This window comes from Panthera pardus, unplaced genomic scaffold (genome assembly GCF_024362965.1).
Source record: "Panthera pardus isolate Hobbes unplaced genomic scaffold, ASM2436296v1 HiC_scaffold_12, whole genome shotgun sequence".
Classification (NCBI taxonomy): domain Eukaryota; kingdom Metazoa; phylum Chordata; class Mammalia; order Carnivora; family Felidae; genus Panthera; species Panthera pardus.
The window spans coordinates 59982163-60043110 of record NW_026526677.1 but is presented as its reverse complement, the minus strand read 5'-3'; the positions used below and the strand labels follow the sequence as shown (position 1 = coordinate 60043110).

At 52.2% G+C, this 60948-nt stretch overlaps 1 protein-coding gene and 1 long non-coding RNA gene across 7 annotated transcripts; one reads left to right on the top strand and one right to left on the bottom strand.

Moving 5' to 3' along the window:
- Positions 1-295: 295 nt before the first annotated feature.
- LOC109267236 (uncharacterized) lies at positions 296-27048 on the top strand. Of its 2 annotated transcripts, XR_008421223.1 has the most exons (4): positions 296-543; positions 1005-1120; positions 25896-26062; positions 26658-27048. It is a non-coding gene; the product is annotated as an uncharacterized LOC109267236 (long non-coding RNA). The 2 variants fall into 2 exon arrangements; XR_002079994.2 differs by lacking the exons at positions 25896-26062; positions 26658-27048 and adding an exon at positions 1447-1605.
- A 368-nt stretch (positions 27049-27416) lies between these two features.
- On the bottom strand, positions 27417-41684 carry TSKU (tsukushi, small leucine rich proteoglycan). Of its 5 annotated transcripts, none has more exons than XM_019449898.2 (2): positions 41585-41684; positions 27417-29916 (listed from the first exon to the last, which is right to left on the bottom strand). In XM_019449898.2, the coding sequence occupies exon 2, from the start codon at positions 29906-29908 to the stop codon at positions 28835-28837; it is 1074 nt and encodes a 357-aa protein (XP_019305443.1). In that variant the 5' UTR covers positions 29909-29916; positions 41585-41684; the 3' UTR covers positions 27417-28834. The 5 variants fall into 5 exon arrangements, with proteins under 5 accessions (XP_019305443.1, XP_019305442.1, XP_019305440.2 ...); XM_019449897.2 differs by lacking the exon at positions 41585-41684 and adding an exon at positions 40575-40801; XM_019449895.2 differs by lacking the exon at positions 41585-41684 and adding an exon at positions 40390-40547.
- Positions 41685-60948: the final 19264 nt, after the last annotated feature.

Sequence of the window (60948 nt, the reverse complement as noted above, 5' to 3'; positions counted from 1 at the left end):
GTGAGCCTCAAACAGCAGCCTAAGGAGCAGGGGTGGGTTGGGTCAGCCCTAGAAAATCACAAAGTCTTCTGTGCAAGGCAAGGGACATGGTCTGAGCTGTGCTTCAGAAAGGTGAATCTGGTACCGTGTTCAGCACAGCTGAAGGGACAAGCCCTTCCCAGGGTGGGGAAATAGGTAGGTGGTCGTTGGCATAGCCATTGTGAGAGATGATGCTCTGGACAAGATTTCTAGCAAAAAAAAAAAAAAAAGAAAGAAAAGAAAAAGAAAAAAAGAAAAAAAAAGAAACCAAGGGGAGAGGTGTGGGAAATATTGCAAAAGCAGCCTATATAAGTAAGAGTCCACAAGTGCTTATTGTCTGTTTGCTGTTTATTGTCCATTTACTGTTTATTGTCTGTTCACAGGGTCAGGCTCTGTGCTAGGCACTAAGGGCGTGGGCAGATTCAGGCGCAGTTTACAAGGATCCCTTGCTTGGCGGGCTTGGTGAACTCACAGACCAAGGCGGAGAAGAAAGGAAACGTTCGTCGCCTTTTGAGGACGTGCCAGGTACTGAGCTAGAAATTTGATATACATAATCGCACTTGATCTCAAAGCTGTAGTCAAATGGGGCAAGTAAGCTTATCTGCATTTTTCAGATTTGGAAACAGATTCTAAAGGCTGAAGTGACTTGCCCAAGTTCACACCGGCTAATTTGGGGAAGCCTCCAAAGGCAGTGCTTTGTCTCCTATACCAGGAGTCTCCATTGAAGCCATCTAGATACTATTATTATCCCCATTACACAAACAAGGAGACTGAGACACAAAGGGGCTAGTAACTTATCCAGGGTCAAACCACTGGTAAGTGGAAGAGACAGGTTTTCGACCTTAGCAGGCTGTTTCAAAGCCCATGCTCTTAACCAATGTGCTATGCATAAATGATAACCAGACAGACGCCTACAGAGGCATAAAGTAAATCACCAGGTCTGCTTGCTTGCAGCATTTTATATCTATACATGTTTATTCCTTCAGCACTTATCGAAGTGTTTTTTGCTTGCCAAATCCTGTGTTCAGCACACCAAGGATCCAGGGATACCTACGACAAGAGCCTGCCCTCAACTCTGGTGGGAAGACATAGAAATGAACAGGTATGGTGAGGTACAGCGAAACCATCGGAGGGTTTGATCAGAGGTCTGACATGATCTAAATTAAGTTTTAACGTGAACATCATTGCTCTGCTTGCTGTGTAGACAATAAACCTTAGGAGGGTAAGGGTGGGAGTCCGAAGACCAGTGAAGGTTGGTGCAGTTGATCAGAACAGAGACACAACGGTGGCCTGGGCAGTTGCATCACAGCCAGGGGGTCCCTGGTTTGGCCAAGAGCTCTGTTTTAACACTCTGGGGAGCAGGGAGACTAGGGTTTTCCACTAACTCTTGGCTCCCCCACTAATTGGCCTTGTTGGGTCTCTGAACAGGTCTTTTCATGACCAATGTGAGATGCTTGGGTCAGAGTGCCTCTAAGGTTCCTGTCTTCTCTAAGGTTCAATGTCATTACCCTGCTTACCTTCTGCCAGTGACTTTGTACAGCTATGTAAACTCTGTACCATCGCCTCACGGAGCCACCTCCCACATCATTTTCTTTTTTTTTTTTTTAACGTTTTTATTTATTTTTGAGACAGAGAGAGACAGCACATGAATGGGGGAGGGACAGAGAGAGAAGGAGACACAGAATCGGAAGCAGGCTCCAGGCTCTGAGCCATCAGCCCAGAGCCTGACGCGGGGCTCGAACTCACAGACTGTGAGATCGTGACCTGAGCTGAAGTCGGATGCTTAACCGACCGAGCCACCCAGGCGCCCCATTTTCTGCCACTTTCCGAATCATTGATCTACTCCAGCCACACTGGCTTCCTCTTTGTTCCTCAGAGAGTCAAGCTTGTCCCTACCTCAGTGCCTTTTCACCTGCTGTTCCCTCAACTTAGGAAGTACTTGCCCTCAATCGTCACATGGTTGGGTCCTTCTCACCCTGGTCTCAGCAGAAACTTTGTTTGCTCAGAGAGGCCATTTCTAACTGCCTTGACGTAGGTGGATCTGCAGTCTGCCATATCGTTTCTCCTAGTTTACATTTGTCTTAGAGCTTATAATGAACTGAAATCCTCTTACTTAGTTGTTTATATCTTTATTGTCTATTTCCCAATACAACATCAGTTCCATGAGAGCAGAGACCTTGTCTGTCTTTGTTCATTATGATTATCCAGTGCTTCGAACAGTGTGTGGTCAGTACCTAGGCACTCGATAAGTATTTGTTGAATCATCGAGTGAATAAATAATGAATGGCTGAATGAGCCATCTTTTAGATGTTTGTAACATATAATCTAGAGCAGGATGTTATCCATTTTCTGAATCAGAGTTTTGTAATTTAAAAAAAATTTAATTTTTGTTTTTGAGAGAGAGAGAGAGAGAGAAAGCACGTGAATCATAGAGTGCATGAGTGAGAAGAAAGGGGCAGAGACAGAGGGAGAGGGAATCCAAGCAGGCTCTCTGCTGTCAGTGCAGAGCCCAATGTGGGGCTCGATCTCATGAACCATGAGATCATGACCTGAGCCAAAACCAAGAGTCGGACCCTGAACTGACTGAGCCACCCAGGTGCCCCCGAGAGAGAAAGAATCTTAAGCAGGCACCACGGTCAGTGCAGAGCCCGACAAGGGGCTCGATCCCACAACCGTGAGATCATGACCTGAGCCAAAGTCAAGAGTCAGATGCTTAACTGACTGAGCCACTCAGGGGGGTCCCAGAAATTTTAAAACATTTAAATAATTAAAAGCACAGATGTAAGGACAGCAATGAGTACACATTCTCCTGAAGTATTATGTTTTTAAATCATGGAATCATAGACTGCTCAGGTTGGATGGGAACCATCTTAATCTTCAGAGTCAGGCAGATCTGGGTTCAAATGCCGGCTCTGTCACTTGCTAACTCCGCAAACACATAAGTCACTTAACCTCTTGAGCCTCAGTTTCCACAGCTATAAAATGGGGATTATAAAGCTTACCTTGGAGGAGGCATTAAGTCAGATATTAGATACAAAGTGCCTGGGACACAGTTGGTGCTCCGTAAATGTTAATCCTTCTTCCCTCTGCGGAGGGACTGCGTAGGTCCTGATAACCAATATATGTTGAACAAATGGTGGGGCCTACTCCAAGGACCTCATTCTGCTGTTGAGGAAACTGAAACCCAAAGAGTCACAGTGACTCTCTAGGTCGTGCGGCATGAGGACGTCAGAGTGTGGCTTACAGCATGGCTTCATTTACGGCCCAACACTTTTATATCCTCCCTATACTCTCCTGCTTTGGTTTTCTTCCCCGTCACGCACAGCATTCTGGAGCCCGAACTGGGTTTTCTGTGCATCCACACAGCTACTCAAACCTCAGGGGGACTGGGGGGCTGTGGGTAGGCCTGGACCAGAGCTCGTAAACAAAGCTCAATACTTCACAAGCTTTGTAAAAAGTGTTTACACACGGGCTTACTACTGGCTTCTAGTGGTAAACTGTCCCTGAAATGAGTTCTCACTGGCTAGAAGTACAGGCAGGGTCACACTATTTATATTCACCAGCCCCCAGCAGTGTTCATGTATCATTCTGTTCGGTTCACAGCACTCCCTGAGGCCACCCCACTGCCTGGCCTTGTGCTGGGCCCTGGACCTCCGACTCTGAAGACCAGTGAAACCCGTTCAGGGGCGGAAGCAGAGATGGATGTAGGCAGTTATCACACAAGTTCTCTGAGCTGACACAGAGAAATGCAGGAATCTGAGGGATCCCAGAGGGGGGCCCTAGCCCAGCCTGGGAGAAGGCTGCAGGGAGGGCTTCCTGGAGGAGGTAACATCTGAATTTTATTTTATTTTTCCCTATATGAGGAATATTCTCTTGTTCTGGAAACATGGCTTTAGCAACCCTGGAAAACACGAGGTTGAGGGGGAACTGAACTGCCCCAAAGCACTCTTAATTTTTGCTTCTTGGAGGTTTGGATTGGCCCACGGGATCCTAATGTGGGCATTTTTGCCATAATGTCATATGCAAGGCCCTGAAAAGAAAACAAACGAAAATCCTTTTGCAAAATCCCCTGGCGTAAAAATGATAGGGTTTCACAACAACAGTGGAATAAGTTAAAACCTATGGGTCTTTGTAAGCAGAACTCTAACAAAAACAGCACCAATCCTAATAAATGGTGGCTCAGTGGCTGCTGGCCTTTTTACCCAGCATCAAGGTCACTTTGTGCTAGCAGCCTTAAGCCTGAGGTACCTCGTCCCAGATGTAGGATTTTTGCGGCATTTGCCTCTGACGGAACCGGATTCATCAAAGTGACAACTGTGGAGTTGCCCCCCTCTGGGATCCCTCAGATTCCTGAGCTATGATTTAGACTTCTTCAAAAGCTAAAGCAGTTTCTCATAAATACAAGAGGAAGTGTCTCCACAGTTTCTTCATCTGCACGATCTGCTTCCTCAGAGAGCCTAACATAGTGGAAAGGACAGCGGTTCCTGAAGCCACTAAATCAGCAACAACGCATACCAGAGAAAAGCACTTCTGCAGGATTCTCAGCATTTCTGTGAGATCTTCTGAAAAGGCTAGAGCTTCCTCTTTAGTTGTGAGAAAGCTTGTTCCTAATTGCCTCAAAACACAAGCATGCTGGAATATATTATACAGGAATCAATATGGCTCCCACATAATATGGACACTACAGCCCTCCTTACCAATCGTGTGCAACTACTCCTGTGAGAGAAACCCGCGTTTCAGCAGAACAGACCGTTCTGAATCTTCCCTGGGGAGGAACATTTAGAGTGGTTTCTTCTGCAGGAAGTTTTCCCAGAACCTCTGGTCTCTTCTTGCTTCCTGCTAATGGTCAGAGCCCATTCTCCCTTCACAGCGCAGGCGACCTGTGACAGGACGCTCTTTTCTTCAGCCATCACAGCAGTTTTGTGGATGAAGACATGCAAGTGACAGGCACCATCCCCACTGATCCCTCTCAGGGGGAGGAGGAGGGATTTAATCACTGCTGAGGGCTCCCGGGCCGCAAGGCTTGTGCCAGACATCTGCCATATGGCACTTAATTTCATCTTTACAGCAGCCCGCTGAGACCAAGGAAGGTTTCATTCCGAAACAGTTTGATGTTGCCTTCACTTCTCAGGGGAGGGACCAGGAGCCCAGAGATGTTTAAGGTGACCTAGCTGAGCAGTGGTAGGGTAGAAAGAGAACCCACCCTGTGTGAAGATAACACCTGTGGTCTTTCCCTACGGTTCCTCAAGGAGGCAAGCTGGCAACTGGCAGCATAATGGATGAGCTTACCCCTCTGCAGAGCAGCCCTGGAAAGCCTGGATGCCTCCCAGGCCCAGAGCAGGAAGCTTCTACCTGAGCAGGACCACGTGAATAATGACTCTCATTTAGGGGAGCATTTATTATAAGCTGGGCACTATGCCCAATGCCCCACAATATTATCTGTCTAAACTTCTCCCAAACTCTGTGAAATAAGGATTTTAAAGCCCAAGTTGCAAGTGAGGATCCTGGGACCAAGAGAAGTTCAGCAACTTGCCCAAAGGGCTTGTTATGCAAAGGGTGGGAATCTGAATCTACATCCCACAGATTCCATGTGAATCTAGAATCACTGAAGCCCAACAGGGTTGAGGCAACTTCCTGTTTGTCTCAGAGTGTCCATGGAGGCACTAAGGACCAAGGGAAGAACAATCTACATGGGATTTACTAAGAGACTAAAACCCTTACTGTGAAGATACACAGAAAGCTGGAGAAGGGGGAGGTGAGGGTTTCACTGGAGAGTGGACGGTATTGTCCATCTCTGTCCCTGCCTGTGCCCCATCCTGACTTCCACATGGGAAGGCTAAAGGGGATCCTCTTCCTTACTGAAGCCAACTGAGGGGGCTTCCAGGAAACCATCCAGAGAATGTGGCTTCGACATTTTGCGAGCGTAGAGATCAATACCCGATCCGCACCTAAAAACGTGTATTGGCTAGAGGCTTGGTTAGAGCGCCCACTGGTGGCAAAATCAGGAGATGGTTTTACTTGAAGAACAGCCCAGATTCTGGCTGAGCAAGGGGGTTTTTGCAACGGGCCAGATGTGCCTCCAAGGAGAAGAGTTGGATTAAGAGGGCAGGTGGCCTCTCAGAGGGGACAAGCTGGAGCTGAGCTAAGAGGAGAGGAGAGCTTTCAGCCAGAGAAGGCAAAGCCATATCAAGGGACTTCCCCAAGGATGGGGAAGGGCTGTGAGGGACCCACAGATCCTCCCACAAGACAAATGCCACTGATTTTGCACAGGTATCTTGAAGAAGGACCCAATGCCAGGTTAAATCTGCAACGGTCACATTAATCCTTGTCTGTTCCTGATCTCCACTTGCACCTCCCAGTGTGCTGGTGGGGAGTGAGGGTGGGGGCACAATAGCAGCTAGAGAATGGGGGTGGAGGTGCCAGGCCCACCAAGGGGACCCACTCAGAGACCACTAGCTTTGGACCACATCCCTTTGGACCCTGGACTCCGTCACTCCCTTCTGAGGCCAAGGGGACAATCATTCAAAATAGTTCATTTTTTTATAATGATGAAATACTCCACGTCTGGAATGAATCCTATTTTTTTTTCGTATTAGTAGGGGTCAGCCTAATATCTCTTTAGATATTGCCGTTCTTTCGCTCTGCAATAGAAGTGAGAGGTGCCTGTTGCTTTAAATGAGCATGTGGTTACACCGTGGCTGCTCAGTTCCTTCCCTTATCTTCTGTGAGCACAGATGTTCCTAAAGGAAAGCCCTCCTTCGGATAAGAATCTTACACAAGCCACAGACAGGAGGAGGTAGTGGCATGGTGGAGCCCAGCACTGAGCAGAAACTTTGTGCCCTGAGAAGAAACTTTCTCATACTCCTGGGGAGGTGGATGAGGAACTCTGTGTGTATGAAGACATGAGGGGAAATGCCCGTCCCCTCAGACAGGGCTCACAGGTCACTGTGTCTCTTCAAGGTCCCCAGGGGGACTGTGCCAAGCTAACCAAGACCAGGGGAGACCCCAAAACAAACATCGCTTCCTTTGGGATCAGTGGGAGGCAGGTTGCACTTACAAAAAGATAGGTATTATCTTTTTCCTTTTAATATATGTATTCTTTTTTTTTTTTTAACGTTTATTTATTTTTGAGACAGAGGGAGACAGAGCATGAACAGGGGAGGGGCAGAGAGAGAAGGAGACACAGAATCTGAAACAGGCTCCAGGCTCTGAGCTGTCAGCACAGAGCCCGACGCGGGACTCAAACTCACGGACCGTGAGATCATGACCTGAGCCGAAGTCGGACGCTTAACCGACCAAGCCACCCAGGCGCCCCATGTATTCTTTTATTAACAGACTTATTGGCATCTACTAGGAGTCTGCCACTGTGCTCCATTCTGGGTATAACTTGCAGATTTAATAAGAGCCTTTCGGGAAAACAAGAAGTATCACCTCACTAAATGTACATGTCAATTTCCAGATATTCCCCTCCTCCTCCCCCCCACCCTACCGCCATTTCAGAAATCAACACAAGGAGGACAAGCATGTCGTGGAGGTGAGGAGCCATGGCAGCTCTCTTGGATGGGGCTGTTCTGGTGCCATCCTATGTCTTACCGGGTCTCTCTCCAGAGCTGGACTCTGCACCTGGTTCCCCCCTTGGCCAGGATCCAGCTCCAAAGATGCCTGGAACCTGGGACTCAAATGCTCAGGAGGCCCTACCAGGCCATCTGGGCAAGCCCTGGATGACAGAACAGGGTGGGGCCGCTGTCTCCAGATGGCTCCTGTAGCCAGACTAAAAACAGTCAGTGAGCGTTTTTCCACTGACACATCAGACTGAGATAGAAGGACACTCACAGGATTTGCTGGGACTAAAGGATTCAAGGGGGATGACAATGAAATACAGTGGGCTCCTTTTAATTTTTTTCTTTTTTATTGTGAAAGTCATTTATGTCTCTTGTTGAAAAGCTGAAAAATGCAGAGAAGGCGAAAGAAGAATAGCCATTAATTCCACTGCCCAAAGAGAAGCACTTTTATCTTTTTCAAGTAAGCCCCACCCCCCATGGGGGGCTTGAACTCACAACCCGAAGACCAAGAGTCTCATGCTCTACTGACTGAGGCAGCCAGGCGTCCCAGAACTTTTATCTTTTAATGTGTAGTGTGAAGAGTTGATCCACCTTTACCCTGCCTGCTGCCCTCCCAACACACGCACAACACATGCACACACATCACACACATGCACACATCACACACCACGCAAATACACACCACATATGCATGCACACCACGTATGCTTACACACCATATACACGCCCCTCATATGCATACACGCACTCACACCCACACCCATCATAAGGAGAACTAAAGAATTTCATAAAATCCTTTGACCAGGATGGTCAATTGGTTTTAATTGATTTTTGAAAGGTAGGGGAGGGGCAGAGGGAGAGAGAGCAGGGTCCACACTCAGCCCAGAGCCGATGCAGGGCTTGATCTCAAGACTGTGACATCATTACCGTGAGATCATGACCTGAGCCGGAATCAAGAGTCAGATGCTTAACTGACTGAGCCACCAGGTGCCCCTGGTCGTTCCTTTATTTGAAAGAGGCAACCAAGGGGCGGAATTTCCCCGAACCTACCAGGCCTAAAAACCACCTGGGACTCTATTAGAAGCACAGATTTCTGCCTTCACCCTCCCCCTCCCCCTTCCCACCCAGCCCTGCCCAAGGATTTTGATTCAGTAGGTTTAGGGGAGGATTTAGGGTAAGGCTCAGACATCTTAGTAAGCCCTCAGGTGACACTGACACAGGAGTTGGGAAACCTTACCTACAGGGACACTGTGTTAAAGGGTGATGGCACACATTTTGGTTCTTCTGATGGGTTTCCAGATAGAGCAGGAAATTAACTCCTCTCAGCAGCACAGGGGCTGGGGCTGGGGGCTTGCAGACTCTTGGCATGCTATTTAAATGAGCACATCTCCTGTCACTATCCCCTTTTAGGATCGTCCCAACCATCTGTGCAGAAAGGTTTACCCCCTGCCCAGTTCAGTGTGTAATCTGAGGGGCACTGAAGGGACAGAGGAGTGAGGGCAAGGAGCTCTGTCCCTTCCCATATCTTCCAGTGGGCAGCGACCCCAAATAGCCAGGGGTGCTTCTCCGTGGACAACCCAAGAGAGGCAAGACTGAAGCTCCTCTGACCCCTGCCTAATAAGAGTTTCACTTTTTTTTTAATGTTTATTTTTGAGAGAGACAGACAGAAAGAGCGTGAGTGGGGGAGGGGCAGAGAGAGAGGGAGACAGAATCTGAAGCGGGCTCCAGGCTCTGAGCTGTCAGCACAGAGCCCAACGCGGGGCTGAACCCATGAAGGGTGAGATCATGACCTGAGCCGAAGTCGGACGCTTAAGCGACTGAGCCACCCAGGCGCCCCCTAGAGTTTCACGTTTGAAAGCAGAAAGAAAGACACCACAGGTACCAACCTACCTGCAGCACAATGGGTGCTTTTGTGTAAATTAGGAAAGAGTACCCCTCCTCACAACACTTGGCTTTAGTCTGTAACAATTGTCACAATATCTTGAGAAAGCAAGCACTTGACTACCACCCACTAAAAAACTTTGGTAACAAGCACACAACTCTTAGTGGTGAAGGGCACGTCCTGAGAAGGGGCACCGTGACCTACACTGCAGGCTGCATGCGACAGCCTTCCTTACAGGGGTCCGTGAATCTTCCAGATGAGGAAGCTGAGCAGAGAGAAGATGAAGAACTTGACCAGGGCCACATAGCCAGTTAGAGATGGAATCAAACCCAGCCAGATTGACTCCACAGCCCAAGCTCCGCACGATTAGGCCACCGTTTTTGTTGAAAACGTTTGTTACTCCCACATCTCCCTGACACGCCCTTGACTATTATACTTAAAATGCCAAATTAGAAACTCCAAACCTCACCTCCTCTTATGATGCTTTCTCTGATCTCACCAAGTGCAATGGGCTTCTCTGTTGCATGCTCCCCTCTCCCAGACTTTATCCAGCCCTCTATTGAAGCCTTATCTTTCTGAAACAATTTGGTTAAGTTTACAGTCCTCTCTGCCCTGTGAGAGCAAATTCTTCAAGGGCTGCTGGGGAGACTACGAAGCACCGGCTCTGTGCCCCCAGAACCTGGCACTGAGCCCAGCACAGAGGAGCAGCTTGGTAATGAAGGATGAAAAGGAGGGAAATGAATTTGCACAGGGGACGATTGGACCTACACTGCCACCGCCCCCTATCCCCCAGGACCCCTCCAGCTCTGACCTTCATGAGTCCATGACTCAGCATTTGATTCTAAACCTGTGGCAGTGTTAGGGGGCAGAAACCATAGTGGTGCAGAACAGAGGGAGGCGAGATGAAGAATAATTGCCAGGAAAGGGTAACCTTGTCTGCTCAGAAGATGTCAGAGTGATTGGATGGGAATTGGTCTAGAAATCGTGGAGCTCCTTGGAAGGCTTCTGTGAACCTATGAAATACCACCGAATGCCCGAGGGCGCCGCAGGCAGGGCGGCTGGAGAAGCTGTCAAGGTCATTGCCAACTTTGAAATCCCCCAGATGCTCCTACATTAATAGGTTTTCAGGGAAGGAAGGAAAAAAAAAAAAAAAAAAAGCAGTGAGCTGTCATTCCAGAGTCAGAGAACATTAATAACGCTCTCATTAGGAAAAGGTCAGGGGCTTTCTGCCAATTTCAGGCAAGTGTCCAAGGACATCCCGTGTGTGCAGAACTTCTGGAGGGACGTGTGAGAAACTAATGAGCTCAAGGGGGTAACGGCACAGCTAGTGAGGCCCCTGGTTCCATCCCCTTCCCTTCACTTAGTGGAATGTAACTGAGCCGCCACTATGGACCACGCCCTGCCAGGAGAGAAGAGCAGAGCTCAGTTGGATCTCAAGGGGCCAGTCGTGTGTCCCGCCCATTGGATCTCACTAAGACTGAGCACTACTAATCTGGGGCAGCTGATCTACAGACTAGCATTTGGTGTTGAATTAATTTCTTTAAAATTCTGTTTAATTCACTTGTCATTTGAAAAAAGAATTCCTGGGGTGCCTGAGTGGCTCAGACCGTTAAGCGTCCGACTCTTAATTTCAGCTCAGGACATGAACTCACAGTTCGTGAGTTCAAGCCCCGCATCGGGCTCTGCGCTGACAGCGCAGGGCCTGCTTGGGATTCTCTTTCCCTCACTCTCTGTGCCTGTCTGTCTGTCTCTCTCTCTCAAAAATAAATAAATAAACATAAAAAAAATTCCCACATATCAAAAAGATTTGCAAAGTTGATCTTGCCCCTTCATTAATTCATTCAGTATATTTTTAATGAACATTTCTTTGGTTTTATTTACCACATGCACCTGGACCAGCTCAACAGCACATTACCTTTGCCCTTTTTCTCTTCCGGACTCTTGGCCTCGGCAGGTCGGCCTCTCTCCACTTGGGGTAAGTTCCCAGGGCCCTTCTAGGTCAGAGATCCTGGTGCAATTTATTGGTGGCCTCTGTCCTACATGGATCGGGATGCAAGAATCAAAAGGAATCGTGCCACTTAGAACCCAGACAAGCAAGCACCCAGCTGCTGCTTGGGTCCAAAGGGTTGCTTTCCCACATGACAGAACACGCAAGGTGGGGGACACACACATGGGGGCAGAAGTATCTTCAGATGCTTTGTCATTGTTTCAAGGAGTCCAGACTCCATATCTGTGAGTCCAGGCTCCATATATTCCTCACAACAGAGCACACTGGTAAGTAATACTTATTGTTCCTTATGAAAGAATAGAAAAAAAATGCACAAAGAAGACAGTAAAAATCCCCAGTGATTCATCTTTAAGAGTTAACCATGTTTAGCGGTGCCTGGGTGGCTCAGTCTTTTGAGTGTCCAACTCTTTTTTTTTTTTAATGTTTTTTTTTTTAATGTTTTTATTTATTTTTGAGACAGAGAGAGGCAGAGCATGAGCAGGGGAGGGGCAGAGAGAGAGGGAGACACAGAATCTGAAACATGCTCCAGGCTCTGAGCTGTCAACACAGAGCCCGACGCGGGGCTCGAACTCACGGACTGTGAGATCATGACCTGAGCCGAAGCCGGACGCTTAACTGACTGAGCCACCCAGGTGCCCCTTGAGTGTCCAACTCTTGATTTCAGCTCAGGTCATGATCCCAGGGTCGTGGGATCGAGCCTGTGACAGGCTCTGGAGTAAGGAGCCTGTTTGGGATTCTCTCTATCTCTCCCTCTGCCCCTCTCCCCCATTTGAACTCTCTTTCTCTCTCTCTCTTTTTTAGAGAATTTTTCACTTAAAAAATTCATACAAAGATACATACATCTTAGTTTTTATAAAACTAAGATGATGCGGGGCTCAGTCGGTTAAGCGGCCGACTTCAACTCAGGTCACCATCTCGCGGTCCGTGAGTTCGAGCCCCGCATCAGGCTCTGGGCTGATGGCTCAGAGCCTAGAGCCTGCTTCCGATTCTGTGTCTCCCTCTCTCTCTGCCCCTCCCCCGTTCATGCTCTCTCTCTGTCTCAAAAATAAAAAAATAAAAATAAATAAAACGTTAAAAAAAAAAACCAACTAAGATGATGCAATACTTTTTAATGAGCCACTTTCAAAACATAAATTACTGTGACTCTTTCCCCATACCTCGTATTTTATGATATTGCCTAGTACAGACGTAACAGTTTATTTAACTTAACTCTACTGATTAAGTCATTCGCAATTTTTTTCCTATTGTGCATAAGGTGAAATTTTATTTTTAATTGGTTAAGTTTATTTATTTTGAGAGAGAGAGAGAGAGAGAGAAAGCACATGCACACCGGCAGGGGAGGGGCAGAGAGAGGAGAGACAGAATCCCAAGCAGGCTCCACACCAACAGAGCAGAGCCGGGTGCGGGGGCTCAAACCTGGCAACCGTGATACCTTGCCCTGAGCTGAGTGAGCTCACGAATCGGACACTTAACCGTCTGAGCCACCCAGGCGCCCCTCATAAGATCAAATTTTATTATTATTTTTTAAAATTTTTTTAATGTTTATTTTATTATTTTTGAGACAGAGAGAGACAGAGCATGAACGGGGGAGGGGCAGAGAGAGAGAGGGAGACAGAATCGGAAGCAGGCTCCAGGCTCTGAGCCATCAGCCCAGAGCCCGACGCGGGGCTCGAACTCACGGACCGCGAGATCGTGACCTGAGCCAAAGTCTGACGCTTAACCGACTGAGCCACCCAGGCGCCCCCATAAGATCAAATTTTAAAAGAGACGATGGGCGTTTCCTGCTAGCTCATTTTGTAGCCCTCTCCCCTGGTTTTCTCCTCTGCATTTCCCCACCCACACAGCAGCCACTCCAGAATATGGAGCGGACTCCCACCTCTCACTGTCGCCCACCCCCACATCTAATCCTGTGGTGGCCTCCTCTGCGGGCCCTCAGCCCCAGCTCAGACCTCAGCCACTCCCTGGGGACTATCACCGAGGCTCGGCCTCCTGGGGTTGCCCCCTAACTCCTCTCTGTCTCCATTCTGACTCATGTCAGAACCAGGGTGGTGTTACCTTTACCCAGTAAGGTCCCTGAGGGCAGAGAGAGAAGCCAAAGCTGCTAGTTTTGGCAGAGGAGGACAACTGTGATTAAGGGGATCGCTGTACCTTTGTCTTAAGGGGGTAGGTCTCCAAGGGGACAGGGGAGAAATGGGTGACTGGCATCCATGTGGGAAAGGACCTCTATACCACTTGCGTGCTAGTTAGAAGTCCTGGGGGTCAGGTCACTGGCTGGGCCGCTGTGCTGCTGGAGGCCCAGCCCCCCTCTGCCAGCCGAAGCCCTTCCGGGTCCTCCCCCACCCACACCCTCTCTTAGGGATCTTCACCCTGGCGGGAGGTGCGGGGCGGAGGGCCTCCCTGGGGAACTTCAGAATGGGATGCTGAAAGCTGAATTCTGGGAAGATGAGGGCCCTCAGGGCAGGAGAGGCTGTGCATGTTTGAGGTTGCTCCAATGGCACACAAATGCCACCGAGGGTTTTGTAATCTTTCGGCTCAAGGTCCTTCTTTAGTCCTGAGATGTGACACGGCCTCTTGGGCACAGAGGGAAAACGACCTTGTGCTTTCCTTCTAATCAAGGTCAGCTCGGAATCTCAGACCTTAGGAAGACCTCAAAGGCCTTTTGTTCCAGCTTCTCTGTTCTCTGCTTCACGTTGTCTGTCCATAGCAAGGCAAAAGAGGGCGGCTTCTCACGCCCTTCCTTCCCGGGGAGTCTCTCCTGTCTTTGCAGGCATCTTTAGAAAGCCGTTCTGGGGCCAGGAGGGGAGGCCTTTCTCACATCCATGCCTCTGCTCTATGCCCTTCTCCATCTTGTCCACCAGGGCTTCTTCAAAGTCCAGCCAGAGGCCACTTCCCCCTCCTTGTATCTCACAGACTGAGCTGACTCCATTTCTCTGGATTCTCTCACAGTGCCCTGAGCTTCTCATTACCGTTTGCAATTGTCGGTTTACTTGCCTGTGTTCTGCCCCCCTACCCCGCCAGCCTCTGGCCACCATGGACTCCTGAGGGTGGTACCTGGGCCGATTCATGTCTCTATCACTAGTGCCTGGCCCAAGGCTTGGCCGAGAGAGGAGGTTTGAATGAATGAATGAATGAATGAATGAGAAGGGAAGAAAGGAGGGTCTAAGATCGTTTTAAACAGCAATAGCTCCTGTATCGCTCTGTTATCCCAGGTCCCTGATTTGCCTACGCCCTTCCCTATCCTTGATCCTCCTGGATCCTCCCAGCAGCCCTGATTTGGGTCAGGGTGGGGACCTGCATGTTGGTGGGCAAATGAGGAAGCTGAGCTCTCAAGAGAAGTGCTTGCTTAAGGTTACCTCAGAGCCCCCCGTGAGAGACCAGGAACTGTTTTCCTTCCTTCCCCACATTTTCCTCAGCCCCTCCTGCCTGACTCATTTCCCCCAGGACTGCAGGAGCAGAGCTGGGACTCCTGGTAGGACCCGAAGGCTTGGGGACGCTTGGAAGTAATTCTGGGCAGTGAAGTGTGTGGGTGGAGTGCCGACTCCCCTGAGTGAGTGCGGTGGGGGGAGAGGGTAGGGTGCTTATGGCTCCCGGAGGACCCCGAAGCAGGTTTGGCACTGAGATATGTCTCCTTTCCACTCCCTACTCCTGAAAAGGAGATCCCAGAAGGTCCCCCCCAAGTGTCCAGGCGGCTCCAGCCATATTAGCAGAGTCAACAGAATGTGTTGTACCATGGCAGACACTCAGTAATCACCCACTGATATTGTTGTGTGACCTTAGGTAAGCCATTCAATTTCTCTGGTCTCAGAGTTTGGGTCTAGAAAATTAGAAGCTTAAAGTCCTATCCTTAGGAACGAGAGACAGATTGTTGCCTCCCCAATTCTAGAGGACTGACACACGAAAGAGGGAGCACATTTGTTTGCATAGCCCAATGAGCGGGATGATGGATGAAGGAAGGTGGAGGAGTGGGTATAGGTTTGGAGTCAGTGATAATGCTGGGTAATTTACGGAGCATAGAGCAGATCTAGAATGGAAGGGGCTGCCTTAGGAGATAGTGAGGTCCCTGTCCTTGGAGGTGTGTACGTAGAGACCGGTAGCCATTTGGGGGCGTGATGCAAAGATGGTAGGATTGGACTAAATGAGATGTGAAGTCCGACTCAGAGAGCTTTGATTTTAGTTACCTTTGACATTCCTTTTGCCCAGCACCGTCTTTTGCTGTGTTAGCAGGGTAGTGGCGAGAGCTCAGTGCAGGAGCTGGGAGGCCTGAGGCTAGCCACTCCATAGGTAACCGTGGTGAGGTCTTGGAGAAGTGGCTCCCTCCCGGGGCTACTGTTCCCTGATCTGTGGAATGGGAATAATAATCCCTGTCCTGTGGATCTTTCCAAGAACATGGTTATTAAAAAATACTTACAAGCTAGGAAAGCCCATACAAATATGGAAGGTTAGCATTTGAAACAACTATACATATGTATATAGTTAAATGTAACAACTACACACACACACACACACACACACGCACGCACGTACATATATAGTTAAATGTTATTCTGTGGGTTTACCCTTAAAAAGAAAATCTTTGTACTGAAGTGTAATATGGATTCAGAAAGGTACATGTGTCAAGGGGTACAGCTTATTGAATTTCACAACACAGAGTGTAACCAGATCAACAGGACAGGGTATTACTGTCCTATACACCCCCAGAGGGTGTCCTCAGGCCCCCCTTCTCGCAGCAACCCATCCCCTAGCTGGGGTTCTTGCAGCTTCATTTATTTTGAAATAATTCTAGGACATTGCGTACGTATTGCCAAACTGCTCCTTCTCAAGGTTTGTGCCAAAGTTCTCTCTCTCTTGAGCTGGGCATGAGACTGGCTATTTTCCCATTCCTGCCTCCAAGGAGAGACCACCTCTTAGAAATGAAACAAAGCCAATGCAAATGGATCTCCACAGGGTTTTAATTTGTGTTTTCTTTGAATGTTTATTTACTTTTGAGAGAGAGAGACAGACAGACAGACAGCACGAGTGGGGGAGGGGGAAGGAGGAGAGAGAGAGAGGGAGACACAGAATCCGAAGCAGGCTCCAGGCTCTGAGCTGTCAGCACAGAGCCCGATGCGGGGCACGAACTCACGAACTATGAGATCATGACGTGAGCCAAAGTCTCAGGTCGCCTAACCGACTGAGCCACCCAGGCGCCCCTAATTTGTATTTTTTTTATTACTAAGGGCAATTCGGGGTGGGGGGAGACATAGGGGGAATTCTGTGCTCCCGCGTCCTTCCCTCCTTTCTCACATCTTCCCACTTACTTCCCACCCCTGTTCTCACCAGGTCGGGGACCAGGACCAGAGTTCACTCATTCTCTCTGCCACTGCATGTAGGGCCCTGGACAAACCACATACCTCCTCTCTGACCCTCAGTTTCCTCTTTTGTAAAAGGAGCTAACAATGCCATCTGGGCTCCTCACAAGGTTTTTGTTAAGATCTAAGCATTATCGCGGATAGGCAATTGCTCTGAAACATTACATGCTGTTCAGACGACAGATTTTATTGTTACTTTTAGTTCCTTTTCCTCTTTAGTTTCTGGCTACATGCCCCATTAATTTGTCTTATCAGCGCCGGGTGTCAGTGAAATAATGGCCCAATCACCACTTGGGTCCTGCTCAGACCTAATGGCGTAGAGAGTCACAGGATTTCCGTACCAGTGTGGCACCCAGTACTGCCCAGTCAAAACTGACACAGGCCTGAATCTCAGCCTTGGGAAGTGGGGGAGTTGCCGGCACTATCTGAGGCCCTCAGTGTGATGGGGGCTCTGAGGGTGGTGTAAATGTGCTGCAAACAGCCTTGATGTCCCCACTCTCTGGTGAGGGACCTGGGGCTCCAATGTCTTAGCTGAGGGGGTGCCGCTACGAAGTGGCAGGAGCAGCCGGGATACAAGGTGCCCCAACTTTTCCTGCCCCCCTGATTCCAGAGGCTAAATATTTCCCCTGCTGACCTACCTTCATGCCTGGGTATCCCCATATAACCAAACATTTTTAGTTAAATCTCTGCGGTCCTTGTTAAAGAGCCACGGACTTGGGCGGGGACTCTGCCATACTCATCCACAATTGGCAGTGGCCCATGAGACATCCTTGGGTACACCTCATGCTGAACAGGGCCCCAGCATGGGCCGGGAGGAGGCTTGGACAGGAAGGTCAGAGGACCCCGGTTCAAATCCAGGCCCACTCGACTGGGTGGCTTTGAGCAGGTGGAGAATGAAGGCTTGGGCCCACAAGGCCTTTCTCTGAGGGGGTTCCCAACCCCAGAGTAACCACCCTTGGCCAGCGAGATAACCAAGCAGGGGTGACTGGCCCTGCTCAGAGGTCGCTGGACTGGGCTGGAGTGGGGATCAGAGCCGTCGGATCACTAGCCTCAGGACCTCAAGTCCCTTCCAAGGTTCCCACCAAACCGCAGCCTCAGCTACTGTGAGGAAAGAGCCAGGGAGGCTGACACTCTAGAATTTTCTGTTTCTGATTCTGTAAGGTTAGCATTGTGCTTTCCACATACACACTTTATTTATGGGCTCCAGAGTCAGACAGACTTGCTTCTTTTTCTTTTTTTTTAAATGTTTATTTATTTATTTTGAGACAGAGAGAGCACCTGTGCATGAGCTGGGGAGGGCCAGAGAGAAAGGGAGAGAGAGAATTCCAAGCAGGTTCTGCGCTGTCAGCATGGAGCTGGTCGCGGGGCTCAATCCCATGAACAATGAGATCATGACCTGAGCTGAAATTAAGAGTCAGGTGCTTAACCAACTGAGTCATCCAGGTGCCTCCAGACTTGCTTTTGAAATCTGAAATCCAGGGGGCACCTGCCTGGCTCAGTCAGTGGAGCATGCGACTCTTGATCTCGGGGTCGTGAGTTCAAGCCCCACACTGGGCGTAGAGCTGACTTAAAAAAAGAAAATCTGAAATCTGTCACTTACCTACTGTGTGACCTTGAGTAAATCAGGTAACCTCTCTGAGCCTCAGGAGTCCCATCTGTCAAACATCTTCCTGTATAGTGAGGATGAAATAAGTCAACATATAAGCAGTGACTATTTGTTGAATTAACACACACACACACACACACACACACACCTGAGAAAAATGTTTTAAAATTCTGTAAAACACAAAGATTGGAAGTTATTTAATCAGAGGGGAAGATGTCAAGGCAAGACAGTCCTTGGTGACTACCGAAATCCACTGCTCGTTCAGACTCCTACTTCTGCGAGTCCCCCTCTGCTCTCTCCTCCTGGGGATGCCTCCCTGACCCAAGCCTCAGGCCAGAAACAGGGGGTGTAAGAAAAGGGGCAAATGGGTGGAGAAAGAAAGAAGTGCCGTTGGCCGCACCCTCTGGTGGGAACGGCCCTGACAGGTCAGAGACCTGGATTCTGCCCCTGGCTCTGCCACCAACTCGATTCTTGCAAGGATCCCTGGTTCCCCCACCACTCTGCCGGATGGGAACTCGGGCTCTGGCCCCACTTACGCCACCTTCTGTTGCTGTCCTGGGGAGCCGCCAGGGTCAGGGTGTCTGGGCGCCCTGTGGCCAGACTGTGGTGTCTTCCTGACAATTGCAGGGCTTCAAAGTGTGTGTGGGTGGATCCTGAGCCCTGAGGCCTGCCGTCTCACCCCCTGGGCTGCCCCGATCCTTTGAGTCACTCTCTCAGCATCCTGCCACCTTTGTCCTAGGGTTTTATTCTTCTTGTCACCTCTCACTCCCATCTCCTAGAAAATTATCTTCGTCCTTCTTGATTTTTTTTTTCTCTTTCTTTTCTTTACGTTTTGAAACAGATTCACTCTGTGGGGAGAACAGAATTTGGAATAGCGCTTCTGAGTACAAGTCCCGGGGTTGGCCGCCTACTCTCTGGGCATCATCTTCCCCGTCTGTGAAACGGGTTAGTGATAAGGCCTGCCCTGCCTCCCTCATGAGAAGGTTGTGAAGAGTAAATGAGGTATGGGTGTGAAATGTAAGCTCTGTGCAAACTTTATTTATTTATTTAAAAAAAAATTTTTTTTAATGTTTATTTATTTTTGAAGGAGAGAGAGAGACAGAGTGTGAGTGGGGGAGGGGCAGAGAGAGAGGGAGACACAGAATCGGAAGCAGGCTCCGGGCTCTGAGCTGTCAGCACAGAGCCTGATGCGGGGCTCGAACCCATGAACTGTGAGATCATGACCTGAGCTGAAGTCGGACGCTCAACCAACTGAGCCACCCAGGCGCCCCTCTGTGCAAACTTTCAAATGCTGGCCGAACCTGGTGATGCAGTCGAATCATCAGGATTTGTTTTTGAAGCCCCAAAACTACCATCACCACCGTCCGTGTGGGTACCAACATACCAAGCATGCACGTGTGAAAGTTTGAAACTTACGGAACATGGAAGTGAAATGTTGGCACATTTGGAAAGAATGAGATTTCTGGGCCTTTCTGGTGCTTGGGGAAGGTTTGTGCTGTGTACCACCGCAAGCGTTATGGGGTGTGCCTCCTTCGGTCTTTTTCGTAGGGGTTCACAGACCCTTGGTTAGAAGGAGCCCCTTGCCCTCTGAGGCGGGCTCATGTTAACAGCTGGGGAAGCAGGCTCAGGGGGGGACTGATTGCCGGTAGGGTTGCTGTTGGGATGGATGAAGCACAGATCTAGTCACCCAGGAGGAAGTCAGAACGGAGGTAGTTCCCTGCCAAGGATCTGGAGAGGAGGAGGGGATACTCACAGGGGACTCCTTCCCCATCCCAGCTTCAGGTGGTGAAGCACACACCTGCCACCTGAGGGAGAGAGGAGGGGACAGGGACAGAGGAGCTGGAAGTCTGAAGAGCTGGTTTCTGCCATGAGCTTGCTGTGCAGCCTTGGGAAAGTCACTTAACCCCTCTGGGCCTCCATTTAACTGTCAGTAAAAGGGATGCAACGGACACATTTATTTATTTTCAGGGAAGTATTGACAACCAGCTATGTGTCAGGCACCAGCTTAGGTGCTAGGGACCCTTTGGGAAGCAAGTTCTTGCCCTCAGGGCAGAGTGTAAGCTGGAAAAATAAACAGAAAATAAATGTGATCAGTGTCACTCTGGAGGGAAGGTGAGATACTGGGTTAATGCAGAGGAGGAGCATCTAACATTGCCTGGGGAAGAATGCGGGGAGGTGTTCAAGGGAAGCTTCCCAGAGGTGGTGGCATGGATGCTGAGATAGGAAGGCTACGTGGGAGGTAATCAGGCTGGTGGGTGTGAGGACAGGGAAGCATTTGTCGCCCCCTCCCTTAATCCTTCGACGGGGAGCTTTCTTCAGAACATGTTAGCAAAGGGAAGTTCTGTGTAGCCGCTCCTGAGAGGTCTGCTCTGAACCCCGAGAGAACGTTCCTTCCAAGCACCCATCCTGGTTCCTCCCCCCTTCTCACATGTCTGTACACGATGTTGGATTTAGCTGGTGGGTGGGGCAACTCAAGGGAATTACAGTGTTTGTGTCCGTGTGTGGGGAGAGGATTTTTAAAGCTTGTGCTAAGTATGACTTTGCCCACAGTCTGCGGGAAGCAACAAAAAGCTACACCTCTTTTGTGGTCCGCTCGGTGCCGCTGTGTTCCAGACCAGCCTCTCTCTCCCCGCCCCCGTCTGTGACTGGCCTCGGGCTCCTCAAGGAAGTCCCTCCGTCTGGAAGAAAGCCCCAGAGAGAAGGGGAAGGCAGTTGGCGGGACAGAGGGTTTGGCTCTTGACGCCTCCAGTTCTCGGCTGGGAGTGGGGGTGAGGCAAGAGAAGTCCCTGGCTGAGAGGTGGTCTGTCGGAGGATCTGCGAGTCCTCTGTGTGGGCTGGAGTGGGGGGGGTGGCTTCGAGGAGAGTGTGAACCTGAGGGGGGCCTGGCCAAGCTCCCTGGGAGGCCATGAGACGCAAGGATGACGAGAGATGAGCTCATGGGCAGGGCAGCACCTCGTAAACTTTAAAACACCTGCTACATGTGTTTCCTGCCACCTGTGCCTCTCTGCCCCATCCCTGGAGGGGGCTCTGGCTGTCTGGCTTTGTCACTTGGTCCCCTTGCATCTTCAGCTGCTCTGGCCCGGGGCTTGGTTAGCCGTTCTTTTACCAGGGAAGCCAGAGGGGGTAAAACAGGGGCAGTGGGGCTGAGGGCACGTGGGGCCTAAGACTTGATTAGTTTGGTTATTTCTTGCCTTGTAAGAAACCGCTCCAAAGAACAATGGCTTAGCACAACAATCCTTGTATTTGCTCATGATTCTACAATCAGGGCTGAGATTCCCCTGCTGGTTTTGTTGGGGGTCACTTGCATGTTAAGCTGGTGATTTGGACCCTGAGGTCCAAGATCTGCTGGGATACAGGAGGGTTGAGTTTTCTCTCTCCATATGGCCTTACGGCTTCTCTGCACGGTCTCATCAGACTCCATACGTGGCAGCTCTGGGCTCCCAAGATTGCAAAAGTGAAAGCTACCAGGCTGCCTTTTTTTTTTTTTTTTAAGTTTATTTATTTACTTTGAGAGAGAGAGATAGAGACCATGGGGTGGGGGGGGGGGGCAAAGAGAGCAAATCCCAAGCAGGCTCCACACTGGCAGTGCAGCCTGGGGAGCGAACCCATGAACCGTGAGATCGTGACCTGAGCCGAAATCAAGAGTCAACGCTCAACCGACTGAGACACCCGGCGCCTCTACCAGGCCTTCTTAAGACTTAGGTCTGGAACTGGCCCAGAGCCACTTCTATTGTGTTCTATTGATTAAAGCAAATCACAGATCCAATCTATATTCAAAAGGATGTTTCCACACTGGGTGATAATACTAGGAGGTGGGGTCACCAATATCTGGGCTCCCAAGATTGCAAAAGTGAAAGCTACCAGGCTGCCTTTTTTTTTTTTTTTAAGTTTATTTATATAATTTATCCTGATAACAGGATATCACACTGGTTGGTAGAGAAGGCCGGGTGTAGAAGAGACCTTATCCTTCAACTACCTTCTTTATGGATCTCACCATCTTGCCCCCGCAACTGGCCGAGCACATCCCCTTAAAGTCATTTTTAGGGTGTATCACGTTTGGAGAAAGTGGTCAGGTACCCCTTTGCTCTCCATCAGTTCGCAGATGCCCTAATCCCACACAGACACTTGTTCGTCTCCATAGCTTAAGCCAAAGAGTGACGGTGGAATTTCAGACGGAGTGAGGCTGTCGGGAAGAGAGACAGGAATGGAAGGTTTGCCCTGCATCTCCATCCGTGACCGCCAGCCCTGAGGAGGATGGTTAGGAGATTGCCTAAGCACTGTTCCCTTACAAGTATCGGATCAGAAGGAAACTGCATGGCAATTTGGTTTTTGTTTTTAATGAAAACAACTGTTCGTTTATTTTGTTTTATTTTTTAACATATAATTTATTGTCAGATTGGGTTCCATATAACACCCAGTGCTAATGTTTATGTATTTTGAGAGAGAAAGAGAGAGAGAGAGAGTGTGTGCACATGTGTGAGTGGGGAGGGGCAAAGAGCGAAGGAGACAGAACCCCAAGCAGCCTCTGCGCTGTCAGCACGGAGCCTGACGTGGGGCTCCATCTCACGAACTGTGAGATCATGACCTGGGTGAAATTAAGAGTTGGACGCTTAACTGACTGAGCCACCCGGGCGCCCCAAGGGTAATTTTGAAATGTACCGATGCAGAGAGTAGAACCTCTCTTCAGGCAAATTCCTAAGCATAATATGAGGTTCACCTGATGGCCACTGAAGAAACCCTGCCTGAGAATATTTTGCATCATAGCATGCTAACAAGTTTGGCAAAAGAAAGAATTTTCAAAAAAAAAAACAACCCAGTATTTTATGCTATTTATTATATGGCACTTATTACATGCCAGGCACTAGTTTTAGCACATTGTACATTGACTAACTTATTCCCTACAGACAAACTTGTGAGATAGCAACCAACGCCATTTCACAGATGTGGAGACTGAGGCTTAAAGGTTAAATGGCTTAGCCCAGGCCACTTCGCTATAAGCAGCAAAGCTGGGCTTCGAGCCTGGGCCTTCACTGCAGGTTACGCTGCTTTTAAGGAGCCCTCATTCAGGGCCTTAACCCGATTTGGGAACCTGGGTTTTTTTCAGCCTGCAGTCAGGCTCTTTGACCTTACCTGAGCGGGAGGGCTGATGCGTTGAATCACCACTCAACTTCGGAAAAGCTGCTGCTTTTAAGAAGCAACTAGTTAGAAAATTTTTCCTGGCTTGACACTTCTGTTCCAAAATCATTTTCTCTTTTTCTCTGTCTTCTTGTATCATGTACATGATAATTACATACTGTATATACACGTTACATATACACCTATATAAACACAAGTGTGTATGCCTAAATCTGGATATTTTGACTAACAGGTATGCACAATAAAATAATAAATAGCTTTTGGAATTAAAAAAAAATTTTTTTTAACGTTTATTTATTTTTGAGACAGAGAGAGACAGAGCACGAACGGGGGGAGGATCAGAGAGAAGGAGACACAGAGCCCGACACGGGGCTCGAACTCATGGACCGTGAGATCGTGACCTGAGCTGAAGTCGGCCACTCAACCGACTGAGCCACCCAGGTGCCCCAGCTTTTGGAATTAAACAGTAAACCCAGGAAGAAGCTCCTGTCTAGTTCAACGACCTAATCATATCCATAAATACAACCACTGACAAATAAATAAAAGAGAAGAATAAACACAGGCCATAGGACTTAACTGGATGGTTAAGGTGTGGAACTATGGACTGACATTAGGTATGGATGCCTAGAGCGGTTACAATGCAATTAGATACCTGCAAACACTGGGCACTTGTATGTGTTGAGCAGTAGTGAACGTTACCACCACTGGACATTTTCTGATTGTGGATATCAGCTGTTGGTGGGGACTGTCACTGATGGACATTAGGTACTGATAAGTGTTAGGTGTCAGTGAACATTGGCTCCCTGGTGAGCATTGGCCAACACAGAGCACTGAGCACTGATGGGACAAGGCCCTGTTAACCTATGATGACCTCTACCATCGTGGTGGACATCAGGTAGGAACAGAGGGTAGGCCTCTGCCCCAGACATGCCTGGCGGCCTTGCCCAGAGACACATCCTGTGAGCTGGTGTGGAAGCATCTCTATCTCCATCCGCCCTTTCTCTCTGAGAGCCTTTGGCCGTGACAGTTTGGGGACTTCAAAGAGGTGGTATGGTAACACCCATGAAGGGAAACTCCTTGGCTCCCAGAGGGATGGGGTTACACACAAATCGACACAGACTCTCTTCTGCCATCCTGACCAAAACTGGGCGTTGGCTCCTTCCTTCTCCGTAAATGGTGTGACTGAAGCACAGCAGGGCTGGCTTCGTGGGCGGTGGGACATTAGAAGGGTCTTGGGCTTGGTTTAACGCTCTGCTCTTGCCATCCCGAGATTCTTGAATGAGTACCCATATTGTCACTTTATACTGGGTCGCACGAATTGTGTAGTCAGTCCTGAAGAACAGAATCCTGGTCACCTGCCATGCGACCTTGGGCTGCTCTTCTCTGGGCCTGAGTCTCTCCCTCTGTGAAATGGGGACCAGGAGGGGAAGAACTTTGACTTGGCTCTTTGGCTTTTCATGCTCTAGGGTCTAGAATCAGGGGTCTGATCGGAGACATTTAGAGTTGCATAACCTCCCCAGTTTACTTTCAACAGGAAAATAAATGGGATCCCAGTGTTGTTTTGGTTTCTCGGAGCACCTCTGCCCTCTCTGACACGTGAGGTCTGTACAGCTGGCCCAGCCACGACATCGGACAAGCAAAAACGACTCACCATTGGTCAGATGCAGCCAGGCCCTGGCTGGTATCCTCACCTGTATGGGGACAATATTACTCGGGGCAGTTGTGAGGAGGAAATGTTAGCAGTACTCCAAGTCCCAGGAACATGTGTCCAGTAAGTGGCAGCTGATTATTAGTGAAACGTAAGGAAATGTTTGTGAGCCAGCCTGTGCTGTGATGACAAACTGTGTCTCAGTCGTCTGCCCATCCCTAAAACCTGACTGGCATGTGTTGAAGTTCTAGTCTATGTCCGGCACACTGAGCAAAGATCCTGTGGATTAGAGTACTGTTCTGCAGCCACAATCCCGAACCTTTATGACACCCTTCGGTTCTGAGTCAGTTATCAAAACAGGAGTCTAAGACCGCATGATTCTCTGACCTATTTCATAATTCTGTGATTGAGTGAAGGAGGGACCAAGCATTTATGGAGTGTCTATTTTGTGCCAGGCACTGTACTTGATTCTTTACAAACATTTACTTCATTTGCTCATTCGGTCCTGTGGAGGGATATATTTTCATCCCCATTTTCCAGGCCTAGAAAGGTACAGTGACTCGGCCAAAGTCACACAACTGGTTCGTGATGGACCCAGGATTTTAATTACCCCTTTTCTGTGAACTCCAAGATGGAATCTTTGCACTTATCCCTCTAATTCTGTAATGTCCTCCTTCTCGGCCCCAGGATCCCAGGAGGGCGGACTGTAGCAGCATGAAGGTGCTGTGGCTACGGGAAGGAGTGCTCGCCGGCAAGCTGCGCGACAGCTCGCTCCGGGGTGTCTGGCCATGCGCGGCCACGTGGTGGCGCTGCGGACTGGGAGCCTCCGGAGGGGCACGTGGACGCGGGGTTAGGTGAGGGCCGCTGGCCCCCGGGGCTTTTGCTCTCCCGAAGGCTTGCAAGAGGCCGGAGCTGCGGGATGTGCGGGGTAGTGCCCCACAGGGCGGGGGAGCCCCACAATGTGATGGTCCCATCCTCGCCATAGAGCTTCATCCCTGCCGATTTTGCGGATGTGAAGCTCCAGCTCAGGCCAGAGGTGACCTGCCCCGGAAGACACACTCACATGTCTCCCGCAGAAGGCTCGGCCTCCCCACGGTGCCTTTGTCCCCATTTGAAAGACAGCTACGTTCCATTCCCTCTCTCCCCCCACGACTCTTCTTCAAGGGGAACTTTGGGGAGGGCCCAGCCTCACTGGGCGAAAGCCCCTGGGATCCCTCCCCTGCCCCTGCCCTTGAAGGCTCCCCTATCCCAGGAGATGAGAGAAGTGTGGAGAACCAATCTGAGAACTGTTATCTATGACCATATTGACTGATGGGTGCCAGCCTCCAGCTCCTGGAGCCCAAGCCCGGGGGGCCTAAGTGGCATGATGGGCAAGCTTCCCAGCCATACCTTGTAGCCTGAATGTTCTAGGTTCTGTGCCATAGCTCACCTGTGACTCCCTCCTCCTAGGTGCCACCCTCTTCTGTCCAGGTCCATTTGTTCTTCTCAGCTCTGTGGACCGGCCTCCTCCAGGAAGCCTTCCTAACCGTGCCCCGGCAGGCTCTCACAGCTACCTGCCGCTCAGGTGTCTTCTGTGTGTCCTTCCCACTCACACCCCAAGAACAAGATTCCCTTGGCAGAGTAGTTATCAGAAAAAACTGGTCACTGTTGGTGATGATGGTGATGGATGTTCCCGCAGACCTTGGCCAGTGAGAAGGAATAACTTACAGGCAGCGGACCCATTCAGATGAACTGGAAGGGAGTTCCCTGCGACTGGAAGTATGCAAACAGCATTTAGGGTACCACAGCAGGCAAAGTGCCAAGAAGGAACAAAGTACTGAAGCAGCTCAGAGGGAGGGAGGGGAGGGGGTCTTAGGGAAAGCTTCTGAGGTGAGGCCAGAACTGGCGCTATTAGGGTGGGAAGGAGCTGAGAGGCAGGGATGTGGGGGGTGGGGGGAGGGCAAGGCCCCAGAGGGACAGCCTGAGCAAAAGCAGAGGTGTGCGAGGGCCTGCCAAGTTCATGGAGTTGGGGCAGCAGGGAGAGGGGAGAGAAGGGTGGACGGGGTGCAAGCCACAGGGAAAGGAACGACTCCTTTCAGTTACCCCCCGAGTAACTCCCTCCCTCAGGTCAGCTCACTCTTCAAATCCTGCGAGAGGGGATGGGGCTTTTCCGGGACAACAGGCTGCCCAGAGCATGTTGGAGGGTGCTAGTCCAAGGATGGAAAGATGGACTCTTTATAGTGTTTATTAAATCAAGGATCAGTTAGGTGTAGGGTGGGGCTAAGTGGGGGAGGACAGAGCTCTCCTTGTCCTGTGGGTGGCTCCTTGGGACCCCTGATGCCCCTCATGCCCAATCGCTTCCCCCCAACACCTCCTCCCTCAGCACACCCCCAGGACACAGTATTACAAAAGTGAACAAATGCAACGTTTTTCTTCTTTTACAAATGACACGTTTCCATCCCCTGCCGGCAGGGGTGGGGGGAAGGGTGGTTGAAGTAACAGTCCATTACAAAGGCAACAACTTTTATAGAACAAATACAAAGGAAAGAGCCCAGGGCTGGGAAGCTGAGAGCATAAACATTGATGGGGGTACCTGCCACCTGCCCAAAGATGGGTGAGAGAGGCTGTTGGGCTCAGGGCCAGTGGGGAACGAGTCCAGGAGGCCCCTTGGGGCTCCAGGACTGCATCAACTCCTTGCACTTAGAGGCAGTACCGCAGGGGTCAATGGACGAATTTCCAGTCTCAACGCTGGAGGATCCCACTGCAGAGTGGGAAACTGGTAGGGCTGGGACTGGCATGCCTGAAGCTTCCAGAGGCTCTGAGGTGAACTCACTTAACCTGTGCCATACAGCTGGTCTCGGGTCCGAGTCCCACCTCGGAGGCCCTTGCCTGTCCTGGGGACGACAGGGAAAGGGTACAAATGGCAGGATGGGGGAGCCCAGGAAGGGGACAGAGGGCATGATTTAGAGAAGACAGAAAAGTGCAAAAGGCCTCGCTGGGAGGCAGGATGCTGGGGCCGGTTACGTCTCCATGGCTCTAGTGCCTTAGATTAGCCATTTGCCCTCTCTGGACTTCAGTGTCCCCACCTGTCACATGAGGAGGTGCACTTGATTTTTTTCTCTAGTCCCTTCTATGACTAAGGTTCTACCCAGCGTTCTAGAGGAAAAGAAAAGGATGACGTGGGCCTCATGGGCCCAGGGCAAAGCGGGGGCTACCTCATAAAAGAAACTCACGCCCCTGAGTGACTGGACCGTGGGCCCAAGGGGATGCTCAGCCGTGGGCCTGACCTCTTTTCTGCAGCAGTATCGCCCTTCCACCCTCCCCCTGTCACAGGTCAGGTTGGCCCAGGCCTGAAGGAAGGCACTTTGGGGACAAACGGGGAAGGACGGCAGGGGACTGCCGTCTGGGTTTGGCATCTAAGACCTTCTACTTATGGTCTGGGGAGCAACACAGACAGAGGGGCCAGACTTTGCTCCTGGGTGTCGGCCCCAGCCCCAAAGCTCTCCCTAGGTCCACAGCTCTCTTCCGCGCTGCTACAGAGGCCTGCAGGGTGCCCCCTGGCATTGGCACATGAAAATATAAATTACCCAGGCCCTGAGGAAGCCCAGGGCAGCAGTGTGTCAGACGGCCCCGGGCCACACCGTTTGTCACAAAGCGTTGGGGCTCTCCGCAGCCCTTTCCCGGGGGTCTACGCAGTGCAGGGCCACCTTGGGGCTAGAGCCAGGCTGCCGAGGATAGGCGCCCTCCCGCACTAGCCGCCGGCACCGCACGCCCTGGCCCACGCTGATGCTCTGCAGTGCTGGCAGGTGGACGAGCAGCATCTCAGGCAGAGGCACCAGGCCCGTGCCTGACAGGTCCAGCTCCTGCAGGGAGCCCAGGCCCGAGAATACCTCAGCTCCCGCCCACTTGAGCTTGGGGTTGCCTGAAAGGTCCAGGACCTGCAAGCCTTGCAACTCACGGAAGCCATGGGGCGCCAGCTGGGGGAGCCCCTGCAGGCTGCCCAGTGACAGATGCGTGAGGCCTGCCAGCCCCCTGAAGGCACCCGGGCCAACGGCAGCCAGCGGGTTGCCATCCAGGCTCAGGTAGCGCAGGGGCAAGTCCCGGAGGTCGGGTACGGTGCGGAGCCGGTTCCAGGCCAGGTTCAGGCTCTGAATGGCGGGTGCGGGCAGGCTGGCCCCTGCAGGGTGGGGCACCAGGCGGTGGATGAGGTTGTGGGAGAGGTCCACGTGCAGCGCCCGGCCCGGGCTGTGGGTCGTGAAGGCAGACACCGAGACCTCTCGGAGCCGGTTGTGGCTGAGGTTCACGTCGCTCAGGGGCGAGCTGGTGAAGCTCTCTGCCGGCAGAGCTGCCAGGCCATTGTGGCTGATGTCGAGTGACTCCAGGTAGCGAAGGCGGGAGAAGGCGGTGGGCGAGATGCTGGCGAGCAGGTTGTGGCTGAGATCCAGGCCTGCCAGCGTGGTATAGCCCGGCCCCGCCAGCACCGACTCGTTCACGGTCTCCAGCCGGTTGGAGGACAGGTCCAAGTGGGCTGTGTCCAGAGGGATGGGCACGGGCACGATGTGGGGGCCCAGGCCGCTGCAGTCCACGCGTGTCAGGCTGAAGCTGTCAAAGAGGCCGAAGGTCTCCACCTCGCACTGGCATCCGGGGAAGCATGGCCGGGTCATCTGGGCCCCGCTCACGGCCAGCAGCAGCAGTGGGAGCAGCAGCAGGGGCCACGGCATGGTGGGGGCTGGAAGGAGAGCCACAGGTGAGGGACGGCAGCAGGCACCCCACACCAGGTGGTTCTGGCCTACCACGTAAGACACGAGCCAGCGTATCTAGGCCCAGCTGGAAGTTGCCACCACCAGTCCTGTCCTCCCAGGACGCTTTCCCCGAACACCCTTCCTCATAAAATTCCGGGTCCCCATTCCTCTCTGGCCTCAGTCTCTCCATCTGTGTGATAAAAGGCCAGGTGGGTGGATTGCAAACTGAAAGCAGCGGAAGGCTTTCTTAGAAAAAGATTAGCAGAGGAAAATGGGCATGTTCTGGCTGACATGAGGGTGGGGACTTGGAATTTTCCAGGCCTCCTTACCAGCCCTGCCGTAGGATGTTGAGGAACCCTGCCGGAAACCCCCTGGACTAGATGGGTCTGGCCCCTCCGGCTCTGATGGGCGAGGGTCCATGGGCTGGTCTTGCCCTAGGCCCTGCTGAGGAGGGGTCAGGGTGCTCTATCCAGCTCTGAGCGTGCGCCATGAGCCGCCATCACGGCCTGGCCCCACTTAACCTTCACAATTACAGACACCGCAAGGCAGCTACTTCACCAAGACGGAACTGAGATGCAAAGGTTCAGAAAGCTATGCATGGCCACACGTAAGGGGGATGGAACTAGATGGAGTACAGGGGAGGCATGACTCACTGTCGTGCTTTGGCAGTGGCTGGAACCACGTCTGAGACCCATACTCCATCCGCTCAGACGGAGGTCTCGCGCTGTAAGGGGGGCCTGCATTGACTACCCACCTTACCCCTCTTGTGGGTAACAATAGCTGAGTCCACAGTCCTAAGCCCTCTCCCTGGCCTGTCCTCCAGAAGCATCATACTTCATTCCAATTGGGGACCCTGTGTCTAGACTTCCAGGTGGGCTCTGGGGACACTTGTCCCAAGCCCCACCCCCCCCCACCCCCCGCCCTGTCCCTCCCTACCCAAAGCTGATATAGCTGTTATGCCTCTTTGGCCCTTTCTTTAACCCAGGGCAGGCAGCTGGGCTGACTCCCTCATCTGGAAGAAGGACTAGAGGCTCAGAGAGGACCTGGGTTTTATCCCAAACTAGTAAAAAGCAGGGCAGGACTAGAACCCATGCCTGCTCAGCCCCAATTCCGCTATTTTCATCTGCTGCCTCAAGCAGGGCTGGTCAGGTGGCCAGTGGAGACAGGCCCACGAGGCGCTCTCCCCACTGCCACTTGCCATGACGCAAGCCACTACCCTCCCCTGGCCTCGGTTTCCCTCCCTGTACGATTCTAACAGCAGCTGCCAGCGACGCCAGACCTGCATGTGTTGTCACCTTCATTCCTCACACCCACGCACATCTGTGTGACCCAGAGCCTGAGCTCACACCCACCGTAGCTCCATGGACAGAGGTGCTGGGGGAGGGGCTCACAGGGGGATGAGAGAGAAGGTTGAGTAATGAAGGCCTCTAACCGGACAGTCTGTGGTTCCCACCCCCCCTCCTGCCACACAGTGACCACTCCACCCGGGAGACAGAAGGCACCCTGCCTCACCCCAGCAGGTCTCTTCACCTGGCGTGGCCCTGCTCTGCCCCCCTGCCCAGTCTCCCCTTCCCCACCTGCCCCTACTGGCCTTCAGGGAGGGGGTAAAGGGGAGGGAGAAGCGGGATAGCATTACTAGCCCTACATGAAACTTTAAAGGGGCCGTCATTTGATCCACACTCTGGCTCTGCACAGGGACAGCGAGAAGTGGGGCTCTTCTCTCCGCCCCCCTCTGTGGGCCTCTCCTCTCCCACCCCTTTCTTTTGTAGAGGCCAATTTGAGGATTAAACCCGGCCCAGGTGCATCCTGGACTTTGTCCCAACTGAGGCAGGACAGAGTGTTCCAGTGTCTGGAACCAAAAGGAAAACATTGAGTTGCTCCAGGCCCCCTTTGTTCTGTTGGGTGAGCTTCTCACCACAGGGGTTCATTACCACTCAGAGCCCCACCTTCCCTGCCAAGCCTATTTGTCCATACCCATCCTTCCTGGGGTTTAAACAAACATCACACACACACACAATGGCCCTGAGATTGCGCTTTGGTTCCCCAAGGTGATTATACAATGTGCCTATTAAATGCCAGATGGCCCCTCGTGAGCTCCTGCTTATGTAACCGGCAGCCCAGACACAGCCCAAACCTTCCCTCCAGAGCAGGGGCCTCTTACTGCCCTCCCCAGGCCTTAGCCTGTCCTCTGTACCACAGGCAATAATCCCTGCCCTGCCCTCCTCAGGTCAGGTGATTCAACTCCCACCAAAGTGCAATGTAAACTGTGAAGAGCTGTGCACGAATGCAAGGTGGTCATTCCTGGGCCGCTGGAGACACAACAGCAGACGTAAAGGGAGCAGGAGCACAGATCAAGACCCACCTGGATGACTGTGCTCGCCAGTGTTCCCAGGGCAGCCCAGACAAGGTCCGCGCTCAGCCCTGCACAGGGGCCACTGCTCCGGGCCTCACACTGGCAGTGGAAAGTGCTGACGGGGACAGTCGGAGCCTGTCCCCATTATGGGCTAGTGCCGGACTCACATTCTCTCCCACATCTGCGGTCACTCCAGGAGGTCAGCATCTTGTGTCCATTTTAGAGTAAACCGAGGACACGAAAGGGGAGGTGACAGAGCCTGGAACTGAATTCAGGCCTCGGTGACCTTATAACTGGTTTGGTTCAAGTGGAACACGCACTTCTGTATTAGCTGAGAAGAGAAGAGCTAAGTGGCGAGAGTTGTAAGGCCACCTCTGGCTGCCACTCAGTGGTTCTGGGGCTTTCATGAGGTCACAGGAGAGCCCAGAGGCCTCTCAGAGGTCTCCTAGGAGGTTGAAAGAAGGGAGAAACCCCTGAGATGCCTTACAACGTGGACCCAGAAGGGGGCAAAGGCAGAGGTGTGTGGGTTGGTGGTCTTTGAGGGTCAGTGCCCTTGTCCTGCTCTGAGGAGATGTCCCCTCTGGGAGGGATGCCTCATGTATGCATGTCTCAGAGATGCTAGGGTCTGCCACTATTGCTCTAAGCCCTTAGCAAAAGGCTCAGGGGCCAAAGGGAAGGCAGAACTTTCTCAGAAGGAGACCGAGGGAAGATAAGGAAAATTCCTGCCAGGGGCACAGCTCTCTAGAGTTTACAAAAGGCCTCTGCTCGTTTGATGCCATGAGGGCGGCAGAGCAGGGCATGAAATCTGGCACTTTAGTGATGAGGCGGCCGTGACCCAGTGTGCAGTGACTTGTCCACGGATTCCCCGTGAGGAGGTGGCGTTCAGGCTCTGGTCTGCTCATTCCAGGCCTAGGGCTTCCCAGCTCGCTCAGGATGGCTGCTGAGACTCAGGAAGTCCCCTGGGGATCTTACAAAGTCCATAAAAGTCATGCTCAGAAAAGCCTGCGGCTTCACAGAGGGGGCTGATGCCATAATGCTAGGTATCGTAAGGATAAATTGCATGTCTAGGAAAATTATAACTATGCATTAAAAACAACAACCACCACCCAGATCCTAATTTTGGAAAGTCTGGAAGAAAATCTATCCATACAACAGTAGTTTCTCTTTAGATGGTAGAACCGTTGAGTGATTTAAGCATGGCTTAATCTCCTTTTCTACCCCTATTTCCTCTCTTACAGTAAAAAAATGCATGCAACACACTGGCAAACATACTAACAAAGCCTCCTGAAAGAGTGCCCCATGGCCATCTCTGCTTTCTCTGATCTTGTGTAGCTACTATCTCTGAGCCTCAGTCTCCTCATCTGTAAAATGCAGATATTAATAGCCACCTCCCGGGACTATCATGGGGACGAAATGAAACGATGGCAGGGCGGCACCTGGCAGCCTTCCTAGCACATGGGGAGAATGCAGTGTGGGCTCCCCCGCCTTCCTCCACAGACAGGGAGCAGGTGCGTGGGCACCAGCGGAGGGCGGGGGCCGCCCCATCTCTCTTCTTCCTTGCTTCGGCACACACGTATCAGACGTGTCCAAGCTCTTATCGGCACCCTCTGGAAGAGCGATTCTTTCCTGGGAGGCCCGAGTTTCTCAACAGCGCTGCTGGCTCTGGGAAGGGATGAGTAATGGGAGTTCCCCTTGACAAAAACCACCAGCCTCAGCGTCGTGGGCAGAGAAGGCCTTCACAGCCAGAAACCTTGGACACTAATTTGCAGGGTGAACCAGGCAAGTCATTTTACATCTTTGGACCAGTTCCTTAGACTATGAGTCTGGGATGGAAATGATGGTCCTTATCAGCCTCAGAGGGGACTGTGAAGGTGAAGTCGAACGTTCCTATAGAGAAATGGGGCCCCCGGGGGTGGAGGCCACATAATGGAAAGGTGGTGCCTTTTGATCTTACCTATAGCCCTATCCACTGCAGAGGTCACGAATCAATCACAGCACCGCTTCCCGGGGCCCTGCACAGGGCCTCCGAGCTATTCCTGACACGGTGCTCTAGGAGGGCTCTACCCACTGATCAGAGTTGGGGCTGAAGACAAAGACTGGCATTCTGGGATCAGTTCCCTGATTTGAAGGAGCTGCAACACTGGGAAGCAGTCTCCAACACTGGGAAGCAGTGCCGAACTGGGCAACTCTGGGAAGCGACTCCCTCTCCCTGAGCCCGTTTTCTCACCGAAAATGGAGACAGCAAGCCCTTCCTCGAGGGGTTGCTGTGAGGATCAGAGACCACAGGGCCAGGACTTGACAGATGAACAGTGGATGCCTCTCCTAGGTTACACGGTAGAAGGGCCCCCAGAGAGGGCCGCCGAGGCCCCTCCCCATCCCTCTCACCACTCTCTGGGGCTGAAGGGGAGGACAACTGTGCATGGTGACAAGACAGACCCTGGAGGACAGTCAGGGGCGCCTGCCTTAGTCCCTGCTCTGCCTGGCCTGTTCCCTCTGCGGATAGGTCCCGTCTCCCCTCTGGGCCTCAGCTTCTCTAGCTTCACAGTAAGAGGCTGAGTCTAGACAGTGCAGCTCTAGCATTTCAGGAGTCCAGAACTTATCAGGAACGTTTACTAAATCTCTACGAAGTGCAGGGCGTGCTGGGCAAGGCCATGTGAGGTATATGTTGGGTGGGGGTTGGGGGTACCAGGGCCCCTGTCCTCATGAGGCTTACAGACCAGCCGTGGGGACGGGAGACCAGCTCAGAACAAGATCACTAATGCTTGTCTTGGACCCAGAAGACCAGGCCTCTAGTGCCAAGGTCTGCCACTCCCTGTGTGACCCTCATGGTTTTCATTATTTCTTTGAGCCTTGCTTTTCTCATCTGTGTAACAGTATGAACTCTGTCTCCCTCTTGGGACCTGTGATCTACCCTGGGGAGAAAGGGAGAGGTGGACAGGGGGCCACCATTGAAGCTGAGGGAGGAAAGGGATCTTTGGCCCAAGATGTATCACTTCTTTTCCAAACCCCGACCTGCGGATCAAAGTGGGTGGCTCAGTCGGTTGAGCTGGGTGGCTCAGTCGGTTGAGCGGTTGAGCCGGCTCAGGTCACGATCTCATGGCTTGTGAGTTTGAACTCCGCGTTGGGCTCTGTGCCGACGTCTCAGAGCCTGGAGCCTGCTCCTTGGTCTGGGTCTCTCTCTCTCTCTGCCCCTCCCCCGCTCATGCTGCCTCTCTCTGTCTCTCAAAAATAAATAAACATTAACAAAAAAAAAAAAAAAGAAACTCCCCACTCTGGGTTCAGGGGACACAGCATAAGGTCCTCCGGGCAGGGGCCATGAGTTACTCCTTGGTGCGCCCACTGTGACACTAGGAAAGTCTGCTGATGGCCCTGTGAGGTCAAAAGACTAAGCAGTGTGGCTATTTACTAACAGACTCCAGGTAGGTCTCCCTGGTAGGAGAGCCTCCAGAACAGCTTTGCCCACATCACTCCCCTTCCCCAAAACCTCCCAACTTCTACTTGTACCCGCAGAAATCCAGTTCTCCCTGGCACAGGGCATCTGTCAGCTGTCCCCACCGTCCTCCCTCCCCTAGCTGAGCCCCCATCTTGATCCGAACCCACGGTGGTGACCTCTGGACAACTCCTGGCCCTGTCACGCTTCCTCAAATTCAGAGAATTCAGGGCTGGGGAACTGGAGGGTCCCCCACGATAACGCACGGGTAACGGAGGCCCAGAGTGGGCAGTGACAACAAGGAAATGGCAGAGCAGGACCTGGGTCTCGATGCCTCACCGCTGCCAGCTGCACCCGCACCCACACCCACCTGGCCTGCCCTGGCCCCGCCGGTGGAACAAAGCCTGTTCTGTCCGCTGGGGCCCCCAGGGCCACCTCTCCCTCCCTGGGCCTCTCACATCGTCCATCCGGATGCACACTGACTACGTTCTCTACTGTTCTTTACCTGCCCATCTCCCGACTGGAAGTGCGGCCAGCTTGGGACCCTGACTCTGCCATCTTCACCTGTTTATCCCTTCCCCCCAGACCTCCACCGGGGTCAGAGCCAGGCCTGGCAGGCACGGCAAATACTGTCGGGTGAGTGGACGGCCCAGCAATTTAGGATCAACTGCGGGATTCAGACCCAGGTGAAAGTCCAGCCCTGTACCTACTCGCCTGGTTGAGTCTCCGTGTCCCCAATAGGGAGAACAACACAGGGTTGGTAAAAGCATTAAGGGACGGCGTGTGAAACATTTGGCTCAATGTCTGCCTCATGCTAAGTGCCCCAGTGCACGGTAGACGGTGATGGTGATGATTTACTGAGATTCCAGAAGGCAATGACCATGTTATTCTCCTTTTTCCCCCCTACCCAAGTCCCCAGTGCAGCGCCAGGCACCTGGCAGGTCTGTGATCGGTTGTACGAATGTTCTTGGGTCAGTGCGCTGGTATCGGCTGGCCAGGCCCCAAACCCTCTTCCCCTCCTCCCCTGAGACCTGTGTAGAGCTAGGGGTTCTAGCTTGGGCCGTCCTGGCCTCACGTGCCTGCCCCTGGTGCTGCACCACAGCATTTCTGGCCCCAAGATTTGCCAGCTCCTCACCACACCTGCAAGAGGGAGCTCCTGGCACAGGGATGAGGTGGGGAGGAGGCTGAACCTTCGGTTGGACCAGGGCCCCAGCACCCACCTGAGGCAGACTTTTGCCTCCACCAGCTGCTCAATGTTGAGCTGCCTCCCACCGGGCTCCCTTTGCCATGAGCTCACTTGAGATGATGCCAACGAAATCCCCAGGTGGAAATTCCATTAGCATCCTGCCCACCCCTCCCCCACCCCCGCCACTTCGTCAGCTCTGGAAACGCAAGGCAAAAAGAATTTCAGGGCCAAACTCCCAGAGCCTTGAGGGCTGGCTCTCCCGACACGATCGCTAATGCCGCACATCTGTACAAACACGTCAGCTCACCACACTCTTCTACGTCACCGTCTCGCTTTGGCCTCATCACCGTCCTTGACCGCAGGTAGGGATTACTGTCCCTATTTTGCAGACAAAGAGATGACACTGTTCCGCTGGGCAGTCGAAGAACCAGGTCTCGAATCCAGATGTCTGAGCTCCAAACCCTTCCTTAGGCCACTGTGACTCTACTTCCAAATAGGCCCGTGTGGGTGACGGCTAGAGCCGATCGTGCTGGACTCTAATTACGTTTACCTGTCTGTCTTCCTGGGAGTAGGGATGGGATCAGGTTGATTTTTATGTCCTTGGAGCTAAGGAAGCACTGGAGCTGGCACAGAGCCGGTATTATATGAAGATATACCAGGCATGTAGAATACTATTATTTCCCCGAACAGTACCTCTCAACCTTTCCAATGCCTCAACTATTAGCTGTTCAGGCACTCTGTAAGATCAGCAGTTTAGACAGCGCTGTGTCTATCCTGCAGTTGCGTAAAGAGACCCAGAGACGTTTGGTGATCTGTCCAGAGTCACGCAGCCCGTGAAGACAGGGGCTGGACTCAGGATCCAGGAACTCTGACACCCAGAGCCTGGCCTCCTCGGTGACATTATCCCTGGTGAAGGTGGGCCCTGGAGGCCCAGCAACCTTGCCTAAGGAGGATGATCTACAGAGAGATGGGCCAGGCTCCCCATACTATTTTCGCCAGGCAGCGTACCTTCTTCCTGAAGCTTGCCAAGTTCCCTTCGGTGTAACGCAGAATGTGTGGACACACGAGGAGGCAGTATGGGGCAGAGGAATGGGTTTTGCAGCCAGGTAGACCGGGCTCCAACCCCAGAGGGCCTCTCCTGCTAGGAGGCTTGCACGTGCCCTCACCTGAGTCTGAGCTTTCATCTGTAACATGCTTGAGAATTCTAGTATTGCTCCCAGCAGGTCACTGGGATGATTACACAAGGTAAAATGAAAACTCAGCCTCGGGCCTGGCACGCTTTGGCGCTCACTGTGTGTGGGTTCCTGCCCCCAGTGACACCTTGCAGGGGCCAGGAAAGAAAAAGGAGCTTCGACACCAGCTGATCTGAAAGCGAGGCAGTGGCAGGGTTTAGAGAAGAATCCAAAATGCATCCTCAAGCCTTGGATTCTCTTCCAGTGCACCATCCAGGGCCCTACCAGGGCCACTAGTGCTGACCAGGATCTATCTGGGAATTGGGAAGGGGGTTTGGAAAGGTTGCAGGAGCCAAAGCAGGCTGAAACAGTTGTGGCGCACATGTGGCGGAATGAGGACAGAAGGAGAATCAGCGGCTATGCCTGGGTAGGTGGGTCACTATCTTCCCCTCTCTCATCCCCCCAAGCCAGGCAGTTACCTCGCCTTGCCCAGGTCGGGCTCAGCAGGCCTCATGACTTGGACTGCTACAACAGCCTTATTCCTGGCCCCCTGCCTCCAACTGTCAGCCCTGCTGGGCGTCGGAGTACAGTCCCAACAGAAGAATCGGCCCTCACCACCCCTCCCACTTAAAACCCCTCCCACAAAGAGAGCTTGCCACGCTAGAAGCCTATCTTGCTTCTAGGGCCCCACACCTTTGCACAGGTTGTCCCCTGTGATGAAGATGACAGAGATGTCCTTCTTTTCTTTGTCTACCACGCAAATGCACACATTCAAGTCCAAAGCCACCTTCTCTGTGAGGCCTAATCTGCCCCTCATCCAACAAAAGGTCGCGGTCCTCCTAAGCTCCTATGGCCCCTGGGCAGCTCCTGTCAAAGTATGACACACTTTGTGGTCTGTGGCCATCTTCATATCTGTGTCCAGCTCGTCTCCCGTGTGGGGCCTGGCCAGGTGAAAGGGGATAGAGCAGATGAGAGAGAGCTTCCTCCTGCTTGGTGAGGGCAACAATTGGCTCAAGCTTCCAGGAGACTGAGGGCCCCGCCAAGTGGTGAAATCAGGTTTAGGACCACAGTCGATGCTGTCTCTGCCTTCTGTTGTCAGTGCAATCCAACAATGTAAGGCAGACTACAAACCTCGTGTCATTTTGTTAGCACACGTAATTCATTATGCCACTTGACACAACAGATCAGTGAGACGGGAATTACTACCATTCACATTTGAAGGATGAGGAGACTAAGAACCAGAGGTAAAGTTACCTGCCCGAGGCCACAGGGCTAGGAAGCAATGGAGTGGGGGTAAAATCTAGGTTCTTGACTAACTCTGCCTGCAGACTGGTCTCCCAGTCTCCAACACCACCCACAAACCAGAGGAAGTTTCCTTAGAATTACCAATCCCACTCTATTATGCCTGCTTAAACCCTCCGGCAGCTCTCTACCACCTACAGGTTCAAATTCCAGCTCCTAAGCCTGGCATTCAAGGCCCTCATCTTTGGCCCCTGCCTTCCCTTCCTGCTGAAGTCCAATTCCCACCCCCCAAACACACACCTTGCATCTGATAGTCCACAATGCTGACCACCTCTGTCTGTGTTATCAGAAAACACAGAGCCATGCAGTGGTGTTCCTCAGTGGGAGACACTTCCTGCTTCCTGGACATATTCCCCGGCTTCCCCTGGCTGCGGAGTTCCAGCCTTCCCTTCCAGGGCTGCAGGGGCTCCAGGCCCCCCTCACTTCATCCCTCCCTAACTTCAAAGACACCTCTCCTCCCCCTCATTCAACACAGCAAATTAGTGCCTGGGAACTTCTCAAGTCAGAATGGAGGTGTGTGTTAAACATCAAAGTGTCCCCAGGTTCTGGGGTCTCAACCAGTCAGCAACAAGAGCAAGGGAGGGGAGAAGTCAACACCTTCCTTTCCAGAAGGTAAACTGAAGCCCATTAGGGGAACGGATAGCGCCCACGGTAGCCTCCTTCCTATGTGAGTGGGTCGTGGCCCTCCTTCACATCTGCAGCATCTGGTAAAATTCTAGGTTAAAGACTGGTGCAGGGTAGGGGGTGAGGGGGGCAGGGGAGTGAAAGTGTAAGGGCTACTATCTTCGCCACTCAGGATCAAAGGCCCAGCAGAGTCCCACCCCTGAGCCCTCCCTCACTATCAGACCTAGGCTCCGCAAGTCTGGACTTCTCTGAAGGGTAGAGCAGGCAGGGAGGAAGGATGGGAGAAGAGTTCCTGAGTCACCTCCTCGCCCCGGCCAAGTGTGGGCGGCAGGCTCTCAGGCGGGTTCCCGCGGCGCAGGTAATCCCCACCTCCAGTTCCTCGCCCCCACTCACAACAGGGTGACTGTGACTCCGAGAGGCTGAGCAACTCGCCCAGAGCCGGACTGTGGGCCCGTGGCCGTCCCATCGGAAACCAGTAGGTGCCCGGTTCCTGCTCTCTGCAGGCCAGCTGAGGGTACTGGAGCCGGCGCCGCGGACGCGCCCGGATCCCAGGAGCCCAGAAGCCGTCGCCTCCTCACCTACAGGATCGGAGGGCTGGTCCCCCCACCAGCCCCCGGGGGCGGGACGCCAGCGGAGAGCGGATCTCAAAGCGGAGCCGGGGGCTGGGGCCGGCCTCTCCGCCGAGCAGACACGTCTCTCTCGGTCACATACACTCGCACCGAGAAGATCAGGGCGGGCAAACCCAGCTGCCGGCTCCTTTCCTGTCTCCGGCCCCCCGCCGGGGCCCAGGACTGGCCGCTTCCCTCTCTCGTCCGAGCTGGTTCGGCTGGGGCGTCCGGCACGCTCCTCCCAGCCCCGGGCCAGTCCGCTAGCGCGACTGACCAACCCCCCCCCCCCCATCCTATCCCCTCGCAGCACTAAGGACCCCAGGAGGTGAAGGAGGGGAGGGCTGCCAGCGCCTCTGCCCGGGCTGCAGGGGGAGGAGGACCAGGGCTGTTGCCCGAGGAACCAGGAGAAAAGTTTGAAGTCAAGTCTGGGGCCCCGGTGGACAGCAGGGGAGCGAGGAGCTGGGGCGGTGTCTGGATCTAGGCGCGCATACACTCCACGGACACCCAACCCAGACACGTCGACAGGCACAGACCACGTACGCGGACACACAACGATGCGCCCACCCACACCCAAACGCTAGCCCACAGAACGTGGACACAGGCACCAAACAGCTACGCAAAGCCACAAATACACAAAGGCGCAGGCAGATGCACGTCCCCGGATCCAAATCCACAAAGACCCACAAACGCGTGATGCACGTGTCCACACAAAGACCCCAGAGGCGCCGGCCCCCGGTCAGAGCCTTTGTCTCCTGGAAGCCCTCTCCCCTTAGTTCGGGCTCCCTACCCCGGCCGAGGCCGGGGCGTCCGGCAGCGGCTGCCGACGCCCTGGGTCCACGAAAAGTTGAGGGGCCCTGGGCCCGCCCCCAGAGTCCAGCGCCGCCCGCCTGCCCGCCGGATGGGGCGGCGAGGTTGGGGTCGTGGGCTCTGGACCTTCTCCCGCAGCGCAGACTCCCGCTCCACCCGGGACCCGCACCCACCTGGTAGCCTGCGCCTCAGCCGCCTCGGCGCGCTCACCCAGGCGGCCCGGCCGCGGGCCCTTCGGCCGGCGCTTTTCTCCGCGCGGCGCGGCCCGCCCCCCCGGCCCCCGCCCGCCTCTGGGAGCCCACCCCCCCCACCCCCCCGCCCCGCGGCCCCGCCTGCCAGGCGCCCAGTGGCGGCTCGGGCCCGCAGCTTGGCGACCTAGGGAGTGTCGCCAAAGTGCCGGCTTTCCCGGCGCGCGCCCGCCCCGCCCCCCGCCCGCCTGCCGAGCCCGAGCCGAGCCCGGGTTCCACCCTAGGGAGCGTCTCAAAAGTGCGCACGCAGCTCCCGCCCACTCCAGTCGGCCTGGCTCCCAGCTTCCTGCAACCGGGATCCCTGCCCCCTCCCCCGGAGCGCCTGAGCAACCTCAGCAGATGGCCGCACGGTCGGGAACATCTGGAGGTCGCCAGAGAGAGAGAGAGAGAGAGTGTGTGTGTGTGTGTGTAAGACAGAGGGTGGGGGGATGTTGGTAAGAAAGAGATTGGGTGGGTGAGGGTCCCCTTTTCTCGAGTTCAACCCCGTTTTTTTTTTTAATGAGTGAAAAAGAGGTCCAGAGACTTTAGTGAGAAGTACATCAGGAATCTGAAACTGAAAGACTGGCTGAAAGACGAACCCACAGAGAGGAGAGAGACAGGCTCAGGCAGAAAACCTGGGGAGAGAGAAGGAAAGCAGCAGACTAATTTTTTCTGAAGGGGACCGTGGACTGCTGGTTGGATTTCTAAGAAGGGAAACTGTGTGTGTGAGTAGGCACCGGTTTATTCCTCCCTCTGCAGTCCATCCTCTCTTCACCCCTTTTTATGGTTGTAAGGGCAGGAAGACATAAAACAACCCAAAACTTTTAAAAGTGGGGGTCGGGGGAGAAATCCCTATGTGGGGTTGGCGCACAGGGTGAGTTTGAGTCTCCCAGTCTACAGGCTTAGACAGGGATGAGGGAGGTTGTTAGGCACCCCCCAGGTATCTGGGCCAGGGGTTGAGGGAGGTTTTGGTCTTGACCCTGGACCTCCCAGGAACTTTCTGTTGTTGGAGAGGGCCCCTGGGTGCAGAGACTGGGCAATGTTCCCCCTGCAGTGGCGCAGACTCGCACTCCCAGTCTTTTTGATCCTTATTTATTACTTTTTTTTTTTAATTACAAAAAGTTGCTTGGGCTTGTGTGTATATGTGTGTCTGTCTGTCTGGGGAAGGAGGGAGGCACGTAGAGAGATGGGGAAGGAGGAGAGGAGGCCTCAGGGCAGCAAAATTGAATCTGCTGCACGGAGAACAAAGTACTCTTGCAAGTCCTCCCAGCACCCAGTCACTGTGTGGTCCTGAAGGCGCCACTCACCTGGGCTGAGACCCCCCAGTCCCTACTGGTTAGGGAGGTGAAGGGAGAAGGCTGGGAGCCCCATCTTATCAGTGCAGCACAGGAAGAGCTCACCCCTCTCCTCTGCCCATTGTCCTCCCAGAGTTAGAAACCCAGCTGCCAGAAGTGGAGGCCAGAGGGACCAACCAGCCCTTCGCATCAGTCTTTGAAATTGTACCATAGGCTCCTTTGCATCCAGTCACCTCCTCACAGTGGAGCTTATAATTAATGGGCAACTAAGATTCAACTCTGCATCCCCTAATCATTCTCTGTGCATCCCGGAGCCCTCAGGAGGAGTCAGACCCTTCCCACAGCCCCCTCCCTGCCTGGGGGAGGAGACCCCCAAAAAGCATTTGGTGAGGGCCCTGAGGGTGGACTGGGTTTAGGCTCCAACCCAAGCTAGCCAGCAAGTAGCCTAATCTTAGGCAAGTTACCTAACTCTCTGAGGTTCTGTAAAAGAGGCTGTTGTGAGAAGTAAACAAGGTAACTTAGTAAAACTTCAGTCAGCTTCACAGGAAGCGCCATCCTGTATTGTTAATTGTCATTATTGTTATACCTAGAAGTCTCCCATCAGGGATGGTGTAGAGTCTGGAAAGCCCAGCAGGCTTGGGAGGAGAGGGGACAGGGGCATGGTCACCTGACTTTCTGGCCCCCCTCCCGGTGGGGGAGGGGGCTTTCTTTTGGTGAATCCCCCTTTGCCCTGGCCTGGAGACTCACATTCCTTGATGTGGAGTTACGGAGTGAGGCTCCTGCTGAGCATTTGAGCAATGGAGATTAATAATCAACTCCCAGGGAATGCAGGGGGTGGGGGAAGGGGGATGCTACCTCCCATTGCCCTTTGTATGCAGGGTCTACCCGCTGGGCTGGAGCCTCCAGGCTCCCCTAAAGGGCTTTTCACTTAACAGACACATGATGAACAGCTCTTCACATCTTGGTTGGTGGCTGGAGGCAGCTTCCCCACGTTCATCATTCCCCTGATCTTTCCTAACTGGGGCTTCGGAGAGGGAATGTCCAGCAGCCTTGTCTGCTGTCTATACTGCAGCAGAAATAGCATTCCTAAACTGCAAATCCACAAAACTGATCATGACATTTTGTCTGCTTAGAACCTTTCCAAGGCAAAAGCCAAACTCCTTGGCTCGGCATTCAAGGCCCATGAGATATGCCCCCACCTTACCGCCACCTCTTCAGTCTCCTTTGTGACCACTCCCTCTTACACATTTAAAGCTCTAGTCCTCTAGTTACATGGAACTGGGGGAGGGAAGCCCCTGTACATTTTTCAAGTCTCTGTTCAGATTCCCCTCCCCCAGAAGCCCTCTGCCAGGTAAAGTAGGTCCTTCATTATATTCTGTTGCCACTCCCTTTATACATATGCACTCTCACTTCCGTTCTCTTCACCCTTCTGGGGTCATCCTGACCGTGATCACATACCAGGGACTGTGACTAGATACTTTAAAGGTCATTGTAGGGGCGCCTGGGTGGCTCAGTCGGTTGAGCGTCCGACTTTGGCTCAGGTCATGATCTCGCGGTCCGTGATTTCGAGCCCCGCGTCGGGCTCTGTGCTGACCGCTCAGAGCCTGGAGCCTGTTTCAGATTCTGTGTCTCCCTCTCTCTCTGACCCTCCCCCATTCATGCTCTGTCTCTCTCTGTCTCAAAAATAAATTAAAAAACGTTAAAAAAAAAAATAAAGGTCATTGTATCATTTAATCCCTGTAACAACCACCCAGATTGATTCTCTCTCTCATCATGGATATCAAGGCCTGACCAGAAAAAACCTCCAAATTCAATGTATTTCCATGAAACTCCCAGATCTCTAACTATTTTTCTTGCTGCATTTTCTTCTTTTCAGCTGTCGAAGCTGGCAGTTGTAAAGTTAATAGAGCATCAGGACTATGTGAGGAAATAATAGAAAAGAGGAGCTGGAAGAAAAAGGATGCCTTTCCTAGCCCCCCTCTCTGATTTCGTAGAGCTGAGTTGGCTTGTGGTATGCTCTGTTTTTTAAAAGCTTGTGTGGTGGGGCGCCTGGTGGGGGGCTCAGTCGGTTGGGCGTCCGACATCGTCTCAGGTCATGATCTCACAGTTTGTGGGCTCGAGCCCTGCGTCGGGCTCTGTGTTGACAGCTCGGAGCCTGGAGCCTGCTTCGGATTCTGTGTCTCCCTGTCTCTCTGATCCTCCCCCACTCATGCTGTCTCTCTCTGTCTCTTAAAAAAAAAAAAATTAAAAAAAATAAAAGCTCGTGTGGTGATTCTGATGTCCGTTCGGGGACTGGGGGTCATGGCAGAACTTCCTTAGAGTTTGCAGAGTCCTTCCACACACATTCTCATGTCTACACCTCTAAGCAAACTCCTTAGGTAGTCTCTCATCTCCATTTTACGGGTGTGGAAACTGAGACCCAGAAGTGACACGTCCAGGGGCACACAGAGTTTAAAACTGGCTCTGAAATGACTCCAGCCCTTCCTTTGCAGACTTCTGTGCACGGGCTTTGCTGGTGCCTCAGCAGTCACTGTGCGATGAACACCCTTCTCCTCCTGCTAAATCAAATGCTTCCCTAAATATTTCTCTCCCACTCTCCCACCTCCATGCTTTTTCCCCTGCCTGGAATGACTTTCTCGGCTCAGTCTGCCAGCTGCAGTCCTCGTGGTCTTCCAAGCCCTGCTGCCTCCTCCACAAAGACATTTTCATTCCCCACAGTTTCTCTTCCTTTGAGCCTGGAAGCACTTGGTTTGTGCTTATTTGCGGTGGGGGGGGGGCCCTCTCCACCCTGCCCCCTGCTGCGACTTGATGCCCCGACCTCCCCCGGCTGTTGGGGATCCCTGCAGGTTCTGGCAGTGGCTCACTGCCTCCGTGTGTTTGTTCCTGCTGTCCCCCCCTACGGAAGTGGCCCTTAGCCCACCCCATCTCTTACTCAGAATTCAGCTGAAGTATCACCTCCAGGGAACCTCTCCTGACTTTCCCAATCCTTCACTTTATCCCTGGGGGGTTCTTCCTCTGTCCTTCCATGACAGTGAAGATACCTCTGTCATGAACAAGGTGGTTCATTCATTCACTTACTCACTACAGCAAGGTGCAAACTTGGGGGCCAAACTGCTGAGGTGTGAATCTCAGCTCCACAGTAGGCAAGTTCTTAAACTTTTCTCTGTGCCTTACATTTCTTCTTCTTTTCTAAGATTTTATTTTTAAGTAATCTCTACGCCCAAGATGGGGCTCAAATCTACAACCCCAAGACCAAGAGTAGCATGCTCCAGGGGCACCTGGGTGGCTCCGTCGGTTAAGCTTCTGACTTGGGCTCAGGTCACGATCTCAAGGTTCATGAGTTCGAGCTCCGCATCGGGCTCTGTGCTGACAGCTCGGAGCCTGGAGCCTGCTTCAGATTCTGTCTCTCTCTCTCTCTCTCTCTCTCTCTCTGTCCCTCCACCACTCACGCCCTGTCTCTATCTCTCTCAAGAATAAATAAACATTAAAAAAAAAAAAAAAGAATAGCATGCTTCAGGGGCATCTGAGTGCTCAGTCAGTTAAGCAGTGGACTCTTGATTTCAGCTCAGGTCAGGTCATGATCTTGTGGTTCATGGGATCGAGCCCAACATCAGGATCCATGCTGACAGTGTGCGGGGTCTGCTTCTGCTTCTCTCTCTCTCCCTCTCTCTCTCTGCCTCTCCCGCTCTCACGCTTGCTCTCTCTCAAATAAACTTAAAAAAAAAAAAAAAAGTAGCATGCTTCACTGAATAGGCCAGCCAGGAGCCCCTGCCTTACATTTCTGATCTGTAAAGTGAGAAAAATAGTCCCTACCTCAAAGGTTATTGTAAGAATTAAAATGAATCCATGCAGAATGTGTAGAACAGTGTCTGGAATATAGCGAGCACTTGCTGAATGTTGGCTACTACTATTATGATTTATTTATTCATTCTACAGCATAGGACAAGCGTTTGTAAAAATCGACAGGGAAACTGAAGCAGGAGCCTGATTGGATGGCCCCGGAGAACACAGTGTGGGGTGTGGAAAGTTCGGTAGGCACGATGATTTGTTTTCCAGATGCAGAGAAAAAAATGGAAGGAAGGTGGCTTTGGCCTAGGGAGTGGGGAGGGAGACAAAGTAGAGAGGGAGGCTCCCTCTGTTGGCCCCCTGGATCTCTGGTTGGCCCTCTCAGCAGGAGACCCTGGCTTGCAAAGAGGCCCAAGATTGTATCCTACCACTACCCTCAGCAGGCAAAAGCCCCTGTCTGGAGGTCAAGATGTGGGATTCCAGTCCTGGCTTTGTCACCAACTGACCTGGGCAAGAGCAGCTTATTAATAACAATATATTTGCAGGGCCATTACCAGCTGGCAAAGTCAGTCCGGCCAGTGTCTCCTTGGCCCCTCACTACAGCGCCCTCTATAGGGAAGATGTCTCATTTACACCATCGTGCAGAAGACTTCCTGACTAGGTCCAGTCCTTGAGGGCCAGTGAACTCGGGGGACCTTTGTTATCAGGCTTGGGTTACATGATTACATTATTGCGTGCAAAGGGCCGTGTGCTCAATTTATTACCTTCTGTCCCAGGACAAACAGACTACAGAATGCTACCCCCACACAAGTTGACTGCCAGAGAACATTGGAATCATTCCTATCCATAAGCAAACCTGTTCTATCAAGAGGTTTTCAGACTTAAAAAAATTTTTTTTCTAATGTTTATTTGTTTTTGAGACAGAGACAGATCATGAGCGGGGGAGGCACAGAAAGAGAGGGAGACACAGAATGCAAAGCAGGTTCCAGGCTCTGAGCTGTCAGCACAGAGCCCAACGTGGGGCTCCAACTTGTCAACTGCAAGATCATGACCTGAGCCGAAGTTGGGTGCTCAACCAACTGAGCCACTCCGGCACCCCTCAGACTTTTTTTTTAAATGACAGCCTATAGTAAGAAAGGCATAGTATCACGCAACCAGGGACACGGGTACAGAAACAAAAGTTTGACAGAACAATACTTACCCTTGCCACAGGTAGTATGCTCTGATGTTCTCTATTCTATTCTATTCTATTCTATTCTATTCTATTCTATTCGCTATAACAAAGGTGGACATAACCCAGAAAATGATTTCTCATCCCACCAAGTTAAAATAGGAAGTTTGAGAACCTCTGTTTTAGTATCTCTGGTGTTTAAGTCAAACCAGCCAAGAAAACCAGAGAATGCCTCCCACAGCCATCTCTCTGACTGATGCATTCACTTAGAAATATTTGCTGAGCATTTACGGAAGATCCCAGCTTGCATCAGTTACGCTTCTTTTTTTTTTTTTTTAATTTTTTTTTTTAATGTTTTATTTATTTTTGAGACAGGGAGAGACAGAGCATGAACAGGGGAGGGTCAGAGAGAGGGAGACACAGAATCTGAAACATGCTCCAGGCTCTGAGCTGTGAGCACAGAGCCCGACGCGGGGCTCGAACTCACAGACCGCGAGATCATGACCTGAGCCGAAGTCGGCCGCTCAACCGACTGAGCCACCCAGGCGCCCCAGCATCAGTTACACTTCTTAAATGACAGTCTAGATTCATTGTTTCGACTTTCTCACTCCCATTCATCCCTTTAGAAAACAACAAACTGGTCCTTGCCACTGCTAAGCTGCTGACAGTGGCTCACCAACTCTCACCATGTGACGTTTGTCATAGCAGACTGTCTTTCTCCTTGGCTTCCCCCCTCACGTTGTCTCCTACCACAAGCTGCTCCTTCTTGCTCTCCTTTGCTGGCTCCCCCTTGGTTCCCAGCCCTATGGTTCCCCAGGCTCTGTCCTGCATCCCCTATGCCTCTCACTCTGCAGGGTTTCCTGGGTGGCTCACCCCTTCCCTGCCCCATGCCTTCAGTTGCTACTGCCCGATGCTGAAGAATGTTCTGTCTCTGGTGGCGCTGCTCATGTCAGCCTCTGTCAGACCTCTCTGGCCAATCTGCCTGCTCATCCTCTTCACTAGGCAGTCCTATAGGCCTTACACTTCGTTTACTTCATTCAGAGCTTTGCTCCCACCCAAACCTGCCCCTCCTGAATCCTCATCTTACGGAAAGGTGCCCACCCAGCTGTATAAGCCTGGAGCCTGGTACCCATCCCGGACTCCCTCCTCTTCCTTGTCCCCGGGGGTCGGGGCATCCCTAAGCTTCTCAATTCTGTCTGTCCCCTTCTCTCTGTTCACATCACCTGAGCCTAGCCAATGTTCCAGTGAGAGAGGTGACAGCATTTCTTGCCTAGACCATGGAAATCACCTCCTTGAGGTCTCGCTGCCTGCATATCATCACCTTCAGACCAAGCTCTTTGGAACAGTCAGAGGGTTTCTTTTCAAATGCAATACTGATCTTGCCTCTACTTGGTTTGAAATCTACCCTGATGCCTTTAGGAGGAAGCTTACCATGTTTACCATGACATAAAGAAGCCTGTGTTATCTGGCCCCAGCCTCTCTCTCTCCTGCCTCACCTTTCACCTGTACCTCTGAGTTCTGGATATGATCAGTTCCTTGGATGAGGTCCCCCACCCCCACCCCCCGCCAGCCTTTGCCCCTGTTGTTCTGTCTCACTGGAACACTGGCTAAAGCCCACTGCTTCCTCCAGTTACAGCTTAGCTGACTGTTGTTCAGGAAGCTCTCTCTGGCCCACTACGTGTGGGTCCTGAGTTCGGCCCTGTGCTTTTGCAGCATCCTCGGCCTCTTTGGTCATGGCCTTTACCACACTTCGTCATAATTGGATCACACCTGTCCTCTCTGCCCCTAGACTATAAGCTTTGTGGGTCTAGAAATCCCACTGTGTTTGTTGCTGTGTCCTAGCCCTGAGCTCAGGGCCTAGCGCATAGTGGGCACTCAATGAGTATTTGTAAAAGAATGGGCTTTTCTTTCTTTCTTTCTTTCTTTCTTTCTTTCTTTCTTTCTTTCTTTCTTTCTTTTTTACAGTGTATTTATTTATTTATTTATTTTGAGAGAGAGAGAGAGAGAGAGAGAGAGAGAGAGAATGAGAACACAAGCAAGGGAGGGGCAGAGAGAGAGAGGGAGAGAGAGAATCCCAAGCAGGCTCTGTGCTGTCAGCATGGAGCCTGACGTGGGGCTCGAACCCGTGAACTGTGAGATCACGATCTGAGCCAAAACCAAGAGTCAGCCAAGATGCTTAACCGACTGAGCTATCCAGGCACCCCGAAAGAATGGGCGTTTAGACTTAATGAGTGTTGGAAGCAAAACAGAAACACCACGATTGTTCAGAAGGAACAGTAACCAGATGTTTGGAACACAGGCTGCTAACGATCAGAGTCACAGGACGTTGGAATCATAGAGATGTAATGATTGGATTCACAGAAGGTAGATGCATGGGACCAGAGAATATTTCAGTCCTACCATGTGCCAGCTGTAATCTCAAGCAAGTTGATGAAGCCCTCGCTCTGACTTTCCATTTAATTTTTTATAAAGTGTTGATAAGAGGCCCTGCCTGCACAGTCTAGGGGTGCGAGCAGTGGGACCATGGAGTCCAACTGTGAGCATACACGTCGTCTTGCTCCTGCTGATACGTGGGTGAAGGTAGTGTTGTCTGACCTCAGTGAGTCTCTTTGTAACCAAACAACTATCCTGGGGTTCCGATGGGGAGACCTTGATCGGGTTATTTTACCTAACCTGACTGCTTTGGGCCTATTTTCCCGGGGGGCCCAGAGGACAGAGCCTCTCTGTCCTAGCCTGGCATACATCAGTGCTCAGGATTAGGGCCTGGGGGAGAGGACAAGCACCCTTCAGGAGGAATTCTCTACAGTCAGGACAGGCTGAACTTCCTTAGAATTTTACAGATGGGGAAACCAAAGCTCAGAGAAGGTATGGGCTTGTCCAGGGTCACACAGCGTGTTGGGGCAGAACCACAACTAGAATCCACTCCTTTGGGCTCTGATTCTTCAGGCTTCTTCTTAAATTCTCAACCTCCCTAGGTCTAGACCATCTGAAGGCATTTGCTTTGGTCTAGAACAATAGGAACAATGCTTGTGGTTTCTGAAGGCAGCAATGTTCCAGGGCTTCAGATAGTGCCAGATGATTATATTCTGGGTTTACCAGATAAGCAGAAAGTTCTAGGTAATTCTTCTATACATGACCAGAGCAAGGTCACGTGCACAAAGTGATTCTCATATCCCTGTGTGAGATGAAGAGAAGGAAAGAGGCATTTAGGTCAGAGCCTGAGCTGAGTGCACATATCCATGATTTCATATTATCTCTGTAATTTAGATGAAGAAACTGAGGCTCAGACAGTCAGAACAACTTGCCCCGAATCAGTCAGCTCACAAGTGGAAGAGCCTGGGTTTGAACACGGGTCTCTGCTTCTGAGGCTCATGCTGTTTCCACTGCATGATATAGCCTGCCTTAGGCACTCACTGCCTCATGCCCTGGGAAATGGACAGAGCAGGGAGGCTGCTGGGAAAACGGACAGATCAAAAAATACGGTGGGAACAGCAAGAAAAAGTGAGGAAGGGCTCAGCTGTTAGGCCGCATGGACCTGGGGTTGAGTTTTGGCCCTGCTTCTCCTTTTAAGTCCCTTAAAGACTCCTTTTCTGTAAAACGAAGAAAATGACTACCTTGCAAGATGGTGGCAGGGATTCAATGGAATCCCTTATATAAAGTGGTTCACACAATTCTGACACATAGTAATTGCTCAGTAAGTGTTTATTACTATTAATAATAATCTTTCACAATAAAAATTTAATTTTTTTAATTGAAAAAAAATTTTTTTTAAATTTTCAATGGGCTCCACAACGAGTGTGGGGCCCAATGTGGGGCTTGAACTCACGACCCTGAAATCAAGACCCAAGCTGAGATAGAGTTGGGCCCTCAACTGACTGAGCCAACCAGGTGCCTCACAGTATATGTTTTAGAAGTAGGTGTTCAGTAAAGCCTTCTTGAATAATAAGGGTGACTCATTTCAGACACCTGCCCTCAGAGCTGAGACCAGAGAGTAATGCAGTTGCGGGCAAGAAAAGGGGCTAATATTTACCGAGTTCTCTCCGTGCACCAGGCACTGTGCTAAATGTCATAGATGCTGGTATCCCCTCTGTGAAAGCTCGCGACAAAGTGGATGCAATTATTAGTCTGATTTTATAGTTGGGGAAACTGAGGCTCAGAGAGGGGAAGTTGTTCTATGGCTTGGGAATGGCTAAATGGAGGTTGAAATCTTGGGCTGTAGGACCTGAGAAGCGGGGAGCACCTGACCATGCGCCTCTATGCTCACCCCTGCCAACAGCTTCTCACCTGGTTCAGCTTCAGCTCACCTGCTGAGCGGTCCCTCGTTCGTGCCCTGATCCATGTTCAGCTAGACCCTCTGAGTGAGCTCCGATCCCAGGGCACACGACCATCGGGGCTTTGCCCCATTGCCTCTGCTACTCCGTACCTCTCCTTGTTCTGGAGGGATCATGAGGTGAGGTTCCACCTGCCCGTCCCGCTCAGATCCCACCACGCATCTGCCAGTCCCATATATAGTTGCCAGTCACCTGCACTGGGTGACAAGCCCCCAGGCGCTTCAGTGCTTTCTCTCGTCTCCACTTTACTCTGGATGTTTCTGCTAGTCACAGTAACCGCTCCCCCATCACCAAAGAGTGACATCCAGAGCGTCTCTAATTAAAGGCCTAAGGAGGTGGAAGGTCAAGGTCTGTCCTCACAACCAGGGCCTGAATAGGATGGTCTGAGTTTAAGGATGCAGAAAGTAGAAAATAAGGGGTGAAGGAGAGGGGGCCAGGGGGAGGAGGGAGAGGAGAGGGTGAAAGACCAGGGCAGGACCAGTGTGCATGTATGCATGGGTGCAGGCTCAAGGCCAGTGCATGATGGAACTCAGGTGCCCTGCCAGGTAGGTGAGGAAAGTTCATCAGCCATGGGCTTTGTGCTACCAGAACAGATACCCCGGGAATGTTGATACAAAGGAGGATTGCTTCAGCGCAGGGTGAGCTCGGTGAGTCAGCGTCAGTGACCTGCCTATGGCTGGGGCAGTGGTCTCCCACACGCCCCAGCCAGATCGAAGTCCTACTATTTGGAGCTGTGGGGCAGGCCTTGACCCACGAAGGAAAAAAGGATACTTGTTTGTCAGCCTGCTTTCATTTCAATTTTCTGGTGGTAGTCATAGGAATCAAACGTGTGTGTTTTTCAGGGTTCACGCTGTGGCCACCTTTGATGTTCACAATGACCCTGGGCGGGGCGGCGGGAGGTGGGGGGGGCGCTGGCGCTCATGCCCTCATTTCACAGACTGAGGCTCAGAGACCAGAAGTGGTTGTCCAGGTTCACACAGTGAGAAAGTGGCAGAACTGGGACTTGAGGTTAGTTTTTGTGCTCTGGGCGCCTGTGAGAGTGGCTTCGGTTAACAACTTAGCCGAAGTTCATAACGGGCAAGATACGGTTCTTGTTTTAACTCATCAAATCCTTGCATCTCCATGTGGAAGGCTCTGTTGCTGTCATCTCTATTTTATAGAAAGGGAAACAGGCATAGGGAAGTTAAAAAACTTGCTTGATTCATGGAATTAGGACGTGGAATAGACTGGAATCTAACCCTTCTGGTTTCAGAGTCTGTGCTTTTTTTTTTTTTTTTTTATTGTTTATTTACTTTTGCCAGAGAGAGACAGAGTGGGAGTGGGGGAGGGCAGAGAAAGGGAGACACAGAATCCAAAGTAGGCTCTAGGCTCTGAGCTGTCAGCACAGAGCCTGATGGAGGGCTCAAACTCATGGACCATGAGATTATGACTGACCGAAGTTAGATGCTTAACAGACATAGCCACCTAGGCGCCCCTGTGGTTTTTTTTCTTTTTTAAATATTTATTTATTTTTGAGAGAGAGAAGGAAAGAGAGAGCAGGGGAGGGGCAGAGGGAGAAGGAGACACAGAATCTGAAGCAGGCTCCAGGCTCTGAGCTGTCAGTACAGAGCCAGATGTGGGGCTCCAACGTAAAAACTGCAAGATCATGACCTGAGCCGAAGTCGGAAGCTTAATTGACTGAGCCACCCAGATGCCCCCAGAGTCTGTACTCTTAACCTCTTCACTCACATGGGAGTTCAGGGTGGAGGGAGTTCCAATTATGCCACGAGGCCCCTTCCCCCCAGTTCATGGAAAGGGGCCCAACCAGACCCTGCAATGGACACCAAGGTCAGCTAGCCTGGCCCTGGACAGGCCAGTAGATGAGGCATCTTCAAGAGGGATGGCCCCCAGGCTCTTTCAGCCCAGCCCAGGCAGAGCAGGACAGGGAAGGGCAGGTTAGGCCCTCTAGGGACTTTGGTGCACTGCTCTGGGATTCTTATCTCCAGGGGCAACCAGCAGACCAAGCAGCCTTGAACTCACAGGAAGTCCTCCTGGGGTGAGGCAACGGATGGTTGTGGGGGGGCTGGTTCTGATGAGGTCGGGGCATGGGCAGATGTAGTCTGGAGGCAGGATCCTGGAGTTCCAAGCCTGGCTCTGACCCAGCTTACTGCACAAACCTGGGTAAATCCTTGTCCCTGGGTACTGGTGTCTCCATCTGTATGGTAAGGGGCTTGGTGGGTATGATTTCTCAGGCCCCTTCCAGCCCTGCCCCCTCCGCTCTGAGTTACAACTCCTTAGACCTGGCTTGTCTTTTCAAAGGAAGGAAACTCCTTGTCCAGCACCTTCTAGGTCAGGAGTTTTTCCACTTCCACCAGAAAATTCTGGTTTCTAGTGTTGACCTAACTCTCAAAGGAATGACTGATGGCGGAGAATAGGGCTGGTACGCGTCAGAAGTGCTTTACTGATTATAAAAGAATTTAATATTCTGCATTTCCCTTAACTTCCCTTGGTGTTCTCTATTCTGCCCAGGGTACCCTGGCAGTTAGGTAGTTCATGCCTGACCAGCCCTCTGCCCCGGCCTGGAATGCCGTGCTCCATTTGGCCACACTGCCATACTGCTGTGTGGCCGAACCACCTTTGAGTAATGTGAATATTGCTTGGGAGGGAAAGCAGCATGGCAGGGTGGAGAGGGTCAGGCACGCGTGTTCTTGCCCTGCCTCGGCTACTCACTCCCCGTGTGCCATCAGAACACTTCTCTTGTCTCAGCCTCAGTTTCAAGCCCACAAGTTTGTTGTTTTCCATGAAGCAGTGGGGCAAAGCCCCTGATTCACAGTAGATGCCTAGAGTATGTTAGCTCCCCTTTGTGGCTGGCCATTGGGAAATGTTTGGGTTCAGAGGAGAAGAAGAAGAAATGTTTGGGTATGATGGAAAGAGGGCAGATGTTTGAGGCAGGCAGACCCAAAGTCAAAGTCTGGCTTTGCCACTTAATCGTTGTTATAGGCTGAATTGACCGCCCTGCCGCCCCCCCCCCCCCAGTTCTGTATGTTCAAGTCTTTACAGAAGTAATTAAATTAAAATGAGATCATTAGGGTGGACCCAATTCCAGTATGACCGTCGTCCTTATAAGAAGGGGAAATTTGGACACGTATAGATGGAGAATGCCATGTGAATACAAAGATGGCCTCTTACAGGCCAAGGAGAGAGGCCTCAGAAGAAACCAACCCTGCTGACAGCTTGATCTCAGATTTCTAGCCTGAAGAACTGTGAGGAAAAAAAAATTCTGTTTAAGGCATCCAGTCTGTAGTACTTGGTTATGGCAGCCTGAGCAAACTAATATACTCATTATGCGTTATCGAGCATAGACCTTAATCCTTCTGTGTCATTCGTAGATTAAACTAGGTAATGCCTGAGAAAGCACCAACACATAGTAGGTCCTTCGCGAATGCTGGTGTTGCCTCCCCTCTTAGCATGGGAACAGCAGCTGGCTCTCCCCTCCGGGGAGGGGAATAGGGATGTTACTGAGTCATCTTGCCTCAGCATGAACTTCCAGGACCCCCGACCCTTGACCTGGAACTCATCTTTCCCCAGATTGGCAATGCTGCTCTCAGCTCCACCCCTGGCCTTGACACTGGCTTTCTGTCTGCCGGGCTGTGAGGTCATCAGGGTTCACAGAGGCTTTTGCTTCTGCCTGAGCTCAGCAGTAAACCTGCTGTGAGTTGTTGGCCAGCTTGGTTTAGGCCCCAACAGCAGGGCAGGGTCGGAAGGATAGGGAGGGTGGACCAGGGGGGCCCTCGGGGTGGAGGAGTTGACTATTGTGTTGTGGTCGTATTTCCTAACATACTTGCACACTGAATCTCATCTCATGCTCATAGCAACCCTTTCAGGTGAGCTGGGTTAATGGGCTCCTCTTGACACAAAGGGAAACTGAGGCCCAAGGACTTCAGAGGCTCCTCTGAACTCAGCAACCCCATGCTGGGATGAGGACCTTGGAATCCAGACTTAGGCCCTGGCTCTTTCCATCAGTGGGACCACTTACTTGGGCAGCTGTGGGCTGTGGTGGGAAGTACATGGCCCCAGGAGTCACCAGACCTAGGCCCAAATCCAGCTGGGCCAGCGACTAGCTGTGTGACTCTGGACAAGTCCCCCACCTCACCAGGCTGTTGAGAGGCTCCATGAGAGAGGGAGGCCATCTCTGCCCCTGGAATCCTCCAGGCTCGCAATAAATGGCAGCTATTGTGACTGTTTCATAACTAACTGCTCAGTAACTGTTGCTGAATCGAATTCCTGGAGAGCCAGGAGGTGTGCCTGTGGGTGGGAGAGACGTCTGGCACTTCCAGGGGGCCCCCAAGGCTTCCTTCCCACATGCCTACTTCCCGCAGCGCCTGGCAGCTTGAGGGAATGCGACGAGAGGGCCCTACAGGTGAGTGGGTCTGGAATGTACCTCCCTCCAGCCTACTGTGCCTGTCTGAAACCCGCTTCCCTCTCTGCAGTTCCTGGTTCAAGAAACACTGTTTTACTTTCTTCATTGCACCTGTCACCATCCAAGCTTATTTGGACTATTACATTTTCACTATCGTCTACCTCTCATTCCCTATCCCCCACAGAATGGTAATCATGCAGCAGGAATTTTGTCTGTTTTGTTCCTGCTCTGTCTCCTGCACATAGAATGGTTCCTGGCACATGGTCCATGTTTGGTCGTTATTTGTGGAATGAATGAATGAATGAGTTAATCCTTTGTGGTCAACTCTTTGCTGCATCTGTGGATGTTGCCTAAATCACAGCCTAACCTTGTTTTCTAGAGGCTTCCATTCCAGTCTGTTGGGGAGGGCAGACGCAGACAGTTACCACGATGAGACCTGCCCTGTGACAGAGTGAAAGAGCCACCTGGGCTGGGGGAAGTTAGGGCAGGTGGCATGTGACCTGCCTCAGGGAGCAGGAGAGGGCTGGATGGGAGCGCCTGGGTAGCCTCTCAGGAAAGCCTCAACTGAAGGAGTAAAGGATGAGTAAAACTTAGGGGGACAAGGGAGGGAACAGCATTCCAGGCAAGGAACAGCATGTGGAAGACATGGAGGCATGAGAGGTCATGTCAAGTTAGGTTTTTTTTTTTTTAACGTTTATTTATTTTTGAGACAGAGAGAGACAGAGCATGAACGGGGGAGGGGCAGAGAGAGAGGGAGACACAGAATCGGAAGCAGGCTCCAGGCTCTGAGCCATCAGCCCAGAGCCCGACGCAGGGCTCGAACTCATGGACCGCGAGATCGTGACCTGAGCTGAAGTCGGACGCTTAACCGACTGCTCCACCCAGGCGCCCCAGGATTTTTTTTTTAATTATTATTTTATTTTTGACAGAGAGAGACAGAGCATGAATGGGGGAGGGGCAGAGAGATGAGACACAGGATTGGAAGCAGACTCCAGGCTCCAAGCTGTCAGCACCAGAGCCCGACGCGGGGCTTGAACCCATGAACCGTGAGATCATGACCTGAGCCGAAGTTGGCGCTTAACCAACTGAGACACCCACGTACCTCAAGTTAAGGTTGTTTGATGCTATAAAGACAGGGTAGGGCCAATGAGTGTGGCAACTTGGAGGATGAGTACTAGGGTAGGGAGGGGGTCCCTGGGAGACAGCAGGGGGGCTGATGGGAGCACAACTGAGGGATGTGCAAATCTGAGCTGTTTCTTCTCTCAGCTCTCGAAGGCCCCCCAACTAGTGAGAGGCAGGGCTGCCCAGAGTCTGTCACTTGCGCTGAGTGCTGGCACATGTTTCCTCCCTCCTGCCCCACTTTCCCAGGTTAGCACAATCTCCCCTCTGCAATGGTGTCTGTCCCCGCCTTTCTCTTGAGAGAACGGGCTTGGGGTCAAGGCCCGCCTGGCCAGGCTGGGATGGCGGCAAGATCCTGGAGCAGCCGCTCCCCTTTCGGAGCCCCTTTCCTCCTCAGACTCTCGGTAGCTGGGTAATAAGTGCCTTGCAGGCCTCCCCTCCTGGAGTTTTGGTGTTTTGGCTGATGGAGCTGGGTTGGGGCACACGTGGTGACTTTTCCAGCCGAGAGGCACTGCAGGATGGCCCCAGGAAATGTGACTCGTTCCAGCCTCTCTAAGGGTGGGGATCAGTCCCCTGGCTCCTACTTCTCCAGCCAGAAACCTTTGAGCCTAGACAGCCATGGCGGAGCCCTGAAGCCGGGGAGATGGATGCCTGTCGATCGCACACTCTATCGGTGACCTCAGCAAATTTCGGCCCCTTTCTGGGCCTCACTTTCTCCTTTTGTAAAATGGATGTTAACGGTACCTGCCCTCTCTCTGCAGAGCCAGGGGACCTGCTCCTCATCCTGGATCTAGCATTGGCTCACCCTAGGTACCCTGGGGCCTCGGTCTCCCCATTTGCATGTTAAGGAGGTTGAGCTCGAGGGCCTCTGGGTGGCTTTCCAACTCAGACATTCTTCCCAGGTGCATAAATTTTGCAGATCGAGGTGTCCTTGGCGATCACGTGACTGCCAAATACCCACCCAGGTTCTGCTTGGAGGCTTCCAAGAAACTCACCACATCTGCAGCTCCCTTCTGCCTTTGGAGAGTTCTAGCAGAAAGGCTGCCCTCACCCTGTATCTTTCTTCCTCCAACCCCCAACCACTGGGAAGCCTGCCTTCGGAAGCTAGAGAGCTCTGTGTAATTCAATAAACCCTCAGCATTGGGAACCCTGGCCAGGCCTTGTGCTGGATTCTGGGGACACAGGAGAACCAGAAATGGTCGTGTTCCTTTAGGGGATCATTGCCAAGTTGGGGAGACAGACCAGAAGGCAAATTTTCAGTAAAAGCTTCTGTGACGACAGAGAGCCCTGGAACTGCTGGAAGAAGGCCTGAGTGAGAAGAGGTGAAAAGGCAGGGGAGTGTCCCAGGTGCCAGCCCAAGAAGTTTCTGTGTTGTCCAGCCAGGATAGGAGAGATGTGGACAAATCCACTGGCTCTGTGCAACCCCAGGTTCAGTTATTTTTTTACATTTTTTTAAAGTTTATTCATTTTTGAGAGAAAGAGAGAGACAGTGCGAGTGGGGGAGGGGCAGAGAGAGAGGGAGACACAGAATCTGACGCAGGTTCTAGGCTCCGAGCTGTCAGCACAGAGCCCGCTGCAGGGCTTGAACTCACAAACCGTGAGATCATGACCTGAGCTGAAGTCGGACTCTTAACAGACTGAGCCACCCAGGTGCCCCCCCCCCCCACCCCAAATTCAGTTATAATCCAGCTGCCACCTACATCCCCTTCTGGGCACCGGGCCTGTGGCCTCATCAAACACCCTCAATGTCTATCTTGTCGAATCCTTACAACAACCTCGCCAGATAGCCACTCCATTTTGTAGTTGGCCAGTACTCTTGGAGCCTGATTAAAACCAGTCTGGCTAAATCCTCTCACTGGGTTATGCTGCCTCTTGTTTGTTCATCTGGCCCTGTCATGACCGCATTTGGGGTTTGCTCACTCCCAGAGCCTCCTCGGAGTCAGTCCCTGGCTGCTTGTGCATTTCCTGAGACGAGGGAGCTGGTCGGGTGGCTTCCAGCTGGGGTGGAGACTTTGGGCCTGAGTCAAGGGTCAGGAGGCTCAGCACCCTGGAGGGATTCCTGACATCCCAGCAGCCTTGGGAGGTACACCTTTGGGCTGGTGAAGAGGGGCTCTTCCCTGAATCCCCAAATTTCCGTTAAAGGGGGCCTTTGTTGCTGCAGCCTGGCAGTGGGCAGGGCCCCGGTCTGGGAGCCCAGAGTCCAGCCTGTAACACAGTGTGACCCTGAATGGGGCTCCTTCCCTTCAGGGCTTCAGATTTCCTATTTTCAGACAAGCTCTTCAAGCAGCACTCGTAGCTGTAGCTGAATCAAACGCCATCTTGGTCCGACCCGGAAGGGCAGATGTGATTCCGAATGTGCTCCCCCATCCTCTCCCAAGGCCCCTTCCAGTTCTCTCGGGGCCGCAGCCGGGTCCACCCTACATCTTCTTGGCGGAATGTCCTTTCATTTACGAAAAAAGTTCCCACAGACGGTGATGGGACGGGAGGGGCAGGAAGGGATGAGGTCAGTGTGGCCCAGCTGCCTGCTGGTGAGTGAATAGTCCTTGGGCCAGACAGACCATTAACCAGCTGTTTGACCTTGGGCAGAGCTCTTAACCTTCCTGAACTTAATAATAACCCCTACTGTTGGGGGGCATTTATTAATAGTGAGGATAAAACAGAGTTAAATGGAGTGTCTGTAAAAACCTTGGCCCAGTGCCTGGTATATAGTAAGCACTCAACAGTGTGGCCCTTGCTGACAGGATGATGATGGTGATGACGGCAGTGGGGGAGAAGGATGACAACGACAGTCACGTTGGGCAGCATGAGACACTGCGAGGCCCTCTCCCAGCGTGCCCGAACTTTCCAGCTTCCGGGCTCTGCATTTTACCGTTCCTTCTCCCTGGCTGCCATTCCCGACACTCTCCTACCACAGCTCCGCAATGCGTCCTGGGCTGCCGGGGGCCCTCGAGGCACCAGGCCCCATGGATCGGAGCCTGGACGAAGATCTCATCGCCCTGGGTGTGGTGGGAGCAGCAGCACGTGCGGAGGAATCGGTGGAAGGTTTCCCCGGGGGAGGCAGAGCTTGGCCAGAATCTCGATGGAGGAGCAGGGGTGGGCTGCAAGGAGAGAGTAGGATTTCTTCTTCCATTTAAAGGCATCCCGGGCAGATGAAATAGCATGTGTGAAAGCAGGGAGGTGTGAAATGGCACGTGGGGCTTGGGAAACTG

What these genes read in the sequence shown, in the direction of transcription:
- TSKU (XM_053900117.1), bottom strand. Translation starts at nt 30,349, where the DNA reads ATGGACCCTCGCCCATCAGAGCCGGAGGGGCCAGACCCATCTAGTCCA. An exon ending in AACATCCTACGGCAGGGCTG is followed by an intron (nt 29,917 to 30,258) that starts GTAAGGAGGCCT and finishes CTCTCCTTCCAG; the next exon opens with CCCCCACCATGCCGTGGCCC.